This window comes from Cheilinus undulatus, linkage group 10, assembly GCF_018320785.1.
Source record: "Cheilinus undulatus linkage group 10, ASM1832078v1, whole genome shotgun sequence".
NCBI classification, from domain to species: Eukaryota; Metazoa; Chordata; class Actinopteri; order Labriformes; family Labridae; genus Cheilinus; species Cheilinus undulatus.
In genome coordinates, this window is record NC_054874.1 from 23,639,884 (window position 1) to 23,704,154 (window position 64,271).

Below are 64,271 nucleotides of genomic sequence, written 5' to 3' on the forward strand. Positions count from 1 at the left end.
GATAAGTTGTTATAATAATAATGAAGAAATACTCTAATGGTTTTCAGTTTGCTGCGTTAAGTCATATAGAGGAATCAATATTGATTCTAGTAAATTCTTATAATCAGGTGTTTTCACGTTAGAAACCTGAGCCTGAATCCAAGTACCCTTGAGTACGAGTTCTCGGAGTGGGCATGTAAAGGCATTAAAAAAAAGTCAAGCACTGTCCCATTTTAACCTCTGAGTTTCATGGTAGATGTGGAAGTAGGAAAAGAGCTGTTGCTGGCATAAAGACAAATACCAAAACCCCAATAACAACAGAACCAACTCCACCGTAGACATGAGTGGTTGCCATGATGCTTCTTCGTTCTACTTCATATAGCCACCTGCTGTATTTGGCTGTGTACAAGTGTGCTTGGACATGGAGTGAAGTAGACCAGAAGTGCTTTATTCACATGGATGTTATTTCCTGATGTTAAGAGGGTTTTTAAAATTCTTTATCCTTGCACAGCTAATGGATTGGTCAGATTCAATGTCTATCATCAAGTAGCTCTGTCTTGCAAAGCTTGAAGCTGTAACATTTGTTCTTTGTCAAAGAATGACCAGACGAATCAAAGTCATAAGGAGAACAAGGTCATAGCTACTTGTATGGTTTAGTTGTACTACAAGCCTGCAAACGATGGCAGCAAGAGAAGAGATTTGTGTAGATGCCGCTATAGTGGCAGATTTAGTGGCAGATTTATCAAAAGAAGAGCAAAGAACTGCACTGAAAGTTTTCCTGGCAGAAAAGATGTTTTTGATCTTCTTCCGACCTGCTTTGACAATAGTTTGATTTACTAGCTGGCTCCACTGATAACAAGCAATGTAGACGGTCTGTCAGGCCCACATTACATAGTTAACTCCTTAGTGGTGGAGAAAATATGACATCATAGGTTTTGAATGTGACAGAAGGTTGTGCCTTTCCCTAACGCCATGTACAGGCTTTTCCCCAGATGGATTTAAACATATCCCACATCATGGGCATAGGAAACAGTCCATCAGGTGTTAAAACTGCTCATAAAACAGACAGAATTTAATACAGGTTTCATGGCCCATGGCCCACAAAACTAAACAAGACAACTGGTTAGAGAGTGACTTTCTATGTAGATATTGTCAATGTTATAATACTGAAAGTGCTTTTGCTTCTATTTTAACTGTAAAACTTTACCAGTAAGAAGTTTCTTACACAGACAGAAGAAGCAGCATAACATTTTCTTTTTTAAATATACTACAAAGGCAATACAAGATAGAAGTGCTAAACAGATAATACATAAAGGAATGACTTAAGGACAAATAAAGGTATAAAGATACTATACTAGAGGGAAAAGAAGGTACAACCTTGGGTTTTTATTCAGTTTACAGAAAATGAAGTGTGTGTAAAGGACTGAAGCGATGTACTCAGAGTTGTATCGTCATCCTATTCACATTTTCTCACACAGTCACCAAAAGACAAACTTTTTAAAAAAATATATTTATTTGTTTCATTCAAAAAGCAAATACATATGCACACCTGCAAGATCTTTATGACAAAAGGCTTTAAAGTCCTTGAACAATACACAACACCAGCTGCATGGAAACAATGTGACACCCGTTGTGGCACTTTAGCAGCCTAACTAGCTGTTAGCGGCATAGCTTATCAAGCTATGCTAGCTTTCATATGGCAGAAGAACTCAGAGTTTACCAAGAAGAAAAATCATGTCTACAGACAAATCAGTACTGAACTCTGACTCACAGTGCCTTAGTGAGGCTTTTCTATAGCATTGATAGACTTGGGATTTTTGAGACATAGGGGGGAAATAATAAGGACACCTGCTGCACGTGGTGGGACAACAGTGCATAAAGATGGTCATTGACATATTTAAATATTTATAGAGTTAATTTAAGATTTGTATGGTATGTGATTATACCTACATCCCTACTAAAACAGACAAGTTTTAACCATTAAATAATGTAAAGGATGAACAAGTATCAGGCTTAACCATGGATAAGGAGATACACAGCACTCTATCAGGTTATGTCCACTGGAGGGGCCCCCTAGTCAGATCAGACTTTTTTAGCCCTATTTTATTCACAAGGCAACACAATGTGCAATCACAGGCAAACTGCAACTCCATCAGTGTATTGAAAATTGAAATCATGACATTCAATTTCAGTGCAGACAAAGAAATGGATTAATATCTAATTATTGCGTGAATTTAATTTCTGTATGAAGTTTATGTTCTATAGATAAAATCAATCAATCGTAGAAACAGAGAAGTTGACTGCAGCTGTGCTCTCCCTGAATCATGAAGGAATTATGAATTATCCAACAAATCACTAAAATCAATAACAGTTCAAATCTTTTAGGCACAGTGACTGCCTCACTCCTCTCTGCCTAAGTGAACAGGTGGGTGCAAGGAGTTTTTATCATGTTTTTGATATGATAATTGTCAGAACTGGCCTATGTGTCCTGATTATTGATCATTACTTGCTAACACACCCTCACATGCTGAGCTTTTATTTTTTTAAATAGGTAAGATTATTTTTTAAATTATGCATCAATTATGCATTTTCTTTAAGCTTCCAGGTGGGCGACATGCTGTGCGACATCTGCCGGCCTGTCACCTGACTACACAGACAGAAGTGTATTTTTAAGGGGAGGGGGCATTAGTAGAAAGAAAATCACAAGTGAAAAAAAAACGAAATAACCAACACGGTAGGTTTACATTGGTTAGAGGCTCTAAATGTTGGTTTTGATTATTTTTCAATTAATCGCCCAGCTCCACCAATGGGGGCAACTGCCCCCTCTGCGCCCCCCTTTGAGTCCACCACTGTTAAAACAGCCTTGGAAGCAAGATTGATGCCTACATTCAATAAGTGTTGCGCTAGTGTGTTGCTGCGGTGTTTTAATTGGTTAAAAATAGGATATGGGCCGTTCAACCCCGGGACATATTAGCGGTGTACATGCCTGACCACAGAAATGTCCCAGTAAATGGGCCCTCCCCAGATGCCATTTATTAACATCAATGTATGCTCACTGGATTTGCAGCATTAACGTAAGCCTACTGGTTAACTTTCGCCTCCTGAGGGCGTCAGTTTAGCTCAGTTGGTACAGTCCTCAATGCTCTGGTTGAAGGTTGATTACCGTTCTTGGCCCTGTTTGGTGCATCTCCATATTCCCTGCCTCTCTTCAGCTTTCCAATCAAACAAAGGCAAAAAGCACAAAGATTATCTTAAAAACACATAAAAAAAAACTGGGCTTCCTGGGCCTGGCTCCAGTCAGCTTTGGAAAAAAAGGAATTTCTGCCAGGGCCAACTGAAAAGTTAATGTTAGAAAAAATAAAGGCTCATACCAGTTTAAGAAGAAGAGTTTTACAACTGGAAACAAATAAAATGTGAAATTTTGTTTCTTTAAAGAGTAAAAATACATTTCCAAGTTTGAAATAAAAGCTCATGATTACTTAAATTAAGGATTGACCATGTCTTTGGGCATCTCCAAGACTCTGGGACCCGGACAGCTTTACTCTTTTCTCTCTTTTGGGTGGCCTTGGTGTTTTAAAGAAATTTGCTCTGACTTAGGCCGTATGGTCACACCTACAGACGCTAACTACTTTATTAAAACTTGAAGGGAAAACATGTATCATTGAACATGAGCGCTTTATAAAGCAAGCTTAACCTCATGACACAGAACTAAGAGAGTTTATAACGTTTAATGGTATAAATCTTCAGTTTATGTGGTTTAGTTAGTTTGTTGACATATAAAAGCTGAGTGGGCGAGAGAAGACCAGAGTGTCAGACTCAGAGCTCGAGCTCTGGCTTGTTGCTGGAGGGAGAACATCCCAGTTCTTTCTAGTAAAAATATCAATAAGATAGACGCTGGTTTTTTGGGCTCAGTGATCTCCACTCAGTTTGTTATTGTTTAACACACTAATGATACTTCAGTCGAGTAACATTTTCTGGCTGCAGGGAAATGTATTGTTTTTAAGTTGAACTAGCTTTCACATATCCTCTCCCTGCTGCAGGCAGGTACACATAACTGTCCGGTCTCCCCTTCCTCTCTAATGGGACAAAAAAACACACCCCTCGGTTTAACAAGAATAATAAAACACACACAAGCACTAACAAAAACACGTGCTATTTAATAGACAGGCAAATGTTGGAGTGTTATTCCCTTTACAGTAAAAGCCCTTTGGTAAATTTTTCTGCTCTTTTTTCATCCTTTTGTGCCTCTGTTTTGGTTTGCTGTCAAGCTCAGGATTATTTGAGGTCAAGTTTCCAGAAATTTCTCAGGGAAAAGTTCAGGCTTGAGTGCAGCCCCGGCCTGCTGCGTTGGCTGAGTCTGCTCCAGCCTCAGTCAGACACACACAGCTATATTTCATGTGCTCATTTCTGGCACTTAACAACTTGAATCCACAACCATGAAGTCCAAAAGAAGTATTCTGAGAGCGTGTTTGGAGGAGTTGGCTGCACATCACTCAGGCAACTGGCCTAGTAGTCATGCACACACAATAACAACACACACACATAGTGAGACTTCCAGAGGAAAAGGATAAAAAAGAGAGGATGATTGCGTGGGGGTGGAGGAATAAAGGAGGATATGGAGAAGGAAGAAAACAAGCAGGAACAAGAGAGGAGAGATAGAGAGTCTGCATCTGCAAAGGACTTTACAGGCTTTGCAATCATGCTGCCACGTCAACACAAGACAGATAGTCTGCAAACACTGGGGTGAAGTAAAGAGGAATCTGTCTCCTCTCTCCCACGATCTTTTTCTTCAAGTGAACAACAAACACTTTTGCTCAGTCTGATGTCCGTTCGCACACAAACACACATTTGGACAACTGTTCCTGCATGAATAATCCCTTTAAAAACAGAAATGGTTCAAGACCTTAAGATTGAAAATTAGCTCTTGGACAGCTTTACATATTCTCTTCCAACTTCCGAACTCTCATTTAAAACAGATTAAAGGAATTACAGCTGCCTGTCCTGGGTTACGTGTGAGCCCTCATATTTGCTGTCACAATCCATTTCAGGGTAATAAAGAAGCTTTGTTGCTCTTAGAAGGCATCTTCTGCTGCAGTAATGAAGTATGATCGCTCTTTGTGTAGAGGTGCATGTGTGCAACACTTGTTATGTTATCTTTGTTTGTTCCTGTCTCTTCTCCAGACATCTGTTAAAAGTTTGCTTGTGCTTGAGCATGAGTCCCTCAGGTTTCTACTGCAGCCACTTCATCATGTGCCACCTCTCTTTCTGCAGGAGAGACTAAGGCTCACATCCCTGCAAATCTGTTAACAACCAAGCTAATTTCATGGACACTGCTGCAGCAAGTTGTTCTGCAATCCGACAGTTTAATTTGCAAAACATTTTAATTAGTGGCTAACAAACACAAGAAAACAATTTCAATAAATGCTAAACTGATTCAAGGCCAATTGTATGCCTGCATAGCGATGCAGTGTTTTGGAGTGTTGTGCTAGTCACACAAGGCAAACTTTGCAGATAAATGTTGAAAAAATGTACATCTGCAGGCTTTAATGCACGCTGTCCTTAGAAGTGAAACTTTTGTACTTTATAAGGGGATATATCATGAAAAAAAAAAACACTTCTCAAGAATAACACTGAGTTATTGCTTGCAGTAGCTGCATCAAGTCTATAACTGACTGACTTCGCCAAACTTTTGCATTCTTTTTTTATGATGCTCTAACAGGCTTTCACTGCAGTGTCTTTCACTTGTTTGTTTTGGTGGGTTACTCCCTTTAGTCTCCTCTTTAGCAGGTAAAATGCACGCTGTATAAGGTTTCAATCTGGAGACTGACTTGCCCCTGATGAACTCCTTTGTTGTTTTGCCAGTGTGTTTTGGGTCATTATCTTGCTGCATGATGAAGGATCTCCTAATCAGTTTGGTTTGATATCTCTTGAAATTGGCAGACAAAATGTTTCTGTAGAGTTCTGAGTTCATTTTACTGCTGTCATCATGTGTCACATCATCAATGCAGATTAATAAGCCCAGGCTATGAGATTACCCCCACTGTGTTTCACAGATGGGCTTGTATGTTTGGGATCATGAACAGATCCTTTCTTTCTCCAAACTTTAGCCTTTCCATCACTTTAGTAAAGGTTCATCTTTGTCTCATCGGTTCATAAAACTTGGTCCCAGAACTTTTGAGGCTTGTCTCTGTGCTTTTGGCAAATTCCAGCCTGGCCTTCCTGTCCTTCTTGCTAATGAGTGGTTTGCATCTTCTGGTGTAGCCTCTGTACTTTTGTTCATGAAGTCCTCTGTGAACAGTAGATGATGGTATGTTCACTCCTGTCCTCTGGAGGTTGTTGCTGATGTCACTAACAGTTGTTTTAGGGTCTTCCTTTTCAGCTCTCACAACGTTTCTGTCGTCAACTGCTGCTGTTTTCCTTGGTCCACCCGTTCGACATCTGTTACTGAGTGAGTACACCAGTGGTTTCTTGCTTCTTCAGAACATTTCCAAATGGTTGTACTTGTTATGGCCAATGTTTGTGCAATGGCTCTGATTGATTTTCCATCTTCTCTCATCTGCACAGGAAAAACCCAAAACTGAGCGTAGACATTCATTGCCATTTATTGTTGGGTGGTGTAACACTATAAGTTGAAAGCACAAAAGTTTGCTTTTTAAAGTTTTTAAGTTTTAAAACTTTTTAAAATGTGTTTTTCAAAGTGGGTGGACCCGACCCCCTACAGGGTCAAGGGGGGCTACGGAAACAAAGGTCTACTATGTCAGTGATAAGTCAATTACTTAACAATAATCGACTTTTTGATTTTATGAAACATAATATAAATGAAATAAATGAATGAATAACAGTATCATTCATTCATTGTTAATTTAAACAAAATGAAAAACATTTTGAGTAATTGTACATATATTTTTTTTATATTTGTTATCATCTGATGCAAGGAATTTGTAGAAAGTGTGTAGTTTGTGGTTGTAGAAGTATGTGAACCCCTGATCTTGCCGGTCAACAATAACATAAAAGTTTATAAAATTAAACCTACTGTTAGAAAGAAAAATATAGAACACTGAATAGCTCATGCAGGGGTGTCCAAACTATGGCATGGGGGCCAACTGTGGCTCATGGTCCATTTTAAATTTGCCCACAAATAACCATGAAGCTTGTGCTTAACTGTATTTCAGCATCAGGTAGGGCTGCTTTGCCTACTTGGCAAACAAACATTTTGACGGGAAGAATTGTTTGAAATTCCTTTCTCATGACTAATTGAGACAACAACATACATGGTGAGCATACTGGCAACCAAAATAGCAAGGATGTCTTGATTCTTGAGTGATTACTTTTTCCACTATTTGCTCTATCTCAAGGTCTGACTTAAAAAGCATGTTGTGTGGTGTCAAGCACCAACACCCCAAAAGTGAGGCTGCGTGGTGCTGTTTTTCATCCTGAACAGGGGTGGATCCAGTATCAGTCAGGGCCAACCATGACCCCTGAAATTTGAAATCCTCCAAAAGGATTGCCTGTTTTTCTTGTTAGCCATTGATGGAAGGCTGTTGTTTTTTTCCTTAGGTCTGTTCAGTTACTAGCATATCATCTACACTCATTTGTTGACTGTTTTTTTGACTAACTTTTGTACAATGAAAGTGAAGCATATCAGGATGACCCTGCCATCCTTATGTTATTCTGTATGTAGCCCTCTTAGCAAGTCTATTACTGACCTAAGGCCCTTGGCTGCATGTCTTTCCCCTCTGTCACTTGTTTCCAAGTCTACCAATTGCCCGCTACTATTTAGAATAAAGCCCGTCTCAGTCAGCCCCAGTCATCTTAAGTATAAAGGCTGCAAACATCCAAGTCAAAATAATCAATCTTAATTTGTATATAAACAATAAAATTACATTATTGTACCCAGCCCAAACATGTTACATAATATTAGAAGTCATCCATTTGATTGCAGTCTGAGAATTGCCTCAGAGTATAATTACAGTGCTCCTGCTGTGTTTGTGCTGAAGTCTGCTGATAAATTTCCCGCCTTACACTGTTGGTGCTCTCCCCTTAAATTCACTCCAGCTGATGTTATGAGCCTTCAGAGGCTTGTTCAGACTCGGCATCGCAACTCTTATAATACATGGCATGGAGGATCCACAATCAAAGCCTGTTTAGAGGTGATACTCTGGCTCCACCGTGTGTCCAAAAATAAGATGACAAGGCCTTTCATACTCGGGCTGTTTGGTATTAAATGTTAATTTTAGACTTTATTGATCCCAGTGGGAGATTCTCTTTTCATTGTCAACCTGGAGGAAAATCAAAGGTCAGGCCCTCTTATAAAACAGTGCCCCAGGCACTGATAACACTTTAGTGTCTTACAAAAGGACACTTCAGGGGGGAATGTGTACCTGATGACGAAGGTTTGAGCCAAGATAGCTTCTTGGGTCACCCAGAATCTAGGTTGTAACACGCCACTATTCACTCCATAATCAAAAGGCTGCTGTATTTAGAGAAATGGAAGTTTGTATTGTCCTGGGCGCCATAGTCCAGCCTCATCAGCCGTTTGACTCTTCAATCTTCATTCTGTTCGAGTTAGGAAAGCTCTTAGAAAACTGAAAAAGTTCACTGGATTGAATAAGAGAGAGAGAGGAAAAAACCCCATTATGTTAAACTGGAAGTTAAAAGTGGAAAGACTTTTACAAGGAAGCAAAAGGAGGCAATACAAGGAGAACAGATATAGAATTTATTTTCAATATCCATTGCAAAGAATGAAAGGTGACACAGCTTGAAACAGATAATATAGAATTTATTTTCAACCAGAAGTAGGAAAATACATAGGTAGGTGTAAAGGAAACAAGCAGAACCTGTAGTCAAACAGAAATAAAGAAAAAAAAAAATCAAAGAACAAAAACTAGTCCAAAGAGAATCAAGAGGACGGCTAAGGGGTACAACAGAAAGCATTGTTTACCATTCAGTTTCTTTTAAAACAGTATGTGTTGATTTGAAAACAGCTGCCTTGATTTCTCGTCTGGGTTAATGGACATTCTACAACATTGTGCAAGTGTTTTGTCATTATTTATCTTTTTTTTGCTGGTATTTCATGAATGGTAAACAATAGTTGGTCCAGTGCATAAACACAGTGACACAGATCAATATATGTACTCAGCTGACTACAGATAGACAATCCTGATCATTGAACAACTACCACTAAATTGGCAGGGAGAGAGGGGGTGAGCAAATATACAAGATGAATAATAAAGAGAGAGGGGGACTGGGGGTGTATAAAGGGTAAACGGGTCCAGAAGGTTGAAGATGGTGCTCAAAAGCAAAATTTAAAATGAAAAACAAAAAAAACAAAAAACAAAAAAAAAACAAACCAAAAAAAAAAAAACGACCACAGATTAAAGATGAAATAGCTACATTTTCCAGATAAAATATTTAAAAAACCCATTCTGAATGTGTCTGGATGTTTCTGGGTATTATTGCCAAGTTTTTTGGAAAAAGGGTGCATTCAAAATGAAACCGTTCAGAGTATGAATATTGATGCAACATGTTCATGAGATTCAAGGAAAAGGACAAAAGTACCTTGCTTTCCTTAACAGCCCTAACATTTTATGAAGACTATGATTCAGATTAGAAAAAAAACATAAAGAAAAAAAAAAGACTGGTTGTTGAGAAGTCCCTCTATGACAGACAACATAACTACAAGCAGCTTTGGTGCGCACCGTTACAGAGATGCAGCATGGGAAATCGCTCTACGCCTAACAAGCCAACTATGAAACACAATGCAACTGTGGAAAAATACAAAGCAGACAGTTTGATCACTTGTTGAGTCTCACAAGGTGATGTAACTCGACTGTGTGATTTGCCAGATTCAGTCAAAAGCCAAAGTCTGTGGTTTAACAAGAGAGAGGGAGATGAAGGGAGGGGGGACAACTGAAGAGAGTAAAGAGTCAAATCAGCGACTATCAATAGTAGCTAGCTAGTGTAACAGATTTAACTTTCACTGTGATGCACAAGAACAAGAGTGAGATGGACTAGCAGTACTCAAAAATCATCACAGGACCAGTCTAACGAACAGCAGCAGATCGTTAGCTTTAGTCTTACAAACACGTCAGAAGAGTTTTCTCTAGCACTGAACTGCAGTCACAAGTAAGACAGCTCTGCTGCCCTAACCTACAGGCACCAGCACTCTCCAGCTAGTGCCTTGCAACATCCAACATAAAGCTGAGAAGTCAGAAAGAACGAAAAAAACAAATGAATATCCCTGTGCTGAAAGTTTTTACTGATACCAATGATGCAGGTGTTTTTTCCTCCAGTTAAGGGCTCAATCCTTCATTCTACGAGGCATCATCAGGAACATTCAACCCATCAAGACAATGTCTCATGATTTCTACAGAGGATTTGGTTTGTGACGGGAGTTTACGGGAAAGAAATAAAAACAATGTAGCAAACATAACACCGTCATAGAATTCATGATTTACACATCAACAACACAATTCAATATCTTTTTAGAAAGGAAACATGAGATACATCTTTTATTCACACTTTACAAAAAAGCTAGCCTTTATATCTACTACAATACTAATGCCATTCAGGAAAAAATCAAACTGGACACATTGGTTTCCATTGGAAAACAAAGAAAAAAAGGTTAAAAAACATGAGGGGGAGAAAAAATGGGACAAGAGACGCTGATCTGGGATCTAAACTTACACTTCCTATTTACTTGCTTCCCTCTTGCTTTTAAAAATGTCATTTTTAACATATACATAAAGATGTGAGATCTTGACTTGCTAACAAGATGGAACAGGGAGTAAGAGGGGCTGCGTCTGAATCTACTAAGTGCTCGTCATCCGTTGTAAGTGTGGAAAAGCATGGCTGTGGAAATAATCATCTCACCACCGTGAGATTTCGCTTGTTTGGGAAGTGTTTGTCTGGCTTTGAGCTCACTGCCCCTCCTCCCTCTTTCATCCATAAACAGAGCTAAGTGGGCCTACCACCTTTTTCCTTAAAGAGGTAGGGGGTCCACAGATGGCACTATAGCTGCAGTGATAAAGGGGTAGAGAACTATACAGAGTGGTTGAGACAAAGAGGTTAAGAGGACACAGCTGGACTAATATAGGATGGGTGGGTAGAGGGTGACGGACAGGCTGAAGGAGATTTCATGGCCAGGGAAGGAGCTATGGGCTGTGTATTTTGAGGGATCTGGGCATGGAGCTGTGCTAAGGTACAAAGAGGGAGTACAACAATTTAGGGAGAGTGGATTTGATACAGACAAGACATCCTACTCGTGTTGTTTAAGGGGAGGAAACAAAAGAGAGGATGGGTGGAGAAAGCATACCTGATTACTAGAGAGCTTGATGAATAGGAAGGATATACACATCATAACATTGTCACAGCTCATAAAAAAGGAAATTAATATTAACAAAAAACAATAAAAGGACATAAAATCTTCACAAATGTCTCAACAGTATTTAAAAATAAAAGGAGAAAAGGTTGTTCAGGCGTTCGTCAAAATGTAAAATAGTGCAAGACGACAACTGCTACAGTGAGGCACAATGTTTTGTTGTACAGGTGGGATTTTTGTGTTGGTCACACATCACTGAATGGAAGTGAGTGTGAGACCTATACATGAACAGATGTGGAGTCACTAGAGGGTCCTATTTTGTCTGGACTGATGGCAGCAGTGTGGATCAATGGCTTTGTTAATGGGAAGCAACAGGCAGAAGATTACTCAAGTGTCTATTTACAATTGCAGCAATGTGCCAGCAAATCAAAACCAAGAGCAGAGAGGGAGGAGGAGAAGAGAACAAAACAATACTGATACATTAATTACAGTTAACCTCTAGGGAGTGCAAAGTAGTGAGTGCGAACGCCTTGAACAACCTCTTCTTACGTCTTTTGTACAAGCTGGTTATATCAATTCATCTTAACATTAACTGGATAAAAATTTAGCCATAGTTTACAATACAATCTTTTCTTCTCAAATCTGATCATAATTTACTCTTAGTACAAAAAACGCCAGAAAACAGGTCTTTTGTGGTTCATATACAATCATGTAAAGACTGAGTCTAGATTTCTATTCTGTACAAACACTTGTGAAAAACCACTGCTTTTCATGTACGGGTTTTATGGCTGGGGAAAGTCACTACTGGCCTTTGAGACAGTGCTACAGATCTGCCTGCAATTTACCTGTGTTGTGTGTGTAAAAAGTGTGTGTGTAAGCTTGCATGTGTGGAGTTCGATGGCAACTCCAGACAGTGAGAGGAATGCTGGTTTTTACTCCTGTGTATCAGCCATTACTCGCTCTCTCTGCCTTAAAAAGCAATCAAAAACAAAGAAAAGATTTTGTAAAAGCCCCTTGACGCTTTGCCCATCAGCCTAAATTCCCCTGCCCCTCGACCAAAAAAACGGTGAGCTCCTAAGCACAACTAGCCTATCAACTATACAAGCTGGGGTGAAAACAGTCAGCAAACAGGATGGTAGCTGCTCTCAGTTTCTCACATTTCACAAATTTACACGTAACACCGCCTATGTGACATGAGGCAGGCGTAGTTCTTGGACGTCTGGTTTCTGAGGCATCTGTGGGTTTGGTAGCTGATGCAGCAGGGGCCAGGGTCGGAGGTGAACACTATCTTGTAGCACCACGGGGAGGCCGTGACCACATAAAAGGCCTCAGCACCACAGAATGACAGCAGGATATTTCACCTCGTACGTGCTGCGCTACATCCACCTCCAGGGATGTTTAACTACCAGCTAAAGCTGCTTTAACCCAGTGACGACATATGTTAGTCTCCTAGAGAGACAGAGAGTAAAACAAGCACAAGCCAATGATGGAGGTCTGAGACTGACAAGTCTGCTGTCTTTGCTGGTTTCAGATTTATACAGGACAGACAGACAGGCAGACCATCAGCTTTTCTGATCAGTATCGTCCCCTTAGCCACTTTTAGGTTTCCTGTTGCTCTTAAAAACCAAACAGTGCCCCGTGTGACAAATCTGAATGAGCTACCATCCCCTCTAGTTTGAAAGACAGAAGCAAAGTGGGTGGGTGGATTTGAGGAGGAAAAAGGGAGTCCAAAACACAAGTTATGATACACAAATGGGACTGAATTTAGCAGTTAAAAAAATAACAAAAAAGAATAAACAGAGAAAGAAAAAAGAAAAATATAGAATATCTATAACATTTTACGAAATCCCTGTCGGCCAGACCTCACTGTACGAATATTTTACAGGTTGTGTTTTTTTTATGTCTTCCTCCTCCGGTGAGGTGGAGGGAAGAGCTGGTAGTGGGAGGGAGGAGGAGGAGGGCTGAAAAAAAAGGGAGAGGCTGTGGTGGCAGCTCCCCTGGTGGTGCGGCAGGGACTCACTACCTGCGTGCAGGCAGATGGAGCCCATTGACCTGGGGGGGCACGTTGGGGAGGAGCAGCTCCAGCTGGGCGAAGAGGGAGAAGTGGTCGGAGGGGATGTGGGGATGTGGGCAGCCGCTGACATTGTTCTCTACAAGCCAGTGGGGGTCCAGGGGGCCCAAGATACCCAGCACGTTCAGGTGAGGCTTGGAGTAGAAAATGTAGTCGATGACACCCTGAGGAGACAAGAAAAAGGGGATTTAACCCCACAGCAAAGTTTAAGGTAAGAATGACTTGAAATGAAGCTAACATACATGGTCATTCCACATCTCCTACTTCTAATGTTTGTCTACTAGAGGTCCATGCACAGTTATTTATTTAAACTGGCTAACAAGCAGGGTTAACTTAAACTGAGCATACAATCACCTTGAAGTCAAAGGTGTAGTTGGTGTAAGGCATCAGGCCGTTCTCATAGGCGCTCTTCAGCTTGAAGCCGTGGGTGATCCTGCCATTGGACGTACTGTTCTTGCCATTGCAGTTGAATTTGGTCAGACAGTCACTGTAACGGAGCTCCTTGAAGTCCTTGTGGGTGCAGTCCACTCCACCAGAACTGAGGTACTCCACGACGCCTGCACGAGAAGCATGCTAATCAGAACCAAGAAAAGTCAAGTGGCCCTTTGAGATCTTAGCAGACCATGCCCAATCTGTTCCTTTGTTACCATAGATACTGCTAAATGGCAATTTATACAGCAAGATATTTCTATACTCCAGGATATGCACACACACAAACAATAAAACCCTAATATGTTTCTTTTATTATTACTCCACACAATTAGCCTTAGCACTCATTGACTTTAATATTTTTGTCATATAAAGGGCTCAGGTAAGGGCCTGTCAACAGCTTGGTGTTTTTGTTCTGGCAGTATCCACAACCTCTGTTTCTGAGCTTTTCTTACCAACATTTATTTTTTGCTAGGTTACAAAACTGTTCACAGAGCTGATACCAGAAGGCTCAAACTTTCTTGATTTCATTTCATTCAACTGCCACAAAAACTACAAGAAAGGCAATAGGCAGTTCCCACTGAGCGCTCCTTTGGCACAGTGTGCTTTTCTTTCTTTCTTTTTTTGTTTGTTTTTTTTCCAATATTAAAAGTTGGAAAGTGTCCCCAAAAAATGACCCATACACACTTTTTGGCACCCTTCTGTAGGGGGGCCAAGCTTACCTACTTACACAATAGAGGTTTGCACTGACGTCACTTTCAGTGTGACACAACTTCTCAGCCAGACTGAGTGGCAAAACATGGTTTTCTGCTTCATGAGGAGTGGGTTAGAATAGAAGAAAAAACAGACTAATATCTGTTTAAATTAGGGACATTCTATACTATTTCCTGGGCCACGGAGATTGATATGTGGCTACAAATTCAGTTTCCTGACATTTATGGTGACCTGATTTCAAGTACACAAAGCAGAACCTGTTCATCAGTTATGAATGTGAAAGTGAATTAATGATGACTTTTTGTGAAAATCAAGCTTTAGATCAGTTGATTCCCCGTATTTCCGTAATTCATATACTTCTTGTAACATTAGCTAGTCTGTATAAAGATCACAGCAGCTTTCAGCTGAAATGAAGCTGATTACTGCTTACTACCTACTGATTTCTGTCACTCATTCTTTGAGTGACAGCCAAAGACACCAGTATCCACCAAATAAGGGTACTGGTGTCTGTGGAAATGCAAACTAATGTGGGATTTGGCATACTGAACAACACCAAACAGTACTCAGCCTGGACCACCTGATGGAAACATGGCTCAACAGACCACGACCATGTAATTATAAACAGATAAAATAAAGTAATTCTGTGGTGTTGCTGCACTATGTTATGTACATGGAATAAAACATTCTGAAAGGGTCTTACTTGTATATGGATAACATCAAAGACCTTAAATGTGAAGTTGGTGGGCAATATGTAAGGACAAATATGTCCTTACATATTGCCTTCAGTTTCTGTTTTACCCATTTTGTTAACTTGTAAATTTTTTACCTTTTGCTTTGCACTTTGGACACCTTACAATAAAGGAAATACTATGGGTAACTATATCAAGTATGGAGTGCATTTCACAATCTGTGACCCTGAGGATTCCATTACCTTAATTTCTCCATGCCAGGAATTTTTCTGAGATTGTGCATTATAAACAAAAATAGTTTTTTTTCTACAATTGCTGTTGGTGGGGTTTCTTTAATTCTAAGAGCTTACTGTGCCATTGTCTGAGCAGATAAAATGCTTTCTTCCTGCAAACCTCTTCACCCATCAGCCCCACTCTCCCCCGATGCTCGTTTTTTTCAATAGCAAGTGTGTGAGACTGAGAGCAGCAGAGATGTGCTGATAAACATCTGCTCACAAGACTCATCAATTTTGAAAGACAATATGCATCTCAAAGTTGATTTAGTTGTTATCGGTTCATTTTTTTCCTGGCCAAAGAAAAAAATGTATTTCAGTTTGGAAAGTTGGTTGTTTCTCCTGATCCTTCCTTAAGTTTTCCTCTTGCAAACTAACTCCCTTATGATCTCCCTAGAAACACTGTCCCTGAGTGGGCTGGACCATCTCTCCTCCTTGGTGGACTATGGTTTAACATGTTTGAAGCGCTGAGTGGCACACTAACATGCTGTCCCATCAGTGTGAACACAGAGCTGAGAACAACAACCCCTTGGGGAATCTGGCTCTACTTGCTTTATAAACCTGTGTTTTAAGCTATATTATTTTTCACAGTGTTTCATATTCCATCTCCAACAACGCTTTAAGAAGTCAGAGCTACCACATATCCCTTTAGGGTGAGTACATCCTTCTGCTCGTGTCATATTTCCTGTCTCTATAATAGTATGGAGCAACTACAGTGAATGCTTAATCTTTAGACAAACTCTGTAGCCAGAGAAACCACGGCACTGTCTGCTCTGCTAACTTACCAGAGTCAGGCAAGGAGTTGAGGTCAGCGCACAGCACCAGTGGAATGGCATTGGTCTCACCAGAGACAGAGGACAACTTGAGGCTGCGTGTGGCCTTGTCCACAATGTTCTTCACCTCCGACAAGAACATCATGGTCTGCACCAGTTTGACGTCAGAGTACTCTGGGTCCCAGTGCATGTGGGCATTGGCTACCAGGAGCAGCTGCTTCTCCATGCCATGGAGAGATTTTCCAGCTGGAAGGAGGAAAAAGTTACCAAGAGAAATTAAAAAAAAAAAAAGTAGTTTAAAAGAGTAGTTTAATAGAAAAAATTTACACTTCTACAACAACAGTTACTATAAACCATCAGTGACAAACTACCATCCTTTGTAGAGTAACTCAGGCTTCACAGTGGACCTCATTTATCAGATGTTGGTTTGACAAACAACAGGGTGTACAGTCATTTCCATGCACAAATTGGCATTTATCAACCTGGATGGATGGAGGATTTGCTCAAATCCTACACTGGGTCTCAGCCCACGTATGCACATTTTCAAATCAGTGTGGACTACAGCTGCTTAATAATATCAAATACCATAATCACAATCACTTTGGTTGACATTGGGATCACAATTATCAAACTTTATTACTGAATGATTTTGGCACACCCGCATCTGCATGAATTTCCAATGCTTAAAAATATGGTTGTTCTTTTGCTTTTTGAGGGGGGGGCCACAACCGTGTAACAAATTCTGCAAGTTATTCTGCTTTGTTTCAGGGCTAACTTCCTAAAACCAGGTTCATTAGGACTGAATCCTTATGCATTTATTCTTAATCAGCTGCTGCCTGTTTCCTATCTTGTTCATCTCTCTCAGCATCACACTATGTGACACAGCGATCGTTAAATCTTGTTTTCATGATCACAGGGAGCTAAAATTGCATTTTAAATTAGAGCTTGATTAATTCCAGCACTTGCATGGACTTGCTGTGCAACAAAACAAATCTGTGTCAAAGAAATATAAAATCATACTGCAGTGCTTCCTCAGACATACACATTGACATTCACACATTTAGAGTTAGATAGTTGGACCAGAAATGATATCTAAAAATGTATTTAACATTACACTACACTGGTCAGCTGATTCCATCATTATTTGTTATTTTTGGTTATTTCTTTCATCGACTTATAAGATCAGAGAGGCTGTTTTTTTATAATAAAATTTTACTTGTGCATGGTAATGTCCCTACGGCTAAGAATGAAGGAGAAAAACTACTAACTGTAATAATTTGAAAAAACTGGACACTCAAGAGAGTGGACTGAAAATACATTTTTAGCTTCTGAAAGTAAATACTTTAGTCCACCGTGACTCCCAGTAAATTTAATGAATGAACCTGGGCTGTATGTTTAACAGCTGGACATCAAGGAACACAGAAAATGTTTTAACATTGGATCACAATCAGTTGACATGTCTGGGTATTTAAATAATCAGTGTGATACTGCTGTGCCCCATGTTTAATTGCTAGGGGTGTGCAGGACATTTCTGGTCATCCAGGTCCTAATGTCTTTCAGGCATGCTTATAGTTTAAATAACTGAGTTATATCATTAGGCTTCATGGATACACACAGTTAGTTATCATCAGCATAATAATGGAAATCTATGGCATGGTTCCTCATCATGTCCCCTAGAGGAAGCATATAAAGAGCAAAAAGAATCAGTCCGAGCACAGAACCGTGAGGGACACCATAGATAACTTTGGTGTGAGTAAAGGACTTACTATTTACATGTACCAACTGATATCAATCTAAGAAATAGGATTTAAACTGGCTTTATGCGACTCTTGTAAATCCAAGTAATTGCTCAAGTTTCTATAACAAGATATGATGGCCAATAGAGGTGGATAAAAAAAAAAAAGGTATATGTTTATATCTATATCTACCTATATATATCTAGATATAGATATCTAGATATATATAGATAGATATAGATAGATACAGATATATAGAGAGAGAGAGAGAAAGAGGGAGAGAGACAAACACACACGTATGTGTGACCCCGCCTCACACCCCCTGCTTCTCCACCGAATTTTCCCCCACAGCTGGTCAGATAAAACATTCCATTATCAAACATTGGCATATTTTACAGAGTGACCTGGCCCTAAAACACATTTGTGAACAAGCCCCCCCTCATCTCCTTCAGAAGAGCCTGCTCCTTCAGAGACAGACTGGCCAACACAATGACACCACCCCCTCACAAAACCACCTGGCTGCCTGCTCCTACCTCCGGTTTCTACAGGTGTGGTCACTGCGTACCCACGACTGGCAAAAGATTCCGCATAAACTCTTTCATAATTGCAGTACCACACACATCATAAACATGCTCAAATGTCCCTGCAGTATGGCTTATTTTGGTCAGACGAAACATCCTCTCAAAGCAAGCACAGAAGAACACAAAGCAGTCATCCGTAACAACAACATGGACTGTGCAATAGCACAACACTACAAACAGGCAAATCCCGGCTCCGCTGCAACTCTCTGCCTCTGGGGCATTGAGAAACTATCTCCCTCCCTGAAGGGTGGTGACATGGTCAACAAGCTCCTCAGGAGGGAGGCATTTTGGATACACACCTTTAACACAGTTGAACCATTTGGACTTAAATAAGAACTCAGCCTCTTGTGTTTTTTGTAATGTGTGCTTTTGTTGCCGAGTACAACTTAACTTCATTAAATGTCGGTCTATGTATATTGTATATATTGTATGTACTTGTTGTAAATGTTCTTGCATTTCTGATTGAATAGAGGGCTAAACATGAGTGCTGTCACAGTATTGGTCCACTCTCATCCCACTCTTAACAACTAATCAGGGTTGAAACTCTGTAATGAGGAGGGCATTAAATTTTTCCAAATCGCACCATTACTGTTTGACTCTGATGAAGACGCAGAGCGCGTCGATAGCCTTCTGCACCCGATTAAACGGCATCAAGTGATTCATGTGCTCAAGTTTCTTCCTTGGATTTTACCTGGTAGATCCATTTAACAAATCTGTATATTTTCTGATGTATTGTTATGCAATTTTCTTGCACTAAATCAACTATCGCTGTATCGTGATACTATCAGTACCATGTATGGTATCGTGAGGTACCCTGTGATTCCCACCCCTAATGGTCAATCGTATCAAAAGCAGCACTAAAATCTAATTAAACAAAGAGAGAGAGAGGCTAATAGTAGATTATTAGGTCACTTTAAATAATGCAGTTTGAGTGCTATGGTGGGTTCTAAATCCTGACAGGAAGTCTTCAAATAGACTGTTAATTTGAAAAATAGTCACTTGGCACTTTCTGTGTCACAAATCTTCTGTGTTGTCTTTTCCTCCATTGTTCCCTGACCCCTCTTTTCTCTCTATCTGATAATTCACTGATAGGTTTCGGCTGTCCTGCTTCTCTTCATTTATGATATCTTTCTCTTTCCTTTTTTAAATATTCTTGGCATTCCACCGGGTCATTTCTCAGTTCCCTGTACTACCTCAATCAATCTGCCCCACTTTTTTTCTTGGCATTTTTATGTTTTATCTCTCCATGGTAAAAAAAACATGATACAACAGAAATAAGAATAATCTATATGTTTATTCAATTCTTTAGCAAAAAAAATGACATCAATTATTTTGTCATTACTGAAAAAATAAGGTAACAGCCATAACTTAACCATATGTTACCATAGTGACTGTTTCGGTTGTGATAATTTTAGCTGATTCTTAACAAAACTCAGCAATGCTAGGCTAAAAATGGCTAGCAATAACAGATTAGAAAAGATGTTCATAAATAAAAATGGTGCATCTATCAATAAAAGCAAAAGCATTTATCTAGTTGCAGAAATGATGTGTTCAGTAGTGCCGGTCTTAAGAAAAACCCTTTGATTTGTCAGATTTTACTTCCGTGCTAATTATGTGGCCTTTAGAAAGAGGAAGTCTGTCTTTATTGTTGGTACAATTTTAGTGTTTGTAGCCACCTATGCCTCCTCTTGTTTTGGTGATGAATTGAAAACATGGGACAGTTGTTTTGATGTATATTTCTTAATTTTACAACAAAACCACAAAATCAATTTGAATAGTTCAACTTCCCTTTACAATAAATCAAAAAGATATATAAACACATTTATAAAAATAATAAAAACATTTAAATAATATTTTCATTCATTGAAATTCAGACATTAAAGTTTGTTTTGTATTGAATAGACCCTAACATGACATTAGTAAGCATCAAGGGTGAGAATATCCAGTTGTTTTTTGAAAGGTGTTTTCTCATATGGGACTGCAATTTGAACCAATTCGGTATAATGACCTATGTAAGGGCGTGTTAATTACATGACAACTGTTTTCAGCAGCTGCATTCATCAATGCCTGGCCATTTGTAGGCCACGACTACGAATGGCATTTTTAATAAATCACACGTGGAGCCTGACATAAGATGATTTCTACACCTGAATCTGCACTTGTTTCTACACCGCACTGATAAAAGAGGGCCACTGAGTTCCAGTCGATTAAATACCAGAAGGGCAAGAAGATCTGAAAGGTAACAGCAGATGTAGAGATGCCATGTATCCTACTAAGAAGAATGTTTTGGAATGGAGAAGATTGTCTACTTACAGGAGACCTCCATCATCTCTTTGCGAACCTCAAGCAGAACGGCTACCCCAATGTTGTCCTTGGTCATCACCCTGTTCAGCATTGCCTCTGAGCCCTCGGAGTTAGCCATGGCCAGCTGGTTGAACTCCACTGTGTGCTTCTGCACTGCGCTGAACCTGGACAGAAAACAGAGGGACACAAACAGAGCTTCACACCAAAGGCTACAAATGGGAGGGAATAAATAAATGAAATTATGATTTCTTTTGTTTGAGATGTGTTGCAAATACACAAACCAAATCAGGTAAGACCTCATGATTTAAAATAAGAAGACATTAACAATAAAAACAAACAGGTATATAGTTTTTTTTTTTTTTACTTTTCCCTAAAATTGGGCATCTTTGTTCATCAAAATACCAGAAATGACATTTCTTTACAGTAAAAGACATACAGAGATAAGAACAGATTATTGTTCAGTAATATATTTTTGTATTTTGAATTTTTCCAAGTGGCTGGATTAAGACAAAAGTGTCCACTTAAGGATGATTCCCCTGCCTAGACAAAATAGAAGTCTTTATTCCCTGCTGCTCTTTGGTTAAAGCTTAAGCCTCTTTTGAAGATGCTTTTTGATACATGCTCAAAACGGTTTTCTTAAATTAAAAGCTTCAGATACAGAGTATGCTGAATTAACCACTTCCAAACACTACAATAATGGAAACAAGCATCAATGTCAAACCCAAAATATTTATTTTCTTTTCAAATAAATTGCTTGGTCTTTTTTGATTATACATTGTTTTTAGTCATTAATAAGACCGATTCAAATTAAGACTGTGTTTTCCTATGCAATTCATAGTTTAACACTTTCAGACTTTTTATAGAGAACAAAGAGTAATAGATAAACTAAAGATCCACAACAACATCATCCTTTTAATTGTGCAGACTTCTCCAATTCTCCCAAAATCTGAGCAGCTATGCCTCAACTCGTCATTTTTGTGATATAGCCCCAGATATCTGTCCTCCAGTAGGGAAGAAACCAGCTAAAGAGGTGTGGTGTATGATTTGGTGGTATCCATTTTTTTTTTTTAAATATCCTTGAGGTTAGGAGATCAGAGATCAGGGCACTTTGCCGTAGCACACAGACAGTGGTGCTGTTGCTAGAAACTGTGACACATTCTCAAGGCATTTATTATAAATGTGTGCTCATTACTCAGCATCGATTTCATAACAGTTATTAAAGCAAAACAGTGGCTACTTTCTAATCAGATAACACTTTATTAATTCCCAGAGGGGAAATTCTGGAATACAGTACTACCATGTTGCCACCCATTCCTAGTTTGGCAAGCTTAAAGCCTTGTCCACACGGAGACGAGCAATACATCAGAGATCGTTTCAGGAAATGTCTGCGTAAGCACAGAATCTGACAAATGTTATGCTTCTTAAAGAAAAAGCCTAATTTGGGATTTCTTTAGAGAAACTCACCTTGTTTGTCAGAATGCTTTTATTCTGTTTTCTGGCTAAGTAATACAGTAATACAACAAAATAAGTCACTTACAGGGAGCTTCACTGAAGTAAAACTTATGAAGAAAGACAGGACTGTGACGACAAGGAGCCGCAGCTAACACGCAACACACACACGAAAGCCAGCACTGTGTGAGCCACAGCTGACAAGCACTACCACCAACAAGTACCTATAATGAAATTGGTATTATACTTTCCATTTTTGTCATATGCAATGTGCACTCCAGCTAAGTACTACAATGGTAGTTGAGCACTCAGCCTACGTTTTTAGTTGTGATTTAGACTCTCAGACCAAGAGTCGCACTGCTGGTCACTTCTCATCTTTTATAAAGAAGTCTTTTAACGTTAACCAGCACCCCCCAGGTCTATCTGCCCAACCATACATCATCGTTTTCTTTAAATGCAGGATTATGAATGGTTAGTAGCGCCGCCAGCCTGATCTATGTCAATATTTACTCTAGCACATTTCCAGCAGTGAAGCAGCTGCTTGCAATGCGCCCTGAATAGGGATGTCTTTGAAATTTCAGGTGCATACATGATGAGGGAGCTGCACTTGCAGCAGTGAATGTGTATGTTTCAAGATTTCATATAGGTCATGCTGGTCCACAGGGTACATCCAACTTTCACACAAAATAAGGTGTTTAAAAACACCTTAAAAATCTGACTTTGAGTTAATCAGATAATGCTACAAGCCAGTGATTCAGAAAATTTAAAAAAAAAGGATTTACAACAAGGTGTTCATGCCATAAGACAATAAATACTAAATTGTGGATACATACTTTTCTGTTTTGTAGAAAATTGCACAACCGTCTACGTGTTTACGGTCCGACTCTGACATAGTCCTGGCTCGTGACTTTGGACTGAAAAACCCGTCGTATCCCTGCTCTTTCAGCTCAGGTAGGAAGAAGCTGTAGTACTGTTCCGTCTCAACTTCCTGTAATCAACACAAAATACGTGTTCAAAATCAGAAAAGGCTGTCACATAAGAGAAAGAGAAAATTCTGGGAATGAGCCTTTCTTGGTGAACACAAAGATGCATTTGTCTGCAAAAGATTCTTTCCAGATTTCTAAGAATGATATATTATTCTTGCTCCATATGACATCATTGACACATCTCATAAGGTATTTTACATGTATTTAGCCACACAATTCAATTGCAAAGAGAGACAGAAACAAATATAAAAACAAATATAAATGCAATTTGAACACATGCTAAATCAGGGACTAGATGATGACCAGAGTGCAGCATCCTTCCACCAAACACCTTAAATAAATTAAAAAAAACAGCTCAATGCTTTCTCTCTCTTTCGTAGCATGGAAAAAGTCCTGACCTATTTAAGTGAAATAAAATCAAAACATCACTGGTCAGTGTTAACAGTTCTCAACAAGCACAGTACTTCACAAAGTGAGCATTTATTGAAGGGTTATTGAACTGTAAAACATTTTACAGTGTTGCTTTGATTGTGTCATATGTGGCCAAAAACATCCTGCTACCAACGCTCAACCACATTTTATCAGTTTTCATAGATTATATTTGGATTTGAAATAAATGTGACATTTTACAAAAACATCCAACACATGCTTTAGCATCCATCTCTCACCTGCAAACTGATGATGTCTGCATTGCAGCCCAGGATCTCCTGCATGATGGATTTCTTCCTGTACTCCCAGTTTAGAGCCCAGGAGGGGCAGTAGCCATATAGCTGTCGTGTGGCGTATTTATCACACAGCACATTGTAGCACATCACAGAAAACAGTGCTGAAGAGAGAAACAGAGGGACGTATCTTTGAAATGAATGGAAGAATTAATAACTTTATTTTGAACAAAAAATAAATATAAAAAAACATCATAAAAGATAACCAAACAAAATCAAAAGGTGTAGGTAGAAGTTAAACTTACACATCTCTTCCCCTTTTTTTCTTTTCTACTCAAATTAATTAAGCAAATCTTCAGATGTCTTCACAGCCAACATACAAATAACTCTATTCACTAACTTGTTCCATAAATAAGCTACAGTAACATGTTATTTCACAATCATTCACTCAGTGCTATCAAAAAATAGAAATATTAATCACAGAACCTTTCATCTACCGTGTACCTGCCAAAAATATATTTTTTGAACAGTTTTTTTAAAAGATCTACAACCAAACCATTCCACATGAAATACACAAACTGTTCTAGTCGTACGTACACACTTTTTTAAAAATTACATTTTCCTCTTACAGCCCCCTTCCCTATCACAAAACATTCTTTGAATGTTGCCTTGAAGTGAGTAACTTCTTGATTATTGCAGTTTCATATTGACCAGATCTGTACATTTTAATGCATGGGAATGTAGAAACAGGGCATTTGAGTGTTCCCTATACCCCCACCTTGTGGTCCATCCAAATTGCTCTTTTTTGAAGTATGCATAATGGTTCTGAGTTGCTTTTGCAAGTGCTGCCCTTAACTTCTGCACAGTAGGATAGATATGGTAAAATCAGGCAAGAATAACTGATATGTAGTGATTTATGGTTCAATATGTGTTTAGTTTTTCCCAGTAGTGAGATGCCCTTGGCCATCTTGGACCAATCACAAATGATTTGAGTTGTCCAGCTGATTTTCTGATTTCAAAATCACACCGAGAAATACAATCTTTCAATATCAACATTGTTAATTAACATCTTTACTGGTACATCTGGGTTACGGTTTCCAAACAAGATACATTTAGCTTTGTTTAAATTTAATGATAATTTATATCAAACCACTGTTTCAGTTTACTCATTTCTGTCAAGACCTCTCCCAAAACCTGCTTGATACTTTCCCCTGAACAAAGAATATTGGTGTCATCTGTAAATAAAACTCATTTCAATTGTTGGACCCCATACAAATCTCAAAAATATAAAAAATACACAACTTCTGACCTGACTCGGATTCTTGGGGGACCCCAACAGCTATGTCTATGCATGTTGATTCGCAATCCCCTATTTGCACAAACTGCTGCCTATTGTTCATATAGCTTTTCACCCACTTTCAATTTCAATGAAATTGTCCAACTTTAACCAGGAAAATATCAAGAAAAATTAACAATTCTTGGTCCATTCGAAGTGTTAGGGTTGAGAGAGGACTTCATCACTGTTGTTGAATGGCTAGCCTGAAAATCTGATGAAAGTTACATCTTATTCTGTAGTACAATCCTCTTCCACTGTGAGATACCTCCATTTTATAATTAGGCAAGACATCCAAAGCCCGTTTTTAATTTCCAACAAGAATCTTTATAAGTCAAAGCTCCACACAAACAGCAGTAACAGCCCTAACCACAAGCAATGTCTGATTTATGCCTCCCCACTTTACCTACCTAGTTTGTAGCTAAGCATGAAACTAGTATTATCATCCCCGTCCACACAGAGAGCCAACCGCATCTTTCATTAAACCATTACGTCACACATGGCATAGCCCACTTAAGCTGCATGCACTGATAGAGCCAAAACAACAATGGCGGGTTACAGGGTTGTGTTCATGCCGCAGAAGCTACAGAGCTCATTATGACTTTTACAGCAAAATCTGATGCTTCTTTACCACCACGGAGGACAGCATACTCCAGATCTTCTTTAATCCACTGCAGAGAACAACTACACCGCTTTCCACATTATCAAGCAAATGACATTTTTCTCTTATTTTCCGAAATATTAATGCAAATGACAGTCGAGAGTATTTTTCAAGTCATCAGCCATAAGAGCATAATTCAAATGTTTTTGAACAAACTTCATAATGATAACAGTTATTTTCTTTAAAATAAAAACCTCAAAATGCACTTTTCCACATCATTTATAGTTGTCAGTGGTTTCATGCTTATGTGGTCATATCCTGAAATGACCCCTTGTTAAAGGAAAACTTTTTCAAATCAAAACGGAAATATATTGTTTTCGTCTCTGTGTGGACAAGGCCTGCAAGAGATTAGTCCACTTGCCAAGGCCATCTAAGACTAAACAAATTCAGCCTGATTCCGGCCCGACTACACCATTGCACCTCATCCTAAAACATTGGTCCCAAACATTAGTGTCAGGAATGAAGAAAATTCTTGCCATTTGACATGATCTCAATGCACCCAAGATGCCATGTGACAAGACTCACATGTCAAAATTTTTCTTGCATCTTTGACTAGTTTCACACCCTGACGCTGGTCAAAAGGACAGCATTTCCTTCCCATCTTTATATAAAGATAAAATTTACCAGATCGAAATTATACAAGTTCCCACCAATTCAATCCATAATTGTTTGTTTTCTTCTGTTCTGAGTAAAAGACCATTTTCACACATATACAGAGCACTTCTGCTTTGACTGACACATTTTGACACGCCTCCCTGACGACCTGTGAACTCGTACAGTCACATAGACGGCAGTGATGACAGTATACGATGAGCATTAGGATCACGTTTGTTGAGTGGTCTGTCTGTTGGCCAAGACCAGGCAAGATTTTTTTGTTGCATAGTCTGACATGGCGCCATTGTATGACAAAAAAATGTGTGACAAAAAAAATGCAAATATAAAATCAGACCTGACTTTAACTCTGCATTAAAACTAGGCACGACACTTTGCTGAGGTTAAACGTAGCAAATTCCTAGTGCCTATTGGGTTTCATTGTAAGTAAAAGCAACAAGTGTCTCCAAGTCTAAATTTCTACTGGTGTGTTGTGCATTTTTTATTTTACATAAGTTAATTCTGGCAAAACTGACTGTTGCTCAACATTTCATAGATTCAACTCCTATATGTTGCTCCTTTTCACAGTCTACACTTTTAAAGAACAGGACAGCTCTGCACAGCTGTGTGGAAACTGTACAACCAACTCAAAGTCTGGCTGTGTAGTTGACAGGCAGCACAAAAAAAGCACTCAAGTACAAGTGCTGTGTAGTGTAAGCACTTTATATGGGCTATGGCACAGGTTCTGTAAGATACAGCACACGAAAATGAATCAGACTTGCTTAATCATTGAAAAACACCAGAAAACTGTGTCCAATATTTCTATTTATTTCAATTTTTTGAAAAAATGTTTGCAAAGTAAAGTAAAATCCAGATTATAGGTTTGACCAACATATAAGCCACAGTCTGTTTTGGGGCCTCTCACAGGGTAAAACAAAGGTTACACTGTCTTCCTGCATGACACTGTGTCTGGTGTTCTTTAACCTGCAGTTTATTTGCATCTGAGCAGCTCTTTTAGTACCAGCTGTTTTTACCACCAAGAGTTTGTCCCTCTGCTAAGCTATAATATGGTAGTTGAGCTCTCAGTCTGCGGTGACTGTTTTGAGGTTCATATGACACATAATCCACAAGTTGCCCTGTACCCCTCCTCTGTTCATTTTTTGTCTTTGATTTTTAATCAAACCAGAATGTCAAACCTTTATGCACTTATCAGTATAGCCCCGTTTTCTTCCATTGAACAATTATGACCTAATTAGGTAAGAAGGTAGTGAAAAGAGGAAGCCAGTCTCCACCTGTCTGGTCTGCACCATTATGTATCACAGCATGTTATGAGCTGTCAAGTGGCAGCTTGCAGTACACAATGAATAGGGGCAAATTTTCAGTTCCACCAGGGAGCATGCAATGTGTGATGATAGCAGCTGCACCCTTAGGCCCTGTCAATATGGAGACGAATTCAGGCGTATATGCAAAAGTTTTTTGTCATATCGGCGTTTCATCCACACGGAAATGGCGTTTTGGGAGACTGTAAACAATACTTTTTGAAAGTGGGTCCCAGAGTGCATAAATCCGTAAACAACTACCATTTCGTCCTCGTATGGACGGCTATCCGCATCTTTCCTGAAACGATTACGTCACACACAGCGTAGCTCCCATAAGGTGCCTGCGTGGGTCCGGCCAAAACAATAATAGCAGACTACACGGTTGTGTTCATGCTGCAGAAGCTACAGAGCTTGTTATGCTTCTTACAGAAAAATCTGATGCTCCTTTACCACCACCGCAAAACGCACACACCATATGTTCTCAAATCCAATGCAGAGAACAACCAGAAGGGCAACTAGAAGAAAGTTTGCGTCAGTTTTCTGTGATGTTCTTCTTCTCTTTTGGCGCATTTCTGTGGCAGCAACACAGCGCCACGTATAGGCTTGACATATGCATTACAGCGTTTTCAGTTGTTTCCAGTGGTTTCATGCTTACGCAGATATTTCCTGAAATGATCCTGTCCCTACGGAAAACTTTTTCTAAACGAAACGGCAACATATCGTTTTCGTCTCCATGCGGACAGGGCCTTAGTTACAACAGCACATGTCATAGCACTTTATATATGGGTGTCTTGGTTGCACCATTATACACAGGGTAGGTGGAAGCTAACTTTTCAGATTAAGAAAAAGCTAATGAAGTATTTCTTATAAACTGGATTTAAACATTCAAAATTTGACTGACTTGAAACACGATTTTGGGTTTAGCCCAGCATTTCTTTACATATGAAAAACAGACCAGGATCTATACCACACTATAAGCTAACATGGATAATTACTTTTTAATAAGCCTATACCTTTTCCCTAAAGAAAAAGAAGGAAGAGATATCTGTAGATGACACTCAGATAAAAAAGCAAACTGATGAGCATCCGCATTGTGTTTATGCTTTGCGACTGTTCTCACCTGAGGGCCGCGTTCGGTCTGGTTCCTGAAGTGAGATCCATGACCGAGCCGGGGGCTGCTCCGTTGGTACTGAGAAAGAGGAAAAAAAGATTCATATGGATAAGGAGATGAATGTGTTTTTGCACAATTATTTTAAAAGAGTTAGAGGCACATAAGCTTACAAAGTTCTTATCCATTTGAATAGCACATTAATACATCTCTCAGAGAAATAAAGTGGCAGTTCAAAATTTCCAGTCATAAAATACCAGAGAGAGGAGACTCACTGCGTTTAATCGCCCCTGCTAGATTGTCTAACAAGTAGTTGAGCAGTCTCCGCGTGCCGTCAGGTTCTTGGTAGAGGCTCATGATTTCTTGTGCAAGTGGGTTTCCTAGTGGAAAAGACGCCAAGGCAAAATTACTGCTACAAGAACAATGGGATATCAAGGCTAAAACAGCTACAAAAACCTTGATAAACCACTCACCTTTTAACCCCAGTGTTTGTAACTGAAATAGTTTCCCCAATTCAAATGGCAGAACCCGCAACTGGTTGTTATTTAAAAGCAGTTCCCTGCAAAGACAGAGGGGAATTTTATGATCAGAAAACAACCTATATGTACTTGCGTTCAACATTTGACTGAATGTTAAGACATTTAATTGATATATTCACAATAGATAGACTTGTAAATTTATAAAAAAAAAAAAAAAAAAAAAATACTGATAAAATGACAGACCAGAAGAAGGACATCATGAAAAATTACCAGTGCCACAAAAAGTGACATCATTGTTTATAAATGATTGGTAAAATAAACAACAATGACAAATGAAACTTCTTTTAATGCTGCTCACTATAAGAAAGAAATGCTGGCCTTGAAGCCCTCACCTGAGAGACACCATGTTGCCGAGCTCTGCCGGCAGGCTCCTGATCTTATTGGATGAGAGATCCAGGTACACCAGGTTGTGTAGTTTGGCAATGTCTGGCGGGATACGTGACAAAGAGTTGTCACTGAGGTGCAGGGCAGTGAGATGGGTGAGAGACCACAGGGCTGTGCTGAGACTCCTTACTCGGCCTGCAGTAGCAGAGGAAGATGGACAGACAGAGTAGAATAAAGTTCCAGTATTACACTTTTGATCACATGGCTGTAGAATAAGTCACTGGTGTGAATGGGTCAGCATGAGTTTACTGATTTTGCAGAGCTAAAAACGTTGACTGATCCTAAATGTCAGTCTATATTAATTCAAGAAATAGTAAACATCAAAAAGACAAATGCTCACACTAAGACAACAATGTTTGTGCAACTAAGCTGTACCTCAAATGTGAAATACATTTTTCAAAGGCTCGTCTTATAGGCTGAAAATTCATGTTAGTGACCAAGAGTAAAAACAATAACCTAATTTCTATCAAAGACAACATTCAACCTTAAGTGATTGATTAGTCAGTAAACATATTTCCTTACAGGCAGTTTGTGAATGAGTAAATCCATTTAGCCTATTTTGAAAGATAAATGTTCAAGATTAATCTGTGCCAACTTGGCTCTGACTAAAATTAGGACACAAGCTTATGAATGCCTAACTTTATTGAAAAAAACTGTATCTCTTTTGCATGTTTTCAAATGTTAGTCCAACCAAACAGCAAAGATGTAACCATAGACAAAACAAAGTTTTTGGCATGTCAAAAAAACAGTATAACAAATTCTTGACTGCATCGAAGTACCAGATTACTAGAGCCAAATTTCATGTTTTAACATTAAGATCTAGTGTTGTGATCCAGTACCTGGGCCCAAAGAGTAAAATGAAAGATCGAAATATAAAACTACATGTCATAGGAAAACCATCATTCAGAGCTCACCCAGCTTCAACACAAGCAAATGAAGACACTTCTTATCCACAAAGTAGAATCTCTGACTAAAAACTCACCGCTGATTTCCAGCTCAGCCCAGTATGACTTCTTCCCGTTGGCTGCCTCCTCGCTGGACATAATTGTGTACATCCGCCTGGGATCTGGCGGGTCATATTTTTCCTTGGGCATTCCTATAACACTACAGAAATTTTAAATAACATGTCAATCAAGACTACAGTAAAAGATATCCCATTTGAGATCAATGGCATGCTTCTGGTGTTACTGAGCTCACACTACAGCTGGAACACGCTGAACTAATGTTTAGGTAATGCGTCTGTTTAACATTAACAGGTAGCTAATTACGTTTGCATGAAAAATCTTAAATAGCTACCGCATGCACACGTGTTTGGGGAGGACATTAAACCCAGTCATTACGAGGAAGTTTTTGATCGAGGAATTGTCAAAGCAGTGCATCGCATCTACCGTTTATAATGCAATGCAATTAACACTTAAACAGCTTACAATGAAAGCTGTGATTTAACGAGTTACATAATAATCAACGGTTAAATCACCGAAGAGCTCTTTGTTAAATTTGGCAAACAGGGTTGTACAGCAACGTAGAGCCTTAATTAGCCAAAGAGTTAAAACACATTTCAACAGTGAGTAATAAAAGCTAACGATAGCTAAAGTTGCTGATTTCTCCTCTAACTGACGCTAGCTCATTAGCCTAGCTTAACCTAAATAGGAGGCTATAAAACTATACATAACAAACGCTAAAAAGCTAACGCTAGCTCACTTGCTAACTCTCTGTATTAAAAATTGGTATCTGAAGTTCGGGACCATTAGCAACTAGCTGACTATAGCTCTGTTAAATTAGCTCTTAACAAAGATGCAAAGTGATATCAAAAGAAACTGAGCAATTGTTGTTTACATAATAGCAAAGCACTGACTTGCGCATTAACACTGGGCCTCGAAACAGCGCATTACTTAGCAACAGCTAGCTAGCTTCTAGTGGCCAGAACAACCAACACTGGAGATAAACAGAGAGCAAACGAGCTTACAAAGCTACACAATGTTGGGTTTGCAAGCATTTGCGAGCTATTTAGCTTAGCATGAGTTAGCTTGCTAGCTAAAAGCTAACAGACCCCAATTATTTGGAGCTGACCGACTTCCTATTAAAACAAGTCCACAGTCGGAAAATTAGCGAAGCGTTTTGAACGTCTGCAATAGTCGATGATAAAGGGAGTGAAACTACTTCATAAACACGAAGAAGGACTCAATTTTTACCTGCAAGAGCATACCAGATAGCGAGGACGACTGCGTGTTCTCTTTTGTTTTCTAGCTACTTCTCGCCCGTTTCCGCTGCTGTATCATGGCGACTGTAAGGATTTTTTTCCCTCTGGCGATAACAGCGCTTCATCCGATTGGTCAGCGCGTAGACGGTCCAACCAGCTGTTGAGCCAGAGTAAATAAAACCCCTAAGTGATGATTGACTGCCATAATATGGATGATTAGGAAACCACACTTAAATTTGATGTGTATTGTTTAGAATTTGTGCAGTTAGCAGCAATATACCTATTACCCATGGCTGCCTCTTCAATCAAAACACAAGTATTGTGAATGCATCTTTGTAGAGGTAGGACAACTTGATAATTTAGAAAAAAATAGATTTAATTAATTTTGATTTATAAAAACAAACATGGTCTGTCTTTACCAAAAATACAAACTTGTTCAAGTCTATTCATATAACTTTATACATATAAAATTAAAACACTGCAGTTCATAAAGGGAATGATAGTAACAAAGAGGTTATTTCTTTAATTAACACTGACAGACATCGAGCAGGTAATCCTGTAGATAACCAAGCGACTCTTCCACATGAAGAGGCAAGTCCTGGCCTAAGTCAGCTTTGGATCTTGAAAGAAAGGCCTCTATAGCTTCATGAACGTCAGTTTTGGAAACCATGTCATCCTGTCTGTAGACCAGGGTGCCAACTATGTCCCTCTGTTTCCCAACTGTACTGCAGAGATAGCCTGTAAATGGAGAAGTCGAGTTACAAAGGTAGGCTTGGGACAGTGAGGTGACTTCAAGTATAGCAGAATACTTTGCTAGTGTACTGTACAAGGTTAAGCAACTGTAACCTGTGTTTATGATGCACTAATATACATTTAAATCAGATTTTAAATGCCACAGACATATTTTCAATTATAATAATAGTGACACATTAAATTCATGGGCGCCTTTTATAGCACACAAGGTCGCCTTTCAAGGCAAATTTAAAACAAGACGCAAACACAGCGTAAATAAATGACACAATTTTGAAGGAAAAAATAACTAGACTTAATACGATAGTTTGTAAAAGATTAGAGACAAGATTTGAGAATAGAGAGAGTTGACATTAAAGATGTCCAGTGGAAAGAGAGAAGAGGGAAGCAGAGCAGCCAAAGGCTCTACAACCCATAGTGGTTGAGCAGGCAGGTGGGGTGGATAGAGGACCTGAGAGTGCAAGAGGAAGTGTTGGTGTGCAGGAGGTGGGAGGGGTAATGTTATGGATGGCCTTGAAGGTAAGGAGCAGAAGTCATGACATGACAACAGATAAAAAGCACAACAATGTAAAAAATATACATCATTTTGATTTATCAATACATTTATTCATTCAGAGAGAAAGCGATGAAGCACAGACAAAAACACACATGCAGGAAAATACGAGGTGGACAACAAAGAATATCAAAGAGAAGAGAAGACAGAAAAAAATGGTAAGTACACTCCATTTCTTGTTTGATGGTTTTAACCAAAGTAAGAACTCCAGCTTTTCCCCCTTTCTTCAGTGCTGAACAAAAAAGGCTCCAATAAAACAGCTCAGTACAATCCCATATGGCTTTGCAGGACGATGGAAAGCTGACCTCGCCAATAAAGACATTGGCTTTGAATCTAACAGGCTCAATCTGGTTACCTTTTTAGATTTAACAGAAAAACAAGGAAGATAATGAAGTTGTGTATGATGACCCCTGATTATATAATTCTGAGATTTATTTTGAGACTTTGAATATCTTCATAGTCACAAAATTTATGTGAGAACAATAATTCATGTTCAAGTATTAAGGACAGGTTCTTGACTACGTAGTTTCAGTTCCAGACAAGTTGCAAAATACTGACAGTTGGTATCTGTTAGTCTTGTTTGCAAATACTGGGCTTCATGGCTACAGGAACTCTATCTGCATTTGCTGTTTGCTCTTGTCAATTAAAAAACAAAAAAATGTCAACATCCATGCAAAGAAATTCCCAGTTTGATCTGTGTTTGTCCAACAAATTGTCTTGAAAATTAGCATCCTTGCATTTTTCTCTTGTGATTTTCTGAGTTCTTGTTTGAAAAAAAAACTTATCTGATACCCAGCCATCCTGCTTATCTGCAAATCTATATACACCTTACCTGGTGCAAGACTACAAAGTCTTTCAAAATAAAGCACAAGAAAATACTGCAGTATTAAAAAAATCTTTGCTAAATAACACAAAACAATTAAAAAAGTAGTGAACACGTTAAGATTTTTTTCAGCTGTACACTGAAGTATCTGACTGAACTATGATAAAACACATCAATGCTGGTGTTATTTCTGACATTTGCACCAAACTGATAAAAATCTGCATTTTATGGCTTTTAATTAGCTCAAACGGACATCTGCTTTGAAAATTCTTTTCTGAAAAGGCGTGGCTTATGTGACATAAAAACCTACTCTTGGTAGGTTTCTATGTCACAAACTTTATATAAAAAGGTCGAACGTTACCGCCTCTAACCGACTTTACCATTCAGAGACCGCTCCCATCCTCTCCTGCACTGCCTTGGCTCTGAGAGCTCCAGCTTTAGTAACGCCGGTGCTGGAGCCAACGGCCCAAACAGGTAGTGCTCAGGACCTCCATAGTCCACCACCACCACACAGGAGCCTGCTTCAGAGGACTCTGGAGGGGAAAAATCCTCCACCTCAAAAGATTGCTCTGAGGCAGCAGTGCTGCGGGACTCTGTGTCACTTACAAGCAAGGGGACTTCACTGTCACTCCTGGCTCATCTGGAAAACCCCGTCCTTTTCCCCTCCCTCCTCTTAGGACCAAACTGCTCACTGTCTGTGCATTTTTTTTTAATTACTGAAGTGGGCGGAGTTAGCTCTGAGCTGGGGGTTTACTTATGCTTTGAAGAAGCTAATGAAAAATGAGCAAATTAAACCATACAATGTGAATGGCTCCAGCATAATCCAAAATGTGTCTCTCCTTAGCCACAATCATTGACTACACAGATAAATTATTAATCTGTAAAGATATTTATATGTGAATTGGGAAACAGCCAAAACCACATAAAACAATTAAAAAACCCTATACATCTGGAAAAGTGCAGCAACTTCGGTGGATACTGAAATGAAATCCTCAATGCATCCCTTTTCTATTATTCTTAAAAAGTTCAAATGTAAAACAGCAAGAGCCTTCTGTTTAAACATAAAAGACATAAAGAGATAAACATATGATGCTTTTCTTGATCAGTGGCAATATAAAAATATCAGGTTTCCAGTCAGAAAAGCTTGTGCCCCCTTATATTCTGTTGTGAAATCCAAGTGCACCAAAAAGACCCTAACATGCATAAAATACAGACATAATTGGTAAATCAGTTTCAGTGTCGGTATCATTGAGGAAAACAGACAGCTCAAACAACACTTATATTTAGAGAACTTTAAATTAAGATCAAATAATTTCAACTTGTGGTCTTTATTAGGGTCATTCAATCTGTTTCATTAAAATCCTCATGGCACCCAGTCCTAAAGGTATTTCATGGTTTTTCATGATTATGGCTACACATCATGTTGTACAACATGCTGACGTTTACCAAATCTCACCTTTCATTGCTTTGTTGTAGCTAAGCAGCAACATCCAAAGAAGATGGACCAACTCTTCCCACCTCTTCCACCTTTCAGTGCCATCCTAAAGAATTCAATCATGGCTCAGTTGAATTGTATAGCCGTATGTTGTTGAAAACATAGAGGTTAAGATTTGGGTTAAATCATTTTAATAATAAAATTTCTTGATTTAGAAATGTTACTGGTCAAACACATGAAGATGTAATGAGATGCATGATATTCACCGAAGGGTCAGGTTCCAGAGTGCAGTTCTTCAGAAAGTGCAATAAAAGACTGAGAGACATGGGCACAGGAGTTTTCACTGGACATACATAGTCCAACAGATGTTCCAGCAGCTTACATCTCAACAGTTGACTCTGCAGGCACTCCAGCAACAACATCCTGAGTGTCAGAAACAGATCATTTAACCAGAACATATATACTGTAAATATATTTACGGTGATTTATTCTGAAAAAGTAGATTCACACACTAAATTATTGCCCTAAATATATACACTAAGGGATATTTTGGTCATTTTTGAGCAAAAGAATCATCCATCAATGTAGGATGAAGGGCTACAGAAATAATGTAGAGACTGTTTTTTTCTGGTGGGACCTTAAAAGATTAACATTAAACCCCATCCCTCCTCCTCCTCACCTGTGTGCTCGTTGGGGCCGTTGGGGCTCATTTCCGATGAGCATATGGAAAAGCTCCTGGGACAGTTTGGCAGAGCTGAGAGTTGGAGAGCAGTCCACCTCCAGAGCCAAGGACAGCATCCTCTGGAGGATGTATACTATTCTACAGGGGAATAAAGGGGAAATAAACTTGAAAATGGAAATGACAGACAAGAATATAAGAAAAATTGAGTTTATTAAAAAATTGCATTATTTCATTTTGCTCAGGCTGAAAACCACTGATTATAAAAAGGTGCATTTATTTATTTTCCTTGTTACTTACCTGATTTGTTCATCTCTTTCTCTGGCTGCTTCTCTACTCACTCCATTTTCCGTTGATTTTATGATGGCAGAAAAAAGCCATTTGACAACGTCCCTGGCAATCAAACAGATAACAGTTTATCCCTTGAAAATGTAATTAAAATAGAAACCTGTAGAAGTTGTTATTCATAAACTATGATGTGAACAGGTAATCAAAGACTGATTTCTAATATTGCTCGTTTATTTGATAATGAGAAGAGCTTACAGTGCTGAAGTTTTGTTTTCACAGAACAGCTTCAAGGCAAATGAGTATGGTAATGTACTGTACAGTCACACATCTAACAACAGTCATTGTTAAACATTCAACAGCACCTAACATCTACACAGAATGAAACATAAGGAATAGGAATGTGAGATGCCACTGTTAAGACAAATAGGGAATTGTGTCACTGCAACGACAGGAACAAAAATATGGCTTGTGTTAACTGGTAATGCATTTTGGTCTGATCCCCTTAATTAAACATGCTCATTTTTGTTAGGTTGTTGATACATAGTAAAAGGATTTAAAAACATTTAGTGTAACTATGTTTTGAAGTTTAAAAATCAAGTCAAGAGTGCTCTGTATTCAATCATTTCAGTCAGCCTGTGAATGTGACTGTAGAAAAAAATTACGAGACTATTGCACTTAAGTAAAAGTAAGTAAAGTAAAGTAAAAAGTACTCAATTTAAAGTTTACTTAAATTACTGAGTATCTACTTTTGATACCTAACAGTAAGGCAGCACCTCCTTGTTTTGACTCCATTTTTTTACTCAGTACTTGATGTTTTTAAAGTGTAGTCAAGTGCAATACTTCTTTCAACACATGCCAAAGTAAAAGTAAAACTACAAGAAAGTACAAAAAGACAGAAAAGCAATTCCATTACAGTAATTTCAGTAGATGTAATTAGTTAATTTCCTCCTTTAATACCAGCATAAAAGGGGACATATGCAAAAATCACTTTTTTAGACTTTTCCAACAAAAATATGTGCCCCAGCCCTGTCCACAATCCCCTCAAGTACCAGAAAAATCCATTCACTTCTCTTTCAGAAAATGTGTGCTGAAACAAGCCGTTCTCAGATTTTAACCTCATGATGTCATGTGGGGAGTAAGCACCCGCCCCCAGGTTTGGTTGGCCCTCCCCACTTGGAAGAAAGTTCCACCCTTCTCTCTTCATCTTCCTCTCTGCTGCCAGCTGAGATGCTAAATAGCTCAGTGGGTTACCCTAATGACTTTGATCTGAGAGACTGATGGTTCAAGTCCCAGTCAGGTCCTTAATTTTGGATAAAAGTGTCTGTAACATTGTAACATCAGGAGTGCCACATCCATTTCCTGAGAGGGGTGTGGTCAGGAGCGGAGTCAGACAGCTCATTAACATTTAAAGCCACAGACACAGAAACAGCTCGTTATGGGAAGGGCTGAAACAGAGGGCTTTTTAGACATGCAAAAATCCAATACTGGAGTGTTTTTTCAGCAACAAACTTGACAGGCATGTTTTTGGGACCTCTGAGAACAATATAAACTTGTCTTAAAAGGGTAAAATATGTCCCCTTTAAACAAAACAACTGGTCAGCACAAGAAAAACTTGCCTTTTCATCAGTTCAAATAAACAGTTTTATAAAGGACACGATACTGTGTGATGTGCAATGCCTCCTATTTTACACATCCCTGTTAAGAGGAACTCACCTGACATTAGAGAACTGCTGATCACATGACAGTGTTGCCTTTGCAATGGAGTGTCGGACGGTAGAGGAAGAACATTTTGCCCGGAAGTCATCCTCCAAAGTCTGCACAGTGTACTCCAGGAGCATGCGCACAACCTCGGTCCGATGTCTCTTGGAGTCATCCTATAGAAGCCACAGACACATTATCTCACATTAGGGAAGAGTTACACTGACATACACAAAGATCAAATCTTTTTTCCCCCAGCAGGCAGTATCTGAAATATCATGTTTTGAGATGACTCCAATTGCTTTTGGATTACACTGACTCACAAAAAAGTTCTTGAAAACATTATAAACACAAAAACCCACAGGGCAAATTAACCTGAGATACAAGACTTCAGTGGGAACAGAAAAATGCATCCCAGCTTCACAGTACTTCAGCACATTAGGCAAAACCATTTTACAATAGAAGAACCAATTACACATTTTATATAGCCCAGTAAAACAACACTAATGGTAATGCTCACCCAGCTTTGTTGAGTATTCATAGATTTTGAAGTACCTGATTGTCCATGCATGAAGTCACTAACTCCCAGTCCCATGGGACTGTTTTTTTATCAGCTATGTGGTGTCTGCAATCAGAGAGCAGTTGTCGGTGTTGTTTAATTTAATGACAGATTTAAAAGGGGGTAGAGTCTAAAAAGAAATCATTATGATTAACTCTTATTGCTCTGGTTCCCTTACCTCTGTGTCTTCATCAGCAGACCAAAGGCCTGCACACACAGGTGATAAGGACACTGTGGGTCAAGCACAATGCCTCGTAGCAGGTGGACGATGATATCTTTGGGAGGGTAAAAACCAGGCTGCAGCAGGTCAGACAGTAGTTGCAGAGTGCCCTCTGGGTAGTTTACATCAATGGTACAGTTAACCAGGTTCAGGCTATGACTGCATATCACCTCCGGGGATCCTAAACCTTCTTCTTTTTCATCAATCTTGATTAAAAAAAAAACACATACACACACACATTAACACCTACCACCATAATTACAGCTGGAAAAAACACAACAAACCCAAAGCAGATACAGATCTGTAGCCTTTAATGCATTAATCCTACAAATGTAATACAAACATAAAAGCAGTTCCCTACTTTAAACATAATGCATTGTTTGCTATCCTATTGTTGGGATTCCTACCTACATCTATCTGAAAAGTTCCCAGCCACAAGAAAGGGATATATTTTATGTTACCTTTACTTTGACTGAAGTTTTTATGGTAGATGTTTGGCTTAAACAAATCTACACTTCTGATTTGTGCACCTGGTTTATAAATTGCACATGCACTTTAATAATTTGCTTACACTTATTAATGACTGGGGCATGATTTAGTTACCCTGTGTGCACATTTTATTTGCATTGGAGTACCAGTTTGCAAAGTGCATGCACATAACTTTAACTAAAACTTGTAGGCAACTGCTATTACTTGTGAAAAACTTAATATGTTTATTACATTAAAAACGGTGGTTCTGTAGTAAGTTTGTGGTTTGTTTTGGTTGTGGGTTTTCTTATTTGTTGGTTGTTAAAGCCATGTCATGTATCTGGCGTGGAATACACAAGTGTGAGTAATGGGAGTGACAGAAAAAATATAAATGTTAGGGCTGTTAGGGTTAGGAAGTAAATACCCTAAGTTTATGACAGTACAAAAATATAAAGATGAAACAATAAAAGATTTAAATGTAAAATACTGGAATTTCAAAATGCAAAATAAAAGGATTATAATCTCCAAAAATACCCAGATTTATCACATTTAAAAATTGCAGTCATTTGACAGCCCTAAACATGTAAAGTAAGTACCAAAGTGTGGCCTGTGTTTTTTCTGTAATTTTACCTGTAGGTGGCTAGGTGAATAACTTGTTTGTAACACATTTCAAAAAGTCCACATTCACACAGAATTTCACCAGCTATGAAAAAGACATTCAGTTCTGGGAAAATTTAATAGGCCATGGCAAAGCTAGGTTGTTCTCTAGTTCTGCTGTTTATAGGTTTGTTTTTACATAAAATTAAATGAAAATATGTTTGCTTGATTTTATAAACATTTCCAAATAAAATATTTTAATCTTGGTATTCTAAATGTGGTGAATGACAACTACAGTAGTGAAAATAACTAAAAAAAATGCAGCATTTGGCAGACAGAAAAAATATCTTCCAACTCTTTTCTAAACAACACAACATTGATGATTTCACTTGGGAAGAGCTCCACAATATTTTGTGGAAAATGTATAAGTGGTTTCTTTAGATAAATAAAATAAAACAAAATAAAATAAGAAACCACTCTAACTTTTACTTAAATCAGTATGTATATCTATTGCATGGAAGCCATTCCATTCCATTGTCGGTTGAATGTCTACTCAGATAAACCACATTCTACTAAAAAAATGGGCTGATCTAGTGATTGCTTTTCAGGCAGTTGAATAAAGTTGAGCTGCTTGACTTTTTGCTCTAAGAGTAGCATAACCCCAAAATAATGTAACTGTGGTGACCATGCTTTCTCAGTCATGGCCCCTCAACTGTGGAATAGCCCTCCTCCCATAACAGACCACTTGGTTGATGTACTTTTGAACTGTTACTTTTACAAGCCCCTGGACTTTTATAGGGGTGTTGGTGTGACTGGGGGAGAGTGTGTAAATATAGAGAAAGCTATAATTTGAAAAAGGGTTATTACAAATAATATTGATTTCCAAGCTCTAATGACATTAAGATAGTATTTTTGAAAATGAATGTAAATGGGTTCTCATTGCATAATTCACAGTTTGACACCTGCTGGATCTTTTTGCCATCTTACCAGTTGTCATCTACTGAGAATAAAACACCCAAATAAGATCATTGTATTTAGAAGTTGGGAAAATTGGCGAAATGGGTACATGTATCTTCCGTGTACTACAGAATTAGCTATCAGAGTGGGACACAGCATACTACAACTGGCTGAGAATGGCTGGAAAATGTGTCTCACCAGAGCTTGAGCTTGTCCGGACATTATTTTCTTAAGTGTAACTGGGCACACAAAATGCCTGTCCTCTCCACTGGCTTCCCTGAAGTCCATCTCAAATCGGTTCTCTGTGTTAACTTGTTCTCCATCAATTCCCTCTTCACAAAAGAAAGACCGTGGACTGTCACTTCCTTGATCCTGCCCATGGTACCAGCTTCCAGATCTGCTATCCATGGCCTCAGTTAGAGGTCCTGACAAAGGAGGTTCATTTGGGATGTTCCAGTGTAGGAGGTCAGAACTGTTTGATTCCTCATCGGCCTTAACATCCATCGTTTCCCATTCACATGTTTTCTCAGCTTCTGTATGTTCAGAAGTGGGCAATGGGCCATCCTGGCTCATGAGGTCCTGAGATTTTGGACTTCTTTGGTGCAGACAGTCCAGGTCATTAGGCTCAGGAAGGGTTAGTCTGGTTGCCAGAGATTGGTTACTTGAAAGATGAGATAAAAGGCATTGTACTGATTCTGCTTTATCTGATATCAGCTTTTCTGGATTGGAACAGGGGAGCTTACTTTGAAAGGGACCATGTACATTTTTCTCTGATGAAAGAGGCCACGATGGAGAGGGGGTGGGCATGTCTGAGTGAAAGTCATCCCTTATATCTTCACTCTGAGATATTTCAGTATATAACTGCTTGCTTTTAAATTCGTCACTGTTCTCTAATTGTCCCTTTCTGACAGGAGACATCTGAGGGGGTTCGTCTAGTGGGGGCTCAGTGTCGAGACCATTTGATGCAAAAGTTGTCCTCAGATTATTGCTGGTTTTCTCTTGTCTGCAAATGTTCAATGACACTGGCATACAATGTTTGGTCAAGACTGAACAATTTAAAGATTTCAGTTCGGTGACATAGTTCTCGAGAAAAGGTAGCCTTTCTAGTTGTATAACTGGTGCACAAAGATCCTCATTGGCGGTCTGCTTTTGCTTGTTTTGAGAATCCAAATTTTTTTGCCTCTGCTTTAGGCTCGAACAATCCTCATGCGGTGCATTTGGGTCACTTGAGGATCTTGGCTGTAAGTTACCATCTTGTTCGTTTATTGTAGGACTTTTATTTTTCCCGCTTTCCTTCACAAGAAAACTGTCTGATAGTATATTTTCTGTCACCTCTTCTGACACATTTTCTGTGTCATCCTCGGTCAGGTCCACCACTGCTGAGACAGTGGAATTTATTCTCTTTTTCTTTAAGTGTGAAAGAGTCCATTTTGAATCTGTGAGGTCAATAAACCCCTGGAAAAACAAAGAAACATTATTGACATTTTTTTGTTTTAACAAACAATTGGAACTAAGGTTTAAACACATCAACACAATTTCTCTTTTAAACTACAAGCCATTGATATAGCATGTTTTCCTGTGTCTCTGGGAGATGTGTTTGCGTGAGGTAAACTTGCAAAATATACAAAGCCCATTTCCCCCCAAGAGTGGGATGTTGTGTAAAATGCGAATAAAAACAGAATGCAGGGATTCCAAAATATGATTAAACCTATATTCATTTCAATACAAGACAAAGACAAAATATTTATACAACTTTGTTGGTTGGAAACAACTTGGACCAGCTTCATGGGGAACTGGGATTTGTACATTGGAATTCCTAAATTCAGAATCCAATTCTTCTTATTACTCAATCAAACTTTATTCATATAGCACCTTTCAGACTGATGTGCTTTATAAGAAAGTGGACCCATAATCCTCCTACAGGCTGTGCATTTTTAGCAACCTATAAGTTTCTGACAAGCTACACTGTGTGACATGAATCCGATACAACATTAAGTTAAATGTGTGCAGACTGTACAATGACAACTCCCACTTATTGCCGCTGAATCGCTGGCTATGGCATTTGCGAGAAATAAACGTCATCAGTGTGTGCCACATCACTAGTGTTGTGGTAAATAAAGAAGCAAAGTAACAACAAAGCCAATATAACTGAGGCATTCAAATGCTTACAAAACATCTGAGGTCAAGACTTTGCCTTCTTGTCGGAATCCCACAAACTTCTGCTTTTTGGCATTGTCGCCGTTCTAAGGCTATTGTTGACACCAGTGTCATGTTTACTGTTATGTCATTTCTTAATGCATTCCTATTGGTTGGCTAGTATATGTAGGTCATAGCCAAATTTCTGACACAGTCAGAATTCTATACCAGGCTATCTTTGGTCACAAGACAATGACAATAGCAACCTGTCTCACGGTGTGACATAGGACCATAGTTTTAGAGCCATGACCAAAGAAATTGCCATGGATGGTCATCTTTCATCTGGGACACCTATAAATCACACAGTGTATACCAGCCTTCCGGGGGTGCCAAAGATCCCAGAGTACTCTGATGTTGCCAAAATTGGATTTGCATTATACTAAGACAATGATACCACACTTACTGGGTTGTTCAATCCAAGCTGACGTGGTAACAAATGTGTGCAATGCTATGTTGGGATGTATGTATGAGCGTGGTTCTTGCTTTAGATGTATAAGGCTGTTGTGGATAAAGTTGCAAATCAATGAAGGATGGCCATATGTCTAAAAAATCAACAAAGTGAACAATAAAACAACTGACTAATGTACCACAGGAAAAGATATGAACAACTTTACTTTTGGACTAGCTTTCTAGCATTTACAACACCAATGGTGTTAGCTAACCCTCTGACTTTGCAGCATGTTAACCTAATGTTAACACATTATTATTTAAGCTAGGTGCAGCAACTAAAGAGCGCACAGCTTAACACTCTTATCAGCACAAACTTAACATTCAAATTAGGAACAGTAGTTTCAAACAGCTTACCAGTTGCAGCTTATTTTTCAAATCAAAGTATTTTTGTGTGTTTTCATAAAAACTACCTCCCATTCATATCTTCCCTAACAAAAACAGAGAACTTGCTTCCTGACAAATATTCCCTCATACGGACACTCAAAGACAGCAAAAGAGGATGGATTCAGTTTTCTATGTTGGAGTTTTACCTGGCTGGGAAAGGCGCTTGGAAGCTGGTTCTCTTCAGGCATTGAAACTCGTTTTGGTTCGTGTTTAAAACTAAACCTCTTTGATGTTGATGCGCGTGCTGGCTTACCTTTGGGACGCTGACGTTCAGGGCATCAACGTCTACTTTCACCGCTGCGAGGGGCAGCGGGTCAACCTTGGTCATGAAGTGACTGTAAGAGCCCAGTACCTCCACATCAGAGTCCTCATCATCATTGTCCGAGCTGAGAACGATCACATCGCCCATGTCTCCCATTTCATCACGGACTATACGAGATTACAGCCGAGTTAGCTCATGTTAAGTCATGCTAGCCGGCTAACTAAAGCATCACATCCAATAGAAATATGACAGCCGCACAAAGCTACAGCAACGCGGAGGGACGTTCGTGGTCAACTCCCTGTCATGTTTTGTTGAAGACACATGGTAGCTGCTGCACCCGCCAGGCACATAACCTTAGGACCCTGGCGTTTCCGTGTACAGTAAACCAGCAACGTTTCATTGTGCAGTCATAACTGACAGGATCCCGCTGGTGAAATAGCTTTAAATGAAACTGACTACATTCCAAAAAATAACAATCAGCGGCCGTCCGTTTTTGGAAAATGAGCTATTGAATTGGGATATCTAGTGAAATAAAACGCTCGCTTCCTGATTTTTTTCTTTGTTGACATGTTTTCTTCTGCAGTATTGTGGATCCCAGCTGGCTTGCACATCTCCACCTACAGTACTGGAGTGAGAAGGCTCAGTTTTCCCTTCATGCCAGACTACCACTTCCTCTTTAATTAAGTAATATTTGTAACTATTTTTCTCAATTTTCTTGCATGTGTATCTCAAATTTCTCATCGAGTAGCCCGTGGCGTTCTGTTCTTTGAGTAGGAATCCATTGCAATTTACTTGCCCTACTGAACTCACAATATAATATGATAAGCAGCCCATCACGATACAGTGTTCATGGCAAGGGCGCAGTTTTAGCCATCAATATTCAACTCACACGACATCATCCCCACCAATGATTATCGTGCGTGTAGCTGAGGTATTTTGGGACACAAACGGTTAGACGTTATGGTATCTCAAAAATCCGAGGAGTTCATGAATGCAGCTTTTACCTCTCCGAATTTACGTCTGAGACATGTGATTGCTCTCAGTCACAAAATTCTAGTAACTTGTCATCATTAAGCACCCAAAACGTGTTTCATAAACTTTAATTGGACACAGAGCTTATTTTCAGCAATAATCCAAAAATCCATTTGAAAAAAAAATCCCATAGGCTCGACGCCGAGGGAACCCATGCGACGCGACTTCCGGGTTTGCCTACAAAATTACGTCATGACTGCGTCTCTCTATTGCAGCCAGATTGTAGCTCTCTTACTGATACGTGCCCACCATACAAATATGCATAGACAATAAATATACAATTCACCTGTATATACACAGTATATACATTATATACAAATGTACATTTATATATACATACATACATAGATACAAAAAAAAAAACATTTTCACAGCTGATGGACTACAAAAAAAAACAAAAAAACAAAACAAAACAGATTGTAGCTCTCTTTAGGAGAGGGACCTGAATGCAGCAGAGGAGAGAGGGACCCAACTGCAGTCAAGATAGCTGACATGGGCTTCGCTATACATCCAATCCATGCCGGAAGTCCCAAGCAGAAGTTTCTTCTTCATCTTGGACTCAGCTGCCAGTGTTTGTCAGTCTTTTTCGAGCCTAAGCCTAACCCTTGGTGCTGGATCTCAAATATATTGCCTTCCCCACTGCCTTACCCTGAACCTAACCGCTCGGGTTTTAATGCCTAAGCCTAACCTTAGACGAACGGACTTCCGTTTGGGACTTCCGGTATGGATTGGATGTATGTCGGCCATCTTGTCTGCATCAAGGTACTCTTGGCAGAGAACCTCAACCTCAAACACCTGTTGTCACGTGAACTTAACGTCTTCTTCGTTTTTTTCTTAGTGCAGTTCAGATCAGTTATTTATTTCAATATGGATAATTTATTACAAATGATAAATTCAAATCCATGTAATTCCATTGTTTGAGCTTTGTATTCCAAAAACTTTCATAATACCTGTCTACTGTGTTGAATGACGTAGAGACTTGCCTCTGGCAACATGGTGGTGACAACGGCGTCCAGCCAGCCAGCTAATCTCCCGTTGCATATTATGTCTGTGCTCAGTGATTCTTGAATTTGGATCATAAATCAATTTATTAAAATGAATGTTATGTAATCGCTGTGCTTGTTGGTCTGAAAACTCACATATTTTTTGTCTACTTGTATTTCCTTATTTGGCGGACTTGCCTATATTAATATGGCAGGGACACACGGAGGAAACAACAAAGAAGATGTTCAGTTCAAGCGACTTCCGGTATTAGAAGACGAGATATGGCGGCAGTTCTCCGACTTCCGGTATGGGGTTGAGGTCCTTGGCTGCATCCAGGTACTCTTCATTTAGGAACCAGGACCAGTTCAGCTTCATTTGACCTGGCAAATTTAGCAATGCCATGATATATGATTGGTATTTGTATTTACTCCAGTTATGCTTAATTTTCTAACCTTGAAAACATAACTTTTCAAAAATTGCTTATCACTTGCTGGGCTGTATGACACACCTGATATAGACATAAAACAATGTTACACCATCAAGCTCATGTCCCTAATGTGTGGTGTACCTGTGGTTGAGCAGGCCTTATCAATCAAATAACACCACACAAAAAATATGACAGGTCTTATATCCACATCAGGCCATCCGCCTCTGGAGGATAATTTAATTCAGAAAATTTGAGAAGGAAAAATATGACATGCTATTGTTTCCCTTTTTTGTTAAAGTTTAAATAAAACCTTCAAATTAGTGACTTTCAAACAAGATGCAAATAGGTATATTTTTGTAGCTTTGCATGAAAAAAAATACTTATCATTACTGCTTTGATTAAAGCTGCATTTTGTAAGGCTCTTTGAGAGTTAAATTTTCCTTTGTGAGAATCTACGTAGAAAATCTGTTTCTTGCATGTGTGTGTGTGTGTGTATACATATATATATATATATATATATATATATATTTATGTAGAGTGCCATACAAATTTTTAGACCACCACCCAAAGTACACCAATATGTAGAAGCTCTTTAAGCCAAATCATATTTTTAATGCTAAAATACAAATATTATTGTATCCATGAATTTTCAAATTTACTGATTTACAAAAAAAAGCACATTCATATTTCTTGATTAACATGTCAAATTATAGTTATTTACTTGCATTCATGAACAGAAAAATTAGTTTTAGTGGTTGAATGTTTTGCTTGATTCATTTCTGACTTCTCAGAGAAGCTCAGTGAGCCGGCTCAAATTTGGGTATAAAAAGTTTGTGATTAATCTCATGCTTTATTTCCCTTTTCAAGACACTTTGTTTAAGCCATGTCAGTTTCACTTAAAAAAACTCACAGACTGTCAGTTTCACTTAAAAAAACTTACAGACAGCTCAGTGGTCAAGTCAGAAGCCATTTGAACCTTGTGTTTACCTTTTTACTGTCCCATTATTTCCATTAAGATCCAAAACAAATAACTTTTTATTTGGTTAAATTCATTTTCATGTTATAGTCTTCAATCTACCTATGAACGCAGGTCTTTGTCCATGCAGAAAGTCATTTACCCTCAGTTTAAGACAGGAACATCCAGAATGTAAGAAAAACAATTCTGTGTGCTACATAGTGGAATTTCAAAATGTGATAAAAAAGAGCTTTATTAATCACAATCAATTAAAGAAATTATGAGATGAATCACCACTAAAAATTTAAATCTTTAGACATTCCAAAAATATATTAGTATTAAATACTATACTGGGTGAAGCAGTTTTAGCATGAGTAAAACATTAGAAAATACTAAGCTCATCATCCAAAATGCATTCTTGATTGATTTATATATAATTTATGAATACATACAGCTATTGATGCTTTAATGAGGCATTAGTAAAGATAAGTATTTACCAATGCTTAGAAGCAAATTCCCCAAGGAAATTCTTTTCTAGGTTGCTCCATTATCAGGGTCAAAGGAGTCAAATTTAAGGGCAAAACATCAACACAAAGCTCTGAGTGTATTATGAAGTAGATTAACCATCAAAGGTTTTAAGTAGTTGATGTTGAATTTTAAGAAACGGTGCCTACAAAAGGATAAGAAGAGGTATAAAAACTAAGGAAGCTCACAACAGTTTTCTCTTTCAGCAAATTAAAGTAATGGTTAAATATGCAGTGAATAAAATTGTAAAAAAAAACCATCACAAATACTTGCTTTTGAAAAGTTAAGTTGATTGCAATTTAGATTGTCCTTTTCCTCTTTAGCCCAGATAACTTGATTGCCATTATTTCCAAATCATTTTGAAATGTGGACTCTTTAGTACACTACACACTTTTCCACTTTAGGCCAGTATGCCTCAGATGAGGCCCAGACAGGTCTGTGACACTTCTTGATGTTGATGATACACGGCTTTGGCTTTGCATGATAGTGTCTTAGCTTACATTTGCAGATGCAGTGACATACTGTGTTAACTGACAATGGGTTTCCAAAGTGTTCCCAAGCATGTTGTACTACCTGTCACAGAAGGATGCTGGTTTTTAATGCAGCCCTAATTGAGGGATCAAAGGTCACAGGCATTCAGTGCTGCTTTTTCCCTTGCCCTTTTATGTGCAAAGACTTCTCCAGAAGTCTTTAACTCCCTGCATTTGAGGAGTACTGTTCATAAACTGATGCATTTTTTGCACAGTCTATCCCCTTGCACCATCACTGATGGTGAACAACTGAGCCTTTCAGGAGTCCTTCGGCACCCATCACTGTAATGGCTGAAACAGTGAAGTGTTCCTCTATCTCAAGTCAAGCAAAGCAGATTATGTCACTGAAAAGACAGATGTGTTCAATATTTTCTAAGGCTGATGCTGCTGTGGTTAATGTTCAAACATGAAATCTTTCTGTCCTCACTGACTTAGTGTAGTTTCAAACGTCACCTCCGGAGGGCACTCACGTTGTGTGAAACATCAGTTAAAGGTGTCCATATGCTGAGGATGGCTTCTGTATACATTACATTTGTGTATCTTAAGAGATTTCCCTGACAGAGAGCTGCAAACAGAAATACTGACAATATAAGAAATTAATCATTTGAGTTTTTATCTAGCCATTCATCTCACACACATGCCAACAAACGTATTCCTCCTTTTTATGCTTGAGACCATCTGCCTTCCCTCTGTACTGATAAGAAGTGAGATATATCGCTGGAACATAAACGGCATTGCCAATGCTTTCTCTCTTTTTTTCTCTGGGGATATTTTTTTCCCTTTTTGGCCCTCTTGGCTTCAGAAAGTAAGCTGATGGGATATAATGACATAAACACAGTGTCAGGGCCGAGAGGGCTGCAGGAAATAGATGTAACAAACTTTTGCATTTGATGAAACATTAAACCCCATGTTGACAGTATTCCACAGCTCATTTCCTTTCCTGTTATGAGCACAGATGAGTGTTTTCATGCCACATGCATTCATTAAAAGCTGCTTCCTTTGATACTAAGCTAACACATGTACTTCTGTTGTGCTGAGCTGATAAAAAGCAGTAACTGTGATAAGCACATTGGTTAAGCTGTAGAAAATGTGCACACTGAACTGTTGTCAGCTTAGAGTCTCTTTGTTTTCTCATAATGCTATTATAAAAGTTTGGATTATGTAGTTAGTTTGTTGAGGACAGGGGATATTCCAGGACACAGGAAAGTATTATTGTATTATTTTTTTGCTTATTTGTCAAAGAATTACATAATGCCTGCATATCGCATTCTAATATGAAAGAAGTTTATAACCTCAGATGCTGCCCTCATTACACCCTGTCAGGACATAGGGTGGGATGAGTCATCAAAACATAAAACCTCCTGACACCTCTTAAGTAGCACACAGACTTTTACATGCCGGTTATGGAATCAAAAAATGCAGCTCTATGTTAGTGAAAATGGTTAAGTTTGCACCAGTATGTTTTTGCCTAAGAAATCCTCTTTGACTCTGTTGAAATGCAGTTAATTATGAGCATACATTTTAGGACAGACTTTAAATTTCTGACAGAAGTTGTAATAAGTCACATGGGTTATAATGTTTGACGTGTAACTTTGCAAGTCAGACCATGTTATTGTATTCAGTTCACATGGCTTTGCTTTGAAAACACAAAAATCTAAATTACAGTGCTGAACCTAATTAATCTAAAGAGGTGGTCCGGAGAGGGATTGAGCGTCTCAAATCCCAGATGAACCTCCAAACTCTGCTGCCCATATATGGACAGAGACTGAAGAATGAAATGCCCAAACTGTAACAGAGCACGTAGGCTGTGTGGCTTCCCAATTTTAAGGTGAACAAAAACATGTCTCCACTATTTAATATGCAGTACTTGTTGAAAACCAGTTATATCTGATATGGGGACAGCTGGCTTTAGATAGCTGTGTCTGGGGAAGAGTGAATAGTACTGAACACACTGAATATAAATTGTATTGGCTATTTGTATGTAAATTTAGACAAAATAATGGGAAAAAAGTATAGTTTCATAAGGGGTTGCACAGGCAATATTCTACCAAATACAACCCCAATTCCAAAAAAGTTGGGGCACTGTGTATAATGTAAATAAAAACACAATGCAATGATTTGCAAATCTTATAAAGCCATTTTATTCACAATAGAACATAAACGACATAACAGATTTTGAAACTGATATACATATTTTACCATTTCATTTAAGATATAAGCTTTATTTTAAATTTGATGGCAGCAATACATCTAAAAAACGTAGGAACAGGGCCACGTTTATCATTGTGTAGCATCCCCTCTTATGTTAACAACAGGCTGTAAACATCTGGGAAGGGGGAGACCAGTTGCTGGAGTATGGAGAGGAATTCTGTCCCATTCTTGTCTGGTCTAGGATTCTAGCTGCTCAACAGTCCTGGGTTTGCTTTGCTGGATTTTTTTTTTTTTTTTTTTTTTTCGATGCATTTATAGGCGATATGTCTGGACTGCAGGCAGGCCAGCTCAGCACCCAAACTCTTCTTCTGTGAAGCCATGCTGTTGTGATGGATGCAGTATATGTTTTGCATTGTCTCACTGAAATGTGCAAGGTCTTCCCTGAAAGACATGTTGTCTGGATGGAAGTAAATGATACTCTAAAGCCTCCATAAACTTTTCAGGATTGATAGAGTCTTTCCAGATGTGGAAGCTGCCCACACCATAGGCACTAATGTAACCTCATACCATCAGAGATTCAAGCTTTGAACTGTGTGCTGATAATAAGCTTGAATGTCCCTTTAGTCTTCAGTCCACAAGACATGGCCTCTAAGGTTTCCATAAAGAATTTCAAATTTTGATTCATCTGACCACAGAACAGTTTTCCACTTCACCTCTATTTTAAATGAGCTTTGGCCCAGACAAAAATGGCATGTGTTCACATATAGCTTCTTCTTTGTATGATACAGCTTTAACTTACATTTGTGGATGGCATGGCCAACTGTGTTGAGACAGTGATTTCTGGAAGTGTTTATGAGCCCATGCATTGATTTCCAGTACAGAATCATGCCTGTTTTTAATGTAGTCCCATCTGAAGGCCTGAAGATCATGGCCATCCAATATTGACCTTCGGCCTTGCGCACAGAGATTCCTCCAAATTCTCTGAATCTTTTGATGATTTTATGTTCTGTAGATGGTGGGATACTCAAAATCTTTGCAAATTTACGTTGAGGAACATTTTTCTGAAATTGTTCCACAGTTTAGACAGTTCTTTTACAGATTGGTGAGCCTTTGTCCATCTTTACTTCTGGGAGAAAAAATCCCCCCTGGTGCTGATTTATTGTGGTTGGGACATATTTTGAAGCAAAGAAAAGCACAGAGGAGATCTAGCTTGAGGAACCACAGAACTGACACCACATCCCCTTCAGCTTACTGATGCACACATTTGCGAAAAATATCAGAGATTACTGAGGGCAGTTCAGATTGCAGCAGAACAGATTCCAGTGTTGGGTTGAAGTGGTCCAGTGTTGGGCAGGCTACTTAAAAAATGTAGCGAGCTACTAGTTACGCTACAAAAAATAAGCTTCACTCATAGACTGTAAAAAGAGGATTCACACCCTCTGCCAGTGAAATGTTGCTTTCATTTGCTGTGTGACAGTTACTAATATCTTGCTGGGAAGTGTATCCAGTTTACAGCAGCCTAACAGCAACCTAGCCAGCTCAGCATCAGACTTGCAGCCTATTGTTTCACGAAGCTCTCGCCAACGTGTAAATGCCTGCCCAATATTTACGCCTCTTGCTCTGTCACTCTTTTTTTCTCTCATCCAGCATTGTCCTCTTTTGTCTCTTATAGCCTCAGCCAGCAAGACAGGCTAACAATGTGATCTAGAGACATAGAGATGTACTTTCTTTGCATCCTGCAGTAAGCAGTCAATGATGGTGCTCTGTGGTAACAGGACAGAAGCAATTTTTCCTGTTGAAATGGATTGTACTGTTAAACTGACTTTAAAACTGATACTTTCAGGTAGCAAAGTTACATATTGTTGCTTTATTTTTTTACTGGTGAGTGTTTTGGTTTCTAATAAAATTTGGTTGTCATGCTTTCATTGAATTTAGGGTGAACCATGTCTAGCCCATGCAGCTGGAGCCTCGGATAGCCCTCCACCCCCACCCCTGGAGGAGGCCTTGACACCAGGTACACTGTGTCTTGTTCTGCCTATATAAAAGTTATAAGTTTTGATTCTAGGGCTGTTATTTGTGTATTATTTGGTCTGCTCATTGCAGCTGTCCGTTTCTTGTTGAATGTTGTTAGATACAGTTTATTACCATTACCAAAATCCTTGAGCAGACACATTTTTCTTTAGAAACTGCCTGACTCTAACATTTTTTCCTCACAATGAATCCTATTTCATTGAACAACTATTACATTTTTTAAGGCATAAACATAATGCAAAGTAAAACAACCACTTGTGATATTTTCTTCTGCTTTGGGCTGTATTAGCTGAAAGGATATGGAGCTCCTCAAGGACACTCACCTGAAACATGCAGCAATGCATGCTGGAAGCAGTTTATTCTACTAAGTGTATTATCAAGAGTTTTGAATAGAAGTCTTATCTTAGACTTCCAGGCACACAATGAGCAGAATCAGTGAATAAATCGATACCATACCTCAAGGCAAAAGCCTTACTTTGCACATAAAGAAGCCTGTATGATGTATTTTACAGCGTTAGGAAAAAAAAAAAAAAAACGCTTCATGTGCCAAGGTTCTCCAAGGACACAAGGTGTAAACAATATTATTGTGCAGCATCATGCCTGAACAGAAGAGGTTCGCAACAGCAATGAAATCATCAGACAGTGTGAAGACAAGCAGTTTCAGTCTAAGAAGAGAAAAGTTTGCAGAGAAGAGGAAGACAGCTATCTGTGTTTACTGAGGAGATGACACTGAATGAGAGACAACTGTGTTTATCCCTTCCCGACTCAGCCAGACAGCCTGAGCTCTCTGTGACACTGATAGAGGAGCGAGCCAACACTTTCCCACTGAAGTAGGTAAGAGGTCACATCTGCTATCCTAGCAAAGAATGAATAACATTCAAAAACAAGTATCTCTGAGGAAAATGCTGTCTCAATTGGTTTGGAGTTTAATCAACGTCATCAATACTTGAGATAGACTGCATAATAAATTCCTTTGCATAAGTCATCAAAGATGGATAAACACCAAATACTGAAAAAATGTGCTCTTCTCCCACAGAGTGGTTTACATCTCAATAGTCTTTTTGAGTTAAGGTCAAATTTTAACACTTAAATAATACACTACTGGTTTTACTTCTATTGTCACACTTGATTTTTTTCATACCTTTATTTCACCTGTTTACCTATTTACATTATTGCACTGTTAACCAGCTAATATTTTCTATCTTACATTGTTTAAGATACTGCTTATTGTTTATGTATTGTCTGCCACATTTGTTGTGTTATTTTGGCTCATAGTCAGATGCCACATGTATTTTCATTGTGCCACTGTATGGTGACAATAAAAGGAGTTCTAATCAAAGAAAGCAAGCAAGGTGGAAACACAATACCGCAATGTAAAAACAAGTTCCTTCTATGAGTACAGTTTTTATACAGGCCTTTGAATCTAATATTCGCTCCCATGCTTTTGCTATTAAATAAGGAACTGGCTCACAGTGAGAAAAGATCTACACAGTGCTTTTACTGTAAGTTAAATGCTTTTGGAGTATCCAAGTAGAAGAAGTTAATCCAACGAAAAGCGGGCACCGGCGCACATTTTTTCTGGGTGGCGATTTACCAAATGGCTCCTTATGTTACTCGTATTCCTCATCAAGTGTATCACCATAGTCTGGCAGTGTCTGCATGTTGTCAATGGAGCCTCTGCAGCCTTAAATACTTCCGTCACTCAGGTGTCCCCATAGACAGATCCTTCCTCACCACTCGTAGAATGCACCATTTTCGTGCTATTAGATCAAGCCAAGTCGGGTCAGTTGGTACATAAGGGCTGATGGGAACTGTAGTCCCAACTTCCCTTTGCTCTGCTTCAGCAAAAAAACTACCTTTTTGCACTTAATGATCTACCATTTAAAATCTTCACATGCCTGGGACAACACTGAGGAAACCGTGATACCGCCATATTAACAATTCTGTTACATCTCCAGTTATCATACACAATTACTGTCAAAGTGTCAGCTTAAAAGGAGAAGCCTCTGTGGCTAAAAAAAAAAGAAGCACATACCAAATTGCCAGAAATTGCAGTTCCTTGTGTGGCCAATTGTGGCTGGCTCCAAAAGTGCCTCATTCCCATTAGGCCACGTATTATAACACAAAAACTGAACAGTCAGGAATGGGCAGTGACAGCATACAGGTCATGATAAACATGTTTCAGCAGTTTTCTTCAGTATTTCAGGTGACTGATACCCAGTGATGTAAGATTCAGCAGGCAGGTATTTGTTGTAAAATCTTCTAAATAAAATGTGTAGCAGAAACAGTTGTGATGTCTCCTGCTATTCTGATTTCTTCAGACAACACAGACAGGAGCTCAGACAAGCTATGTGTGAGGTTACAATCGGGCTCTGTAATCCTGGAATTCCAGAAACTCCCTTTGGTGCAAAGAGCACTCCAGAGAAAATCGTTCCCTTTTTGGTCAGTCTTTGCAATTCCACAGGATGCACTCTGGTCTGTCTACAGCAAAGGGCAGAAGCTTCATTCGGCTTGAGATACACAACAAGTCTATTATCAGGGTAGCCTGCTGTCGACGTGTCAAATCCACGTAGAGCAGAAACACCCAAACAGTGCTTCACAAGTCCCAAAAGGGACAGACAGAAATAACACAACCAACATACTCTACGTTCAATTACAAACACATGTACAGTGCTTAACAAATTTATTAGACCACCACCCAAAGTAAGGTTTATGCCACAGCTGCCCTAAATTAACAGCATTGGTAATTACCCAAATCATTTTTTATGTTTCTGCAGTGGTTAAAACACAAATATGTAGAAACTCTTTAACTGAAATGATATTTTTAATGCTAAAATATAATCATTATTGTTACCCACGAATTTTCAAATTTACTGATTTACAAAAAAAACCTGAAAAAAAAATAGTAAAGCATATTATTATGTCTTGATTAATATGTCAAATTATGGTTATTTACTTGCATTCCTGAACAGAAAAATGAGTTTTAGTGGTTGAATGTTATGCTTGATTAATTTCTGACTTCTAAGAGAAGCCCAGTGAGCCGGCTCAAATTTGGGTGAATTCAGTTTGAAATCCCTCATTCCTGTTCAAAATGGTAAAACATGGAGAGCTCACTGAAAATGAAAGAGTCCACATTAAAGCACTTCATGATGCTGGATGGTCTCTGAGACAAATGACAGGCGGTCTAATAAATTTGTTAAGCACTGTACATACACAATAATAAAACACAGCAGTGTAGAGTTTATGAATAAGTTGATCTGAGTTTTTAGCAGCTTTTTAAAAGAAACTACAGATTCGGCAGACCTGATGTTTTTAGGAAGAGAGCTGCCACTGCAAATGCATAATCATCTCTGGATTTATAATTTCAACAAAGCACTGTTAGAGGACCCTGATCAGACAACAAAGACACAATAATGGGCAAGAAATCTCCACCAGAGCCTTATATTTTAAGTGATATGCATGCATGTAATACCATAATTAGTTACAAGTTCAGACATCCAAGTAGGGCATGATTTGTCCCATTTGTCAAGAATTGCTGCAATGTTTCCATGAATTGTTGTGTGGTTCAAGCATTTAGTAGCATCAAAACAGTCATGAGCTATCCGCTTAAACCTGCGGCTCCATTCAAAAGACAGAATCCATTTTTACATCAGATGAAAAGGTCAGGGTTAATCCTATTGTGAGATTGTTTTGCCAGGATCACAGTCGATTTTGGACATGGATGCTGCCGAATAGTGTGCTCCTGTGGTCTGGTGTAATTATGAAAGCGGGACTAGCAGCAAAGCTACATATCGCTGCCACAGAGCAGCAGGGCAAGCAAAAGAGCTTAGCATCAAACAGCAGATGGTCGGGGCAGAGAGTCCTGTCTCATGGAAATGTGATGTGAAAACAAAAGTGACAGAGAGACAACAAGATGGAGATAGAGCGGTAAAGAGCAACAACAGAAACAACATGTGTCAGCTGTCACCAAAAGAGCATGGAAGAGACAGCATGAGGAAAAGGTCTGACAAAGTTAAGAGGGATGGGTCATGCTAGGACACGGTCTGAAAAATTACCTAACAACCACCTCCTCAATTTCCTTGTTTTGCTGTCCACATCCATGTCATGCTCTTAAGCTGTTTACACCATGCCTGCCACGCATCCTGCTCCACACTGCCATCAGATTCAAGACTGTCACTCACCTGCTTTCTCTTCATACTGTGGAGCAGCACAGGAGCCCTAACAAGGTTCATTTGAGTGGCAGAGCGTGCCAGATTCAGAGACAGAGGAGGCTGATGGTGGATCAGAGCCTAGTGACTCACCCTGCAATCTGTGACCCCAGAGGGTGATGGATGTCATAACAGGATGGCTTACCTGACAGCTATGTACTGTAGCTAGGAACTAATGGATGTTGTGTCAGAACACTGGAGATATTTTGGATTCTCGGGGGACAAAACAGTGTATCATGTACAATGTCAAGATGCCTTATTCTGCCAAACTGACTCTCAGGGATGGAGCTCCATCTTGTCCTAATAAAGCCAGATGCAGAAATCCTGTGGAGAAGTATATTTCATAACATCTAATACCAGCTGATCTATCTGGGTGTTATTTGTAATCCTCAGGAGATTTTACAGAGCAACTAAAAGCCAGAGTTTGCACCCAGAGGTGAATCCACCCTCGAATTTCAAAAAATGCCTTCAGAGCATGATGGCAGGAGTTCGGAGGATTAACTCATACCCCCACACATCTGCTGTCATCATCAGCTATATACTATTTATGCCACACACACAGATATGTTAAGCTAGAAGGCTACAGCCTGCAAAAGACCCAGCTGATGAAGGTCCCAGACTCTGTAGCTGTAACAGCCACTGAAAGACAGATAAAAGGACTCACGTTCACAACAGTCAGTAGTTCACAGACTTTAATGAAGTGAAACAAAATATAATCCAAAAATCTCTGGCAACCAAATCCAAAAGGGGGCAGGCAAATTCATAAACAGTAAAAACATATAAAAATATTAAAAGGTCTAATAACAGAAAGAAAGACTGGAATACTCAACACGAGGTACAAAGACAAGCTGGCACAGATGGAAGGGAAGACACAGACTAAAAACTAAGCTAAGGGGAGGCAATGAGATGCAGCTGGAAACAATCAGAGCAGGGCAGACAATCAAACAGGTGGGAAACACATGAGGGCAGGAGGTGGAAGATCTGAAACGAGAGGAGAGGTAAGTCACAAAATTAAAACAGGAAATAACTAACTGAACAACAAAAATGAAACATAATCTAGGAGGCAGAGCTGGACATGACAGTAGCCTAGACCACTATGATAGTTAAAAAACAGGACAGCATCCGTCTGCATCACCAGTCGATCCCGCCCTTAACATTACATTTCTAAGCACCACCCATGTTCAATACCAAGCTGAATAAACACCCTGAAAATGATCACTTTAATTCACAAATGTAGATTTATTATTCTCAATGGTAGGGAAAAAAACTTCAAGAAAACACTGAAATGTGTCTAAACGAGGGCTGTCAAACAACTACATCTTCATAGTTAATCTTAGAATTTATGTTGTTGATTACGATTATCTCCCTGTTTGTTGAATTTTTAAATTGAACTAGTTTGCCTTTAAAGCTGTTATTGTTTCATGTTGGAATTGTACTTAAAGTAAGGGCATTTGACTGTCTGGATATGGTTTTTCATTTATTCTGAGAAAATAAGGAACCTCAGTAGATCAAAAATTATGGCACGAACCTAACCATGGAAAAAGGAACTTGTTATGGATTGAAAATAAAATAGGGGCACAGTAAAAAGGTAAATGTTGGATTAAACAAGGTGCAGGGGACTTTCAACCTGTTCGCTGAGCTGCCCGTATGTTTATTTAAACTGAAATGAGAGATTAAGGGGCAGTGGCATGCTTATTTTACATCACTGTGGCTGCAAGGAGATGATACAATGACCAAAATGTACTGATAGGGGCAATGAAGCATGTGATTTATTGCATTTCAAAAATCGATTGTCGTGGAATCAAAACCTAAGTCTGCTCATATCACACAATCTAAAGAGGAAAGACAACAGAAGTCATAAACCTTTGAGATGCAGATCATAAATCTGTCTGCCAGACTGAACCTGTAGGGAGTAAATAAAGTATCATAACTGTCTTAAACATCATGTTTTTTAACAGAAAATGTGGATACCCTTCTGTATTTGTTCACAAGTAACACAATGATGCATTTTATGACCCTCTTGGATTTAGATTTGATCAAATATTAATTTTGGAGTTTATTCCAGAGCTGATGCCCAGAGGCTGAAAGTCTCCCACGGAACCACAGTGACATCCAATGGTCGTTTCGGTTATTACAGCGTTTCAAGAGCGCCTGTGATTAACGAACATGTTGGGAGCTTAATAATGTGCAGAATCATTCCCCTCTTGTGCCATGTTTATTGTGTGATAGTTTTAATGGTGTTACGTCATTCTAGAATCTTATAAACCATCTATGTTATACATTATCTCATTAAGTTACTTACTTGGTGAAGATTGGGTCGATAGGAGGACTTAGAAAGAAAGCAGCGGCAGTTCTGCTTCCGCCTTTCTGTGCTAAATTTTTCTCAAGCTTGTGCCAGATTCATTTGAGATATTGAATCTTGAAACGTCGATTTGGACTCAGCACAAACTCTTTAATCGTTTTATAGCCTGTGCGCTAACTTTTTCTACAGAGTCTGTTTTTCCTCTTTTTCCTGCACACTAGACTTCACTGTAATCCTATAATCAAGTGATGTCGATGTTTTGAGACACTCATTCGAGATCAATTGGATGAATTAAGAGCTGTTTTTGAACGAGAGACAATTTTCCCGCGAGTCCTTGGACAAGGACCCATCTGGCCGTGTTCATCAGACTGAGTGACCCATCGGCGGCGTTATGCCCAGCTGAACTCAGTTGGGTCAGAACCTTGACCGAGCTGACACACAGTAGCTCTGGACGCTTTGGAACCTGCTCAGACGGCCAATCTCTTGCCGTCTTCCCTCCATGGCCTCTTGCTTTAACAGCAATAAAGTGGGTCTATTCCATTTTTCCTGGTGAAGGTGTCTCCAAATCCAAAAATTAGTTCTTAGTCCAAATTGATTTTCTTGCAAATTTACACTCCAAATTTTACGCCATCTTTTCCTTAATTCTCAAATAATCCACCCTTCATCAAACTAGGTTAGCATCCTTTCTTTATTATTTTTCATTTTTTTATTAAGCTGGGGAAATGAAACTTCAGGAAAGGATAGGCAGAGGGTCTTCCAAAGAAATAAGGGAAAGAAAAGAGAGTGAATCAGATAATAGGTCAAATGTTCTACAACCACTCAAAAATTGATTAATGAAGACTTTACAGCCTAATACCTCAAATCAAAGCCAGAAAAATTGTAGTTTTTTGGAACTAAGATGTTTATTTAACCGTCAACTGCAATCAAAAAAAAAAAAAAAAAAGAGGAGAAAACAGATGCATTTTCACACATATTTTTTGTATCACATTTGATTCATGAGGTGTTTATTGAAACTAATTATCCACTGGAGGGCATTTTTATCATTTATCTTATACACACAAAAGATTTTTAAGGAAATTATTGATCATGTTGATTAGACAGCGGTCTCAGAAAAATGGTGTATCAATTATGATACAACTGGCTTTAAAGGTTTAAGTTGTGTTTTAAAAAGAATTTGGCACACGCTATGCACATTACCTGCAACCCTCCAACTACTCCTGTCCTATTGATGTCCCTGATTTATAGTGAAGGCGAAATGTCACAGGAGTGTAAATGTCACAGCTGGAAACAAGGTAGCAAGTTGGTAGTGTCAGGCTGTGATTATAAACAAAGGTTAGCAAAAGAAAGGAAACTATGGTGTGTAATGAATGTTGGGATATGTTAGGCATAGAGGCTTCACAGGATGTTCTACTGTGGCAGAATCAGTTTTCAAATGCACATTCTGTCAGCTGCAGCCTCTTAAATGAGACACACACAGAGTCTCTTGTATGCCACAACTGCGGCAATCCAGTTTGAACTGCTTGTACAAAAAAAAGCAAAAGGTCTGTAAATCTATTCAAGTAAAATTTAAAGTATCTAATTTAAAATTGACTTCAAGCACTGAGTACCTACTGAGTAGCCACTGAGAAGTTGTACAGTAAAATATGATCTCTCATTGGCAAGAACAACAAGAAAATAGATCTCCTTCCAGGTTATTCAAATAAACTAAACTAATATATATTGTTTCCCCAAAGTCTTTGATGCCCCCTTATATTCATTACTCATTTTCCAAACTTTTCTTTGTTTTCCACTAAATAACTACAACAGGAAGGCAACGCTCTATTGCCCATTGCTGTCGTGAATGGTGCAACAGCAGTAGCTAGTGTTATGATACTGTTTGAGGGGATTAGTCTGGTTTTAGGGTCTTGTAGTGGTAGGTGTGGTTGGTAGGCAGAGAGAAGCAGGGTCATGAGTGACGTCACATAGTGGGGGTTGTGGTGGCTGTGACTGATCAGCCTTTATGAGGTTATGGTGAAAGAGAGTAGTGGCTGAAGTGAGGAGGACGCTGAAACTCTCTACTCCAAAAACAAACAAGACTGATTCAGAACACTGGGAATTTTTCTTCGTCGACACGACACGGATGTGGGAAGCACATTATAACTGAACAAACAACTACGAGAGCAGGCTGGCTGCAGGAGACCACCAATGTTGGCTGACCGAGAGCGCGCTGGTCACGGCATGCATGGCGTCCATAGAATGTCGAAAGATTTGGATAAACCCCTTGTGACGTCAGCCGTCTGCTTACAATAGGCGGACTCAAACAGCTCTCGAAGCCAATCCGTGGCAGCTTCCATTTGAAATCGCAGTCTCAACTGAACTTTGGATCAACCTAACAGCCTGCCCACTAAGCATGACTTCCTGTCAGCTAGCTAGCTAGCATTCTGGTTGACACAAACGTAGCCTCTGCCTGTCGAGCTATCTGTCAATCAAATGAGACACGCCAATCAGTCCGCAGTGAGGTTTTCCTAAATATAATTTAAACCATTGTGGAACAAAAACAATTCACCCCCTGTACAGTAAGAGCACATGAAGACATTAGCTAATGAGACACATTTAGTTTTAAGAACCAGGCTGTAAATCAGTTTATTTCTAGTGTAAAAATCAGCTGTTTAACAGGTGTCCAGACGGGACTTCTGGTGTTCCTGCAGCCCGCATCAGGTGGACATTCGCGGTATTGCAATTTTTTGCACTTACGCATTGGCTTCATTTTTCAGGACTGGAGGTTGCCGCTTGGCGGTGTCTCAGGGCGGTAAGTCACCTACATACAAACCCCACAGACAGGGTGAGTGATCACCGAGGGATTTTCAGGAAACGAGTACACGTGAATGCAGCATGTAGGGTATGGCACTAGGCTACGGGCTCTCTAGCCCCGGAGTCAGGTGGTATTAGTGGCGGGGGTTGGTGTAGCAGCGTAACACTAGCCATCTGTATTTAAACCAATGCTCATCAACAACATGCATATGCACAAGCAGGGTCCTTCTTCCACAGTCTTGACTCTGCGGTCCTGAAACTCTGCCTGCTAGCCTGCAGATACGCACTTCTCGTGGTATGGCAGTTTTATAAGTAATAAGTGGATATAAAGTGGTACGTAGGCTATCTAGGGTTGAACTATATATAAACTACTCAACGGAGGAGAAAAGAAGGTCACGTGTAAAATGACGATATTAATCTGCAAAGAGAAGGCTGGCGGAGCTAGCTGCTAATGTTAACCTCGCTCTACAGAGTATATCTGGCTCACATCATACCAGCTAACACAGTGGCCCTGTGAGGAATTTGACTGTTTTCTAAGTATTTTCTACTCTTTAAACTTTTCAGTTAAGTGCAGTTTAAATAGGTGTTTAGCCAAAGGAGGAAATTGATGCCAGGGAACGCTTTTAATTAAAATCCTTTGTATGATTATCTTTATTCCATCATTTTTGCTTCTGCAGGATGGATCTCACCATGGCATGTCAAGGACAAAGTGAACCACTTTCGTCAAGTTATGCAGATTTTTTAAATTATATCTTTTGTGTGATTGGGGAAGATTTTTAGCACCCAAATGAATACATTTCTATAATTTAGGACCTTTGAACCACCATCATGTTACTGTGATGAGCATGATGGTCTTGCAGTCAGTCGGAGAAAGACCTGAACTGAGAGAGGGAGCAGGACTCACTACACCCTTGCTAACACTGTGACCAACAAATGTGTGCAAAAATCTCCCCAAGTACCTGAACTTTGGGTAAATATTGTTTATTTCAGTGATTGTTGTTTGCAGATGGTATTGATGCAAGAGTCCACAGTCTGTTTTTTTTTTTTTTTTGTTGAAGTAACAGGTACATTCTTATTTGCAGTGGGTGGGACCAAAAATCATCCACTTAGGCCTTAAATACATAAACAGGTGCTACTGTAGATTTCAGGTTGTTGTCACTTCTATTTTGGTTTGATCAAGACAGACCCATACAGTACTCTTGTATAAATGGAAGACTGCTGATTTTCTGGTTAACAGCACTGTACCCTCTTGTTGCTTCTGCAGGTTGGACATCACCATGGCATGTCAAGGACATAGTGAACCACTTTTGTCATTTTGCAGAGAAGTGATGGCCTATCTGCATTCCAAGGTAAGAACAGGATGAATGGCAGTTTTCTATCAATGACATACAAAGTTATGCAAATTTTCTTATTTATCTTTGTTGTGTTGTTAGGACTGATTTCATAAAAATGAGCAACTGAATTTGAGACATGTACATTTTCTTTTCTTTATACTAAGAGGAAACAAAATAAAGGTTCCATGTGCATCAGCAATCCTTTACTTCTTTACTTTGTTATAGTAAGACATTAATGCAAAAGTTATGTTTGTGTTTTGCAGAGTTGAGGGAGACTGCCCTTTTAAACCTGTGAACACATGCAACTCAGAGAAGGAGGGAGCGACACTGAGGATGGCGGGGAGGCCTTTTTCCAGGCTGAGGTCTGAAAAGCATTCCCCTCCTTGCCCACATACAGGCACTGGACGACAAAACAAATGATGCAAGTGCTAGGATTAACTTTCGGACTATATCTGTGCTCAGTTTTGTGCACTAAGCTTTGGTGTTGTCTGCTTGATAAACTAGAAAAGCGCTCGGAGAGCGCAGACCTCCGCCATCAGCCCTATCTCCCAGTAGTGAAGAATCCTTTAACAACACTCCTGGA

General features: G+C 39.1%; 2 protein-coding genes across 4 annotated transcripts; both read right to left on the reverse strand.

The window, feature by feature from the left end:
- Positions 1-10,411: 10,411 nt before the first annotated feature.
- Positions 10,412-32,191, reverse strand: cnot6a (CCR4-NOT transcription complex, subunit 6a). 2 transcript variants are annotated; one of them, XM_041796956.1, is made up of 12 exons: positions 32,093-32,191; positions 30,883-31,004; positions 29,849-30,035; positions 29,451-29,536; positions 29,253-29,357; positions 28,990-29,058; positions 23,972-24,129; positions 23,151-23,305; positions 20,878-21,032; positions 16,260-16,493; positions 13,725-13,927; positions 10,412-13,534 (listed from the first exon to the last, which is right to left on the reverse strand). In XM_041796956.1, exons 2-12 carry the CDS (start codon positions 30,992-30,994, stop codon positions 13,319-13,321), a joined length of 1,680 nt encoding a protein of 559 aa, XP_041652890.1. In that variant the 5' UTR covers positions 30,995-31,004; positions 32,093-32,191; the 3' UTR covers positions 10,412-13,318. The 2 variants fall into 2 exon arrangements, with proteins under 2 accessions (XP_041652890.1, XP_041652891.1); XM_041796957.1 differs by having other exon boundaries at positions 32,107-32,168.
- Positions 32,192-32,455: 264 nt separating this feature from the next.
- On the reverse strand, positions 32,456-44,991 carry simc1 (SUMO interacting motifs containing 1). 2 transcript variants are annotated; one of them, XM_041796954.1, is made up of 10 exons: positions 44,411-44,991; positions 41,326-42,582; positions 39,064-39,311; positions 38,882-38,951; positions 38,342-38,502; positions 36,641-36,733; positions 36,341-36,481; positions 35,928-36,084; positions 35,683-35,767; positions 32,456-32,838 (listed from the first exon to the last, which is right to left on the reverse strand). In XM_041796954.1, the coding sequence occupies exons 1-10, from the start codon at positions 44,573-44,575 to the stop codon at positions 32,627-32,629; spliced, it is 2,589 nt and encodes an 862-aa protein (XP_041652888.1). In that variant the 5' UTR covers positions 44,576-44,991; the 3' UTR covers positions 32,456-32,626. The 2 variants fall into 2 exon arrangements, with proteins under 2 accessions (XP_041652888.1, XP_041652889.1); XM_041796955.1 differs by lacking the exon at positions 41,326-42,582.
- Positions 44,992-64,271: the final 19,280 nt, after the last annotated feature.

What these genes read in the sequence shown, in the direction of transcription:
- simc1 (XM_041796954.1), bottom strand. Translation starts at nt 44,575, where the DNA reads ATGGGAGACATGGGCGATGTGATCGTTCTCAGCTCGGACAATGATGAT. An exon ending in CCGGACAAGCTCAAGCTCTG is followed by an intron (nt 39,312 to 41,325) that starts GTGAGACACATT and finishes TTTTTAATCAAG; the next exon opens with ATTGATGAAAAAGAAGAAGG. An exon ending in CTCTGGAACCTGACCCTTCG is followed by an intron (nt 35,768 to 35,927) that starts GTGAATATCATG and finishes TGAATTCTTTAG; the next exon opens with GATGGCACTGAAAGGTGGAA.
- cnot6a (XM_041796956.1), bottom strand. Translation starts at nt 30,994, where the DNA reads ATGCCCAAGGAAAAATATGACCCGCCAGATCCCAGGCGGATGTACACA. An exon ending in ACAAACACTGGGGTTAAAAG is followed by an intron (nt 29,358 to 29,450) that starts GTGAGTGGTTTA and finishes CTTTTCCACTAG; the next exon opens with GAAACCCACTTGCACAAGAA. An exon ending in AGAGATGATGGAGGTCTCCT is followed by an intron (nt 16,494 to 20,877) that starts GTAAGTAGACAA and finishes TCCTCCTTCCAG; the next exon opens with CTGGAAAATCTCTCCATGGC.